General features: G+C 42.4%; 1 protein-coding gene across 1 annotated transcript; it reads right to left on the bottom strand.

The window, feature by feature from the left end:
• Window positions 1-16,434: 16,434 nt before the first annotated feature.
• LOC126455729 (dehydrogenase/reductase SDR family member 11-like) lies at window positions 16,435-51,037 on the bottom strand. Its single transcript, XM_050091497.1, has 3 exons — window positions 50,906-51,037; window positions 27,283-27,445; window positions 16,435-16,568 (listed from the first exon to the last, which is right to left on the bottom strand). The coding sequence occupies exons 1-3, from the start codon at window positions 51,035-51,037 to the stop codon at window positions 16,435-16,437; spliced, it is 429 nt and encodes a 142-aa protein (XP_049947454.1).
• Window positions 51,038-72,089: the final 21,052 nt, after the last annotated feature.

Genomic DNA, 72,089 nt, shown 5'->3' with positions numbered 1-72,089 from the left:
GACAAAGTGCTTTGCGTAGCTGAAAATTCTGACTACACAGAGGACGTCAAATGGCGTCTGCAACCTCTTGGGGTCGAGGCCATTTCCGTGTAATGACGAATTAAGAATTCTACTTACTTATAAAACAGGGTCAGAGACTTTTTTAAGTGTGAGCTCGTAAAGAAGCACTTCATAATGCCTCCATCTCCACGGAGAAGCACAGGTTCGTATCTCTGTTCATAGAGAGACGAATGATGCAGCTCCTAGTGGCAACATCAGCACATACGAATCTGATGCTGAGACAGTTCTCTGACACCTCGCCAGCCATGTCTCAAAACGCTATCCACCTAAGTTTATCACTCACTGACACTCACCAGAGAGCTCTCAAAACCTCTATCTAGCCAATTATTTCCTACCGACACAACCAAGAGAGCCCCCACGCCGTGAAGCGTCCAGTTGAGAACAAGTCTAGTGTGAATTCTCCTTACAGCCAATCACAGCCCCCGTTACAATTGGAGTGCCTTCCTCTCTACACGTCATGAGGCTATCAGTCAACCTCTTTCAGCTCACGCTCAAGTCAATAGAAGCTTCTAGAACAAATTATGACCCCTCCTCCATCTGCAATTGAACTAACCGAATACGTTTCTGTGCCTTTTGGCAGAAATGCGGGATGGCACTTCGCATAAGAACTTCTTTCGGCCGTTAGCGCGCATTTGCGGCAGGCATCCCACGTACACTCCTTGTGCTGAAAAACGCTGTTCGTGGCACTTGTAAAATTCTATGTAGACAATCTCATGCTTTCAGCGTCATCTCACCTAAGCCTCCGTAGCGACCACAGGTCAATCAAGAGAAGTCCTCTCCACCGGCCTCACGATGAGGCGACTGTCTTGGGCTGTAAACTACCAGCATTCTCCTTTTAGATCCATGAAACGGGCTTCCCAGCAGCTTCCATGTCGATCACAGGTACCGTGAAGTCCCACTTTCGCCTTTCTGTCAGCAAATTACACTCTCGGTTTGCATCTCCACAGAAATGTTAGTATAAGTCTACCCAGCACCAACTAAGGAACGATTAATAATCCGATAGCTCCCGCCCCCCTAAAAGAATGCGATCCCCTACTAAGTAAATGAAATACGAATTGTCAAAATTACTCATGTTTGGTGGTTATATCCTGCCAAGTTACACAGTATATAATCTTTATCCACATAGTACAGGCAATACATGTTTGTTTCTTTTCCTTGTTTTCAGTATAGCTGGTCACATCATGCCATTCGATCCATTGTACTCGACGTACTACGCCAGCAAGCATGCTGTCAAGGCTCTGCTTGAAGGACTGAGGAAGGATCTGGTAGCCGGCCGAAGTGGCCATGCCTCGGGCATGGATGTTTGTGATGTCCTTAGGTTAATTAGGTTTAACTAGTTCTAAGTTCTAGGGGACTAATGACCTCAGCAGTTGAGTCCCATAGTGCTCAGTGCCATTTGAACCAAGGATCTGGTTGCCAGGAAGAGCAACATACGGTGTGGGGTGTTTCAAATGCATTGTATTGTTACGTTTCAAAGTCTCCGAGCAGGACTGGTGTTTCTTAATTTTGTGGTTACGTAAATATACTTTTCAGTCATACAGAATTTCCTAACCTGGTAAATAGACAGTTGAAACAAGTGTACATAAATTGCAGGAAAAGAAATGGAGTAAAGAGAAACTTAAAATGCTCATTATAAGCATCCAGGCTTCGTTATAGACATACAAAGTTAATTAAATAAACCATTGCTAACATAATCTCAGACGAATCTGCCACTATGGAGCAGACTGTGTGCCAATCTGAAACTTGCTGTCTGTCTGATCCAGTGCTCCGAGTTTTTGACTCCAACCTGAAACCTTGACTTCGGTAGCAAGACACCGACTGGCTGACTTACCCACACAGAACCCGTCTCCTTACTTCCGCAGTCCAACTGCCTCCCTCCACTCCCTCCTGCTCTCCAACCTTCACAGAAGCTCTCCATGGGCACCCTGGTCCACTGGCCTTCCTGAAAGAATGAATAAGGGAAGAAATGCAATGAAGTAACCCCCTGTTGTCGCATTCATCTAGTAAATACGGCTATCAAATATTAAAGTCATGTAACAGTAATTGTTTATTCCGTGCATGGATTACACAAATAATCGAAATACTCAGGCCTAGTACGAAGAAGACACTGCTCAGAAATTACACTTGCAGCAAAGAGTTGACCATTTTATCTGCCATGCTGAAATCAGTGGTGGAAGAAGGCGAAGGTGGGCCCACGTGATTTGTCAGTTTGCAGTTGAGGTTGCGTGGTGCGACGTGGCTGTTGACAGACAGCCGGTGGCTTTTATCTTCGCATTTCTCTGTAGCCGGCCGCTGCTTTACAAGCGACACTGAGAACAGTTCAATACGCGTCATGTGCGATGTTTTCTCAGTAATCGTTCTGCAGGAGAAACGGTCAGTCAACATTTGACACAGAGCTGCTGTCCCATGCAAATCGATTGTTTGCTGTCTCCCACAGTACATGTGATGAATTTTATCTGCAGTAATTTACCTGAAAGGGTGACATCCAAGCTATATTTTTGCAGTTGTAGGTCAGGTAACAAGAACACAATCGGAAAAGTGGACTGAAAGAAGAACCGTCCGACAATGAACGGAAGCTGTGGATGTCACAAAATGACAGTAGGTCTTTGGATGAATGCAAGGCTCAATCAGTCTGGAAACTGATTACGAGACGGGTTGAAATGTCGGATGAATGCCAAGTCAGAGTGCCCTCTCCGAAACACTGTCACCTCTTCCCACACAGTGCGCTCAAATCAACCAATTCCATCCCCTCGAAGGACCGTGCTCAAGCGTTTTCTTCTTCTTCCCCCCTAATCCTGTTTTTGATGGCGCTGAATTTCCCATAGTGTCACCATGTTAATGGTGGGCTCAGTTTCCACTGTAGCACAATAAATGGCAGAAATTAGGTAGCTCCACCCTATCATTCGACGTTACAGGCTGCCAACCACTTCGATCCCACTCCAGAGAATCCCTCCACGGCGACTAGTATTGAGATAAGATGTTCCCACGGCAGTCTCACACAACTCGATGCACCAGTCACTGTCTGCATCAAGTTCCCTACATACTCACACGCCAGCTTTTCGTGAATGGGTTCTGGTTTCTGTTCTGTGCATTGCAGAGTCGCCAAGATGGCACCAGCTCAACAGAAGGTCCGTTAGTTTCTACTGGGAAGGCCTTTGAGGTTCCCTCTCAGGTATATCAGGTACTTGGAAACTCGGTGTCGTCAATTAGCTGTCTCAGCCTCTTAATGGGACTCTCATTTCAGAGTGAAGTGAAACACAGTCACCAATTTTCAGAGGCTGCCGGGATAGTCCTAATAATAAAGTGTGGCTTAACGGGAACCCTATTGCTCAGAGCGTTGCATACTTTTTAGTACACACAAGAGGTCGTCACTTCATCGCTATTCAAATGTACTTCTCTGTAATCACATCCGTAATATCTTACTTGGAATAAAAGGAACCACATTGTTCTCAATATTTTATCAACTTATCTTCAAAGCTGTATGCTTCGTCGGATGATAATCATTGAACACTTTTAGTAAATGAAGCCTGTTATGTTGCGTTCTTTCTATTCCACATCACGTTGTGTCTAATTGTAAACAGCATAGATTCGCGTATTTTACATCCCACTTCGGTGTGTTCCAACGCCATTTTCCCTCTCTGCTCCCATCTACTCTCTACAGTTTTCAATGCTTTTGTTTCGTAATTGGCAAACTGCTCTGTATGTGTTTGTGTGAGTGAATCTCTCGCTAACTATCATTCGCTGTGGAATACTGGAACGAGTAAACTGCATACTTCTTAACTCACAAATAAAAACCGACATTTGATCTAAATTCACTGAAAATGAGATTTTACATTAAATACTATCCCACAACGCCTGAAAACATAAATAAGAGCAAGTCCATTTTCACATCTTACTTGCTCCTGTTACTTACCAGTTGGCTGTATGAAAAATCAATATTTCTCTGTAAATAATTAAAAATCAGCATTTTCTTCGAAAATGTAAATAAAAAATTTAAAATTCGTATTTGTTGAAAGTGATCTGTAGCTTAAATGCGACTCCACAAACCCAGAAAACGCGAAATAATTGCAAATCCCAATTCCTCCAATCACCAGCATAATTCTGCACTGTAAAGTCGAGTCCATAGTTAGCTCTTTGTACCACGACAGTAGATGGCTCCAGTGTCAATTAAAAAACAGCAGCAGCACGAAAAATGCATAATTTACATTTCTATTAGAGGTTAAAACGCTGTCTGATGTTGCAACATTGCAACACTGCAGTGTAAAAGAAAGTGTGAGTTAATTTCCACATATATACAGTCGTTAAATTAGTGACCAAAGTCTGAAGTATGCACCCCAAGGCAAAGATCAACAGTCGTCATTTTAGAAATTAGGCCTGAAAATTCGATGTCGTAAGACTACCCTATCCAGGCCTATAGCTGCAGAAAAATATGTGCTACGTTGGCATTCAAATAGAGACACTGGAACTAATTATTCACAACACACCCTCAAAGTATGTATTTCAAAGTGTTTAAATAGTCTGAAGCACCAATTTAGGAGGGACATCGATGATGCGTCGTGTTGTTCACTATAAAAAATATAAACGAAGCTTTCCGGTGGCAATTATTACTATTATTACAAGTAGCACTGCACGTAAATAACTGCAGCTTGCAGTCAGAAGGCCCTGTAAAAGCTTTATAGACTGTATTTGACCGATATTAACCCTCTCAATACCAAAGGGTTGGGAGGATACGTTACTTTATGCCTTCCTTTTGGAAATATTGAAATCTAGTCAGGTGTTTTATTTCTTAAAATTTTGTAAAAATTATTTATTGTCTTTAATGAAGTCTTCCCCCAGATTCTATGATTCTTCCACATTTCTCGTTTAAGTTTAATCGGAAAATTTAAGTTTAAGTGAGATGTTCATAAAGTCTTCTGCTCTTGATAGTAATGCGACTTCCCACGACAGTCGTCTTACTCCACAAATAATAGCATGGTGTGACCTCAGAACGCGGGGAAACTATATGTCTCTGGGTTGACATTAACAATGGTCTCAACAATGATTCATTTCCGTTTGGGTCTTTATTGTTTCCTGTTCAAGGGCACTTAGTTCAATGTTAGATACAACTGTGATTGAAAATGTAGCGACAGTCACTTAGTGACTGAGGAATACCATAAATCCTGGAAGAATCCACAGATTCTCAAGTTGAACTTGATGAAACTGACGACTAGTTAGTGAACCTGAAGAAGTATGTGTTGTGCGCGAGGATATGGACAGTGAGAGAGAACCTAAGACTGGGCACCTGAAACTCATGACGAGGCAGCTTGCGAGTTAGTGACAAGTACATTACAAGCACTGGAAAAATTTATATCACCAAACCTCCTCACATTAGAAGACTAGTGGCACAAAACATAGTCAGAATGAGAAGCCATAAAGGCGAAGGTAAAGTAGGAACAACAAGAGAATCATTCGAAAAGTTTTTATCTCTAGAAATTGTCAACATCATAATAAAGCGTATCAATGATGAGGCACAGAGGCAGAAAATACCCAAGACAGACAGTATTGAACTCATGGCGTATATAGGACTTCTTTTTATTATGGGGAAGGAGAATGACAGTAAGTCATCTGTTACGGATTTATGGTCCTACACTTCAGGAAGGTTTGTTTATGCTGTTACCATGAGCCGAATCACTTTCGAGCAGCTTACTAAAATAGTAAGATCTGATAGTAGAGAGTCGAGAAGCGATCGCAGGAAACCTGATAACTTTGCTGCAATACGAGTAATTTTTCATAAAATAAATTAATGACTGCGAAAATATTATGTTGTTGGGATGCACATTGTTATTGATGAAATTTTTTCAATGTTCCACGGCAAGCGTCCCTTCAAGATCTTCATGAAGGGAAAACCTGGTAAATACGGTATACTTATACGCATGCTCACAGACGCTAAAACCAGATATGTTCTCAGCATGGGGCCTTATGCTGGGAAAAGAAATGATGGTGCAAAACAACAAAATTCCGCTGCAGCTGTGGTCAAACGCCTGATGGTTCCTCTACATAAATCAGGGTGACATGTCACCACAGACAGATATTACAATTCAATTGATTTGGCCAAAGATCTATGGAGGAATCACAAGCAAACTCTCTTGGGAACATTACAAGCTAATAAGAAGCATATACCTCAAGAACTGAAAGATATCTCATGACGAGAATTACATTCTAGTGAATTTTCTTTCAGTGATACTAGTACTGGAAATATTCCAATTGTTTCTTATAGTCCCCGTGAAAAATCTTAAAGAAATTTACTGTTTCTATCACCTCAACGGTTTGACGCCGCAGTTGGTTCACCAACTGACACTAAGAAGAAAACAATTACAAATTTACATTACGGATTCCTCCAAATTGCTTAACATCTAAGGATTATTGTGGAGGAGTACGAGACCAGCTGACGAACCCTTTGGGTAATGGTAATTAATAGCGAACCCTCAGTATTACGTGATAGATAGAAGATCAGCACCGTCATGGCTTTCACTGTTGCATGGACAGCGAATCCTGTATTTAAAAAAAAAGGAAAAAAAGTTTAATTACCAAATATCAGTCTGACAAGTAATATGAACAGGCAAACTGCTGCGCAGTGATTTATTTCAGCCCATCATTTTTGCAGTGCAGTCAGAGCAAAGCCGAGTTACCCGTTACCAAATAAGGAACAACCGTAGGGCCTAAACGAACATTTTGAGAGAAATTAAGATAAGTTTTGATTTACAGAGTTTCACATAAATCCAGAAGCTGCATTTTTCTGATAGGGGCACATTTACATTACGTAACGGTTAACCATTGTGTAAGACAGATTGTTCATGATAAAGCCACCATTATTCACATACATTCTAATTCACATACGGTCAGGTGTGTTGTAGATTAGTCGGAATCTCATACATAAGAAAAGTAATTTGCAAAGATCTATTTGCGTTCAGAAGTAGGGAAGCAATAGACGATTCTATATCAGAGATGGTAACCAGAATTTTAGAACCTTTCTTTCAGATAGTTAGCGAGAGATTCACTCACACACACATACAGAGCAGTTTGCCAATTACGAAACAAAAGCATTTAAAACACCAACTGTAGAGAATAGACGGGAGCAGAGAGGGAAAATGGCGTTGGAACACACCGAAGTGGGATGTAAAATACGCGAATCTATGCTGTTTACAATTAGACACAACGTGATGTGGAATAGAAAGAACGCAACATAACAGGCTTCATTTACTAAAAGTGTTCAATGATTATCATCCGACGAAGCATACAGCTTTGAAGATAAGTTGATAAAATATTGAGAACAATGTGGTTCCTTTTATTCCAAGTAAGATATTACGGATGTGATTACAGAGAAGTACATTTGAATAGCGATGAAGTGACGACCTCTTGTGTGTACTAAAAAGTATGCAACGCTCTGAGCAATAGGGTTCCCGTTAAGCCACACTTTATTATTAGGACTATCCCGGCAGCCTCTGAAAATTGGTGACTGTGTTTCACTTCACTCTGAAATGAGAGTCCCATTAAGAGGCTGAGACAGCTAATTGACGACACCGAGTTTCCAAGTACCTGATATACCTGAGAGGGAACCTCAAAGGCCTTCCCAGTAGAAACTAACGGACCTTCTGTTGAGCTGGTGCCATCTTGGCGACTCTGCAATGCACAGAACAGAAACCAGAACCCATTCACGAAAAGCTGGCGTGTGAGTATGTAGGGAACTTGATGCAGACAGTGACTGGTGCATCGAGTTGTGTGAGACTGCCGTGGGAACATCTTATCTCAATACTAGTCGCCGTGGAGGGATTCTCTGGAGTGGGATCGAAGTGGTTGGCAGCCTGTAACGTCGAATGATAGGGTGGAGCTACCTAATTTCTGCCATTTATTGTGCTACAGTGGAAACTGAGCCCACCATTAACATGGTGACACTATGGGAAATTCAGCGCCATCAAAAACAGGATTAGGGGGGAAGAAGAAGAAAACGCTTGAGCACGGTCCTTCGAGGGGATGGAATTGGTTGATTTGAGCGCACTGTGTGGGAAGAGGTGACAGTGTTTCGGAGAGGGCACTCTGACTTGGCATTCATCCGACATTTCAACCCGTCTCGTAATCAGTTTCCAGACTGATTGAGCCTTGCATTCATCCAAAGACCTACTGTCATTTTGTGACATCCACAGCTTCCGTTCATTGTCGGACGGTTCTTCTTTCAGTCCACTTTTCCGATTGTGTTCTTGTTACCTGACCTACAACTGCAAAAATATAGCTTGGATGTCACCCTTTCAGGTAAATTACTGCAGATAAAATTCATCACATGTACTGTGGGAGACAGCAAACAATCGATTTGCATGGGACAGCAGCTCTGTGTCAAATGTTGACTGACCGTTTCTCCTGCAGAACGATTACTGAGAAAACATCGCACATGACGCGTATTGAACTGTTCTCAGTGTCGCTTGTAAAGCAGCGGCCGGCTACAGAGAAATGCGAAGATAAAAGCCACCGGCTGTCTGTCAACAGCCACGTCGCACCACGCAACCTCAACTGCAAACTGACAAATCACGTGGGCCCACCTTCGCCTTCTTCCACCACTGATTTCAGCATGGCAGATAAAATGGTCAACTCTTTGCTGCAAGTGTAATTTCTGAGCAGTGTCTTCTTCGTACTAGGCCTGAGTATTTCGATTATTTGTGTAATCCATGCACGGAATAAACAATTACTGTTACATGACTTTAATATTTGATAGCCGTATTTACTAGATGAATGCGACAACAGGGGGTTACTTCATTGCATTTCTTCCCTTATTCATTCTTTCAGGAAGGCCAGTGGACCAGGGTGCCCATGGAGAGCTTCTGTGAAGGTTGGAGAGCAGGAGGGAGTGGAGGGAGGCAGTTGGACTGCGGAAGTAAGGAGACGGGTTCTGTGTGGGTAAGTCAGCCAGTCGGTGTCTTGCTACCGAAGTCAAGGTTTCAGGTTGGAGTCAAAAACTCGGAGCACTGGATCAGACAGACAGCAAGTTTCAGATTGGCACACAGTCTGCTCCATAGTGGCAGATTCGTCTGAGATTATGTTAGCAATGGTTTATTTAATTAACTTTGTATGTCTATAACGAAGCCTGGATGCTTATAATGAGCATTTTAAGTTTCTCTTTACTCCATTTCTTTTCCTGCAATTTATGTACACTTGTTTCAACTGTCTATTTACCAGGTTAGGAAATTCTGTATGACTGAAAAGTATATTTACGTAACCACAAAATTAAGAAACACCAGTCCTGCTCGGAGACTTTGAAACGTAACAATACAATGCATTTGAAACACCCCACACCGTATGTTGCTCTTCCTGGCAACCAGATCCTTGGTTCAAATGGCACTGAGCACTATGGGACTCAACTGCTGAGGTCATTAGTCCCCTAGAACTTAGAACTAGTTAAACCTAATTAACCTAAGGACATCACAAACATCCATGCCCGAGGCATGGCCACTTCGGCCGGCTACCAGATCCTTCCTCAGTCCTTCAAGCAGAGCCTTGACAGCATGCTTGCTGGCGTAGTACGTCGAGTACAATGGATCGAATGGCATGATGTGACCAGCTATACTGAAAACAAGGAAAAGAAACAAACATGTATTGCCTGTACTATGTGGATAAAGATTATATACTGTGTAACTTGGCAGGATTTAACCACCAAACATGAGTAATTTTGACAATTCGTATTTCATTTACTTAGTAGGGGATCGCATTCTTTTAGGGGGGCGGGAGCTATCGGATTATTAATCGTTCCTTAGTTGGTGCTGGGTAGACTTATACTAACATTTCTGTGGAGATGCAAACCGAGAGTGTAATTTGCTGACAGAAAGGCGAAAGTGGGACTTCACGGTACCTGTGATCGACATGGAAGCTGCTGGGAAGCCCGTTTCATGGATCTAAAAGGAGAATGCTGGTAGTTTACAGCCCAAGACAGTCGCCTCATCGTGAGGCCGGTGGAGAGGACTTCTCTTGATTGACCTGTGGTCGCTACGGAGGCTTAGGTGAGATGACGCTGAAAGCATGAGATTGTCTACATAGAATCTTACAAGTGCCACGAACAGCGTTTTTCAGCACAAGGAGTGTACGTGGGATGCCTGCCGCAAATGCGCGCTAACGGCCGAAAGAAGTTCTTATGCGAAGTGCCATCCCGCATTTCTGCCAAAAGGCGCAGAAACGTATTCGGTTAGTTCAATTGCAGATGGAGGAGGGGTCATAATTTGTTCTAGAAGCTTCTATTGACTTGAGCATGAGCTGAAAGAGGTTGACTGATAGCCTCATGACGTGTAGAGAGGAAGGCACTCCAATTGTAACGGGGGCTGTGATTGGCTGTAAGGAGAATTCACACTAGGCTTGTTCTCAACTGGACGCTTCACGGCGGGGGGGGGGGGGGGGGGGGCTCTCTTGGTTGTGTCGGTAGGAAATATTTGGCTAGATAGCGGTTTTGAGAGCTCTCTGGTGAGTGTCAGTGAGTGATAAACTTAGGTGGATAGCGTTTTGAGACATGGCTGGCGAGGTGTCAGAGAACTGTCTCAGCATCAGATTCGTATGTGCTGATGTTGCCACTAGGAGCTGCATCATTCGTCTCTCTATGAACAGAGATACGAACCTGTGCTTCTCCGTGGAGATGGAGGCATTATGAAGTGCTTCTTTACGAGCTCACACTTAAAAAAGTATCTGACCCTGTTTTATAAGTAAGTAGAATTCTTAATTCGTCATTACACGGAAGTGGCCTCGACCCCAGGAGGTTGCAGACGCCATTTGACGTCCTCTGTGTAGTCAGAATTTTCAGCTACGCAAAGCACTTTGTCTCTACGACTACTGGCAGCAGTTTACAGATTATCGCTCCAGAATTGTTCTTCATAGAATTCAATTCGGCGATATACGCACCAGGGCTCAGCAGATAGGCATTCTTTCAGAATACGTGCGTTCCATTTCTTTGATCTCAGTGCCTTTTACTGCCAATGCCAGTAAGGGTAGAAGCTTTCTTAACTTAGATGTTAAACAGTGTCAACCACTTAAATGTTTTTGTCGAATAAAATCTCAAATTAAAATTAATGAGTAGCAGTTAACGTCCTATGCCAATGAATGATCATTTCGCATTGTTTCTTCGAGAGTTGTTTTTATAATAAAGGTATTATCGGTACGCGGATGATCTACTCTTGCTAGAATTGGGCTCCTGACATCGATCTTGATCAAGTCAGAGTGGAGATTTGTCACAACTTGGGGACTAACCCAGACGGTACTCCCAGTTGGAGACTGTCAGTGGTAAAGCTAATTTAATTCACTTATTAAGCGTGATCATGCCATTTCCATCATGTCATTTACTGCCATACACATAATCACACGCAATTAGAAGGGGTAGTATTGGCACTGAAGTGACAGCACCCTTATGAACACGTCTGTATTTCTCATTGTTTTCTATCCTTAAAATACATAAACTTCAGTGTGATACTGAAGAAGTTGCAGATTCCTCCCTACCAACCATGGGAGCGAAACAGAGGGTTAGGTGTGAGGAGTGTGTTTGATAGATTCGACAGGTGCAGGAACTGATACACCAGAGGTGCTGTACATTGAGTTCCTCTGTGGAGGTTTTGGTTGATGAGTGTTACGAATGTTAGTTTCAACACTTCACCATGTTGTTGGTCGTAACAGTGAGCAAGTCATAGTATTTAGCACTACTCGGCAATGGTTTTGGCACATGACGGATTAGCACACAGATATATGAAAATGCGTGGTGCTCTACAAAGAGTAGGTTATGAAAGATCTGTAGGTTACAATAATTGTATGCCTTTGTTTCTAGAGTTCAAGTGAACACAAAAAAAGCACACCGCACTTCGTCAGGTCTAAGCGAAGAAGTTTTAATGTCCCGTCGACATCGGGGTTACTAGGGACAAACACTATTCCTGTTTAAAATGATCACGTTAAGAAATCAATGGTGGCCTTGAAAGAATTATTCTGGCTTAGGCCTTAAAGTGAACAAAGAAACCACAGGAAATTTTCATGGGGATCGCTGGACGGGGGTCTAAAATCCACACCTCCACCTTTTTTATCTACCATACCGTCTCGTGCAATTCTAATCTTCCTGTTTCCTTAGATGCATGAGAATTCTACATGGTAGCAGAATGCTACATTACTTTCACAGACGCTGTCTTTTAAGGGGAAGTGAAAGTAGATCCGTTGTAACGACTCCTTCATTCGAGAAAACCGTGTATAATGCAAATATTTTTTTCTGACAATCAAACGTCTTATCTACTCTGTTGTCCAAAATCCAAGCAACAAACAGAAATTATGCAAGTTTGCGTTAATTTTGCAACAAAACGATATAAACAGATGGCAGTAAAGTAGAAACAATATAAAAAATTCAGAACGTAAACAACTGCACCATTTTCTCTTCGTTTTTTTTTTTAGCTTAACGCATTTACACACACATTCCGGCAACTGGTTAATGTGACTGTCCCGCTTCCATTCTCTTCACTGCAGAGAATCTGATAGGCGACTCCTCTGTGCCACACGGCACCGTCTGTGACAGTGTACACCACGGCCGCGGTTGTCGCACTGCTCGACAAATACTGCCTCGTTTTATGGGTGCTCTGACGTCATCGTTGGCGTTACCGGAATGTCATCGTTCATGCAGATCACGATTGTATGGACATCTGTTGACATTTTCTATGATTATATCGTGAATTATACAGACAGCGGGGGAATAGTGGTTTAATTTTGGACACCAGTGCAGACTGTGGAGATAAGAGTCAGCTTTCATGTTCGTTAATAAACACGCAAAAATACAAGAACTTCTAGACATTCTCGAAACATGAGACGTTGATTGGAAATTGAGCAATGAAAACGCCTAACAGCAAAAAAACATAATCGTAATGGATGTTTTGCAAATTGCGCAGTTGTTAAATTTCGCCGGCCGAAGTGGCCGTGCGGCTAAAGGCGCTGCAGTCTGGAACCGCCAGACCGCTACGGTCGCAGGTTCGAATCCTGCCTCGGGCATGGATGTTTGTGATGTCCTTAGGTTAGTTAGGTTTAACTAGTTCTAAGTTCTAGGGGACTAATGACCTCAGCAGTTGAGTCCCATTGTGCTCAGTGCCATTAGAACCATTTTTTTTTTTTTGTTAAATTTCGCATCAAGTGCAGATAAAACTAAAGTTCAGACGAGGTCGGCTGTCATAGGACATTACCGACTGTCAATCATTCAGACACACACGCACACATACGTACACGTACACGTACACACACACACACACACACACACACACACACATATATATATATATATATATATATATATATATATATATATATATATACTCCTGGAAATTGAAATAAGAACACCGTGAATTCATTGTCCCAGGAAGGGGAAACTTTATTGACACATTCCTGGGGTCAGATACATCACATGATCACACTGACAGAACCACAGGCACATAGACACAGGCAACAGAGCATGCACAATGTCGGCACTAGTACAGTGTATATCCACCTTTCGCAGCAATGCAGGCTGCTATTCTCCCATGGAGACGATCGTAGAGATGCTGGATGTAGTCCTGTGGAACGGCTTGCCATGCCATTTCCACCTGGCGCCTCAGTTGGACCAGCGTTCGTGCTGGACGTGCAGACCGCGTGAGACGACGCTTCATCCAGTCCCAAACATGCTCAATGGGGGACAGATCCGGAGATCTTGCTGGCCAGGGTAGTTGACTTACACCTTCTAGAACACGTTGGGTGGCACGGGATACATGCGGACGTGCATTGTCCTGTTGGAACAGCAAGTTCCCTTGCCGGTCTAGGAATGGTAGAACGGTGGGTTCGATGACGGTTTGGATGTACCGTGCACTATTCAGTGTCCCCTCGACGATCACCAGTGGTGTACGGCCAGTGTAGGAGATCGCTCCCAACACCATGATGCCGGGTGTTGGGCCTGTGTGCCTCGGTCGTATGCAGTCCTGATTGTGGCGCTCACCTGCACGGCGCCAAACACGCATACGACCATCATTGGCACCAAGGCAGAAGCGACTCTCATCGCTGAAGACGACACGTCTCCATTCGTCCCTCCATTCACGCCTGTCGTGACACCACTGGAGGCGGGCTGCACGATGTTGGGGCGTGAGCGGAAGACGGCCTAACGGTGTGCGGGACCGTAGCCCAGCTTCATGGAGACGGTTGCGAATGGTCCTCGCCGATACCCCAGGAGCAACAGTGTCCCTAATTTGCTGGGAAGTGGCGGTGCAGTCCCCTACGGCACTGCGTAGGATCCTACGGTCTTGGCGTGCATCCGTGCGTCGCTGCGGTCCGGTCCCAGGGCGACGGGCACGTGCACCTTCCGCCGACCACTGGCGACAACATCGATGTACTGTGGAGACCTCACGATCCACGTGTTGAGCAATACGGCGGTACGTCCACCCGGCGTCCCGCATGCCCACTATACGCCCTCGCTCAAAGTCTGTCAACTGCACATACGGTTCACGTCCACGCTGTCGCGGCATGCTACCAGTGTTAAAGACTGCGATGGAGCTCCGTATGCCACGGCAAACTGGCTGACACTGACGGCGGCGGTGCACAAATGCTGCGCAGGTAGCGCCATTCGACGGGCAACACCGCGGTTCCTGGTGTGTCCGCTGTGCCGTGCGTGTGATCATTGCTTGTACAGCCCTCTCGCAGTGTCCGGAGCAAGTATGGTGGGTCTGACACACCGGTGTCAATGTGTTCTTTTTTCCATTTCCAGGAGTATATATATATATATATAGGGCCGCCGCTCGAGCCACCACCACGACCACCACCATCACCATAGTCACATGAGCACTACCACCAACAGTAACAGCACCAGATTAACAGTAATGATTAACAGTGGTGTCAATAGTTAAGTGAAAACGAACGCTATAAACTCTGAAAGTAAAACACCAACAGCAAATCTTCAAGTGTTATCTTAACATAGGTAAACACTACACAGTTTGTAAAAAGGTGAGCTAATGTTTGTTCTTTTGGCAGCTATAAATACGTACCAATACTTCGTGAACCAGGTATTCGGAAAACGGAAATCGTTTTATTATTCTAAAACGACAATACACAGTGATATCATCACCTGTAATTCTACTGTCCGAATTGTAAACAAAGTAGCTAGTCTTGTAATAATGAAAGCTAAACGCTGTGTATAGCTAAGCCTAACAGGAAAAATATCAGACACGTGTACATAACCCTGTATGAAAATTTTCAAGAGTTTATTTACGAGATGACATTGCTTGTGGTTTTTCAAATCAAGATTGAATTTGTATATCACGAAAAATCATTTCTAATTTTGTAGCTGGGTAGATTATCCACATATCCTGAATAAAGTGTATTTAAAGATGTTCATTTTTCTGCTCTGAGAATTTGGTGAACGTGCCAACCGAAATAGTTACTATAGCTAACCACAAAACAAGAGTGAAAAAACAGAGTCCAAGATTACCAAATAACTGCAACCCAACAACTAGCGTCAAACCAGGGGTAATGCAACAATATATTTTAAGCTGTGTGGCAATACGAGGTGGTATACTAAGTGCAGTAAGAAATCAAGGAAAAAAGTTTGCTCGGTAAACAACTCACCTTACTTCTCGACGTTCTCGCCCATGAGGGGTACACACTTGGTCCAGTTTTTTCGTCCCATCAAAAGAAAGAGGTTTTGTCAGACTCTGCGAAAATACTCGTTGACTGCGGCTGTCACTTTTTCACTTGTTGAAAATTCCTTCAAAGCAAGCAAAAATTTCAATTTAGGGAACAGGAAAAAGTAACTTGGAGCTGAGATTGGTGAACAACGCGATTGAGGAAGCAGTTCAAAGCCCAGTTCACACCATTATCGCTGATGCGTGGTATGGAACATTATGCTGGTGAAAGAGCACTTCTTTGTGTGCTAGTCTATGCTTTTCTTCAGCCAACTCAAGTCTCAAACGATCCAGGAATGAAGCATCATAGGGTTCAGGTTCGGTTGTACGTTTTCCAAAGTAATGTATGAGGATTATTCCTTGAGAATCGCAATAGACAGTTGGGCACTGGAGAATTCTGAACCGATCTCACTTTACATTGCAACATGTATCTGCTGCATGATGAACAGGAGTACTGTAATCCAAGAACTGTCAAGAAACTTATTAGTTCCTCCCTAAGGTATCTCATGAAACGTTCTTCATGTCAGAGCTATCGCAGGTGTCAGTGCAGAATTCAAGCTTAGGGCGGTTTTGAGGTACCAGAGACAATGATTCTCACGCGGTACCTGATGTCGACGTTTATTGGAAGCTAAATGCTGAATGGCTCTATGTTTAAGAATACCTCTATACAGTCTCACAAGACGAAAATACATCGCTATAAACGCTTTGAGGTCTACCTGCATATGTGGATGACGAAGCCGTCGTCGACTCCCCTGTCCAGCATGCTCTGGACGGCCTCCCTCGTGCAGATGGACAGCCCCAGGACGTTGACGTCCAGTGTTTGCTGCCACTCGGCTGTCTGTCCAGCTGGGAACACAGCATGCCGCCATCATCAGTCAGCAATAAAGCGAAGGACGAGGACTGCAGTGAAACAGTGTGTACCGACACATCATTCGAAATGCTTATGCTGTTAAAGTTAGTGATCCTCTATAGAATGAAGCTACTCATAACAGCTTCTTTTTTTAATGTAGTGACAGAGCATCGTCGTTTAAGCCGATTCTGTAATCCTCGTCACAAGAAGTCGTGTGCAAACTGTTGTATCTACGTCGTCACAGCCACTTTATGTCACCAGTATTATCAATTTGAGACGCTGAAGACTGTCTTCCACAGGGTCCAACCTGTAAAAGTCGGAGGGTCACTTCTGAACTGTGCAGTGGGTAAGGGATGTTGGTCCAGTCTAAGAAGGTGCCAGATTAGCTGCCAAAGTTTCGTGCGGTTTGGGATTACTATTGTGAATTTAGATCGCTTCCGTGTACTTGTGTAATCTCTTCGTGGTAGTGACGACTTTATGCTTGTAAAAGGTGAACGTGTCTCTCGCTATTTATGAACAGCGGCATTACAGAAAATCAAGAACTGCGTCCTTATTATTCCAAAAATAGAAATAATGATTTTTTTTTTTTTGCTGCTGGCTGCCTCTTACATTTGTTTAGTATTCGGAAGGAGATACGTCGCTTGTACCTGGACCTATTTCATTCTGGATTATATACAGTATGGTCGGAAACAATCTGAAAAGCTTTTGAGAGTGTTGGAGAGTAGGCTGAGTTGAGAAACAGTTGTTAAGAAAAGAACTCGATACGTTGCTCCGTTTCCGAAATAGTAAGCACTGAATGTCCTTAAGTGCGCAAATTCAGGCGGCCCGCCAGATTCAATTAGTATCAGTTGTTATAACATGGATGCCAACTTTCGAGACTGTTCAGCCTTCGGCTCTGGTTCGATCCTTACTACCGTCCCATGATTATTTGGTCTGTCGCTCTCTTGCTCGATATTCGGGAAACAAACGAACATGTTTGGCGTCACTGTCTCTGGCAAGCCTCTTGAATTTGCGCGCTCAAGACGCAACGGCCTGATTGGCTAACTTCCATTGTTTTTTATTCGGACACGGGGCAAAGTACTGAAATATTTCTCAGCGCAACTTACCCTGCAACACCATTAAGTACTATTCAGACTGTTTCTGGCAACTCTGTACATTCACGTTTCATCACCGGCCAGTAGATGGGATGCAACGATATCTTTGTTGGCTTCCAATACTTGCAAACTTCTCTTTACCAGTCGCAATCCAATAGATTCACACATTCTGATAGTACAAATTTTCTTCCATTCTGCTTAATGCTTTCCGAACGCAAACCATGTTCTTTGAAAGCTCTCAGTTTCTTAAACCATTGTCTGCGTAAATAGACTGGTCGCCTCGCTGAGGATTTGTGTCCATGATTTTAGTTTAAAGTGTCCCACTTTTGACACTGTGAAACAGTACGTAACATTGTAATTCCTTTACTAACAAAAAATTTTATTTCATTATATTTCATTAATCTGATATTTTATTTTTCAATTTCAGTATTGTTTAAATGTTTTGAAGGAATCATCATAAATCATTTGTAACTGATGTTTTATCAGAAAGGTGCCTCGAAACGAACATGCAATAAATTTGTGAATTTAAACTACAAAGAACACAGGTAAAACAAAACAAGTCGCCTGTAGTGTGCAGTTCGTAAAATAAATAAATCGTACTGTGCAGACGGAATCTGTTGCCTAATTGAAAAACGACTCAACTTAAACAAAAATTATTGAAACGAGTTCTGTAGGTTAGAAATATCAATAATACCAAAAATATGCGTAACTTTGTGTTACAAAATCAAGGTGGTTGTGCCAGACTTACACTAATGATGCGGCAAGGAATGATTCCATCGTGTAACACTGGTTAAAAATGGATAAAGGTAAGAGGGTAGATGGACAAGCGTTAGCTCGCCCTCTCGGATCAATCCAACGAGTAAAACGATGTTAACTTGATATGTAGTGTCTCTTTCTCTCTCTCTCTCTCTCTCTCTCTCTCTCTCTCTCTCTCTCTCTCTCTCACTCACTCTCTCTATTTGTTTGTTAAGTCGATTCCCACTATCCATGACCCCATGAACTAAGGCACGCTAATTTCTTCTGTGCTGCATTTTCTCCTGCAGACGTTGCAGTTTCGAATCCACTACTGCTATGACCCCGTCGATCCATCTCATCCTTGGCCGCCTATTTCTTCTGCCTCCGATCTTGCTCAGTATTACCGTCTTTTCCATCGGATGGTGTCTTCTAGTAATTTCCCCAAAGTAGGACTGTTTTTGTTTGTTTGTTTGAGTATTATACCGTCGAAGCAACAGTCTGGTTTTATCTGCTGTATTCGTACTCTTTGCAGTCCATGGAACTCTTAAGAATTTTCTTCCAATACCACAATTCAGAGGTATATATTCCACGCCGTCCTGCCTTCTTGCGACTCAGGTCTTACATCCGTATATCACAATTTACCATAAGGTTTTTTGTTTTAAAGTTACATCTCTACTCCTTAAAACACTGTCGAAGTTGTACCTCCCCTATCCTCAAAGCAACAACGGTTTCTTGATTTAGTGGCTGCATTCACCAACACAGAAAATACCTCCATTTCTTCTCCTCCTGCATGCCATGCAGTGATACATGCAGTTGCACAATTTTCGTTTCCTTGACGTTCTCCCTCAGACCAGCAGGATGTTTAATTCTCTTTCACCTTCTGCAACCAGTATAGTGTCATCTACATATGTAAGATTACTTATATCAATCACAGCTAATTTAATTCCCGTTTATTCTTCATCATGTCCAGCATTCCTCATAGTGTCCACTGTTGAGCCAACTGACTTTCATCCTTTCCTGTCGCAAGGTTGAACTGCCCTTGGTAGCGTTGCTGGCATGTGTCATTGTAGGGGGGGGGGGGGGGGGGAAGAGGGTGTAGGGGCGGAGCAGGGAACAATGGAAGAGAATCATTCTATGGGGGGGCGGGGGCGGGGGGTTTCCAACGAAGATGGGACCAAGATTTATACTGACCCACTCCTGACAAAGGTGCGTCTTAACATGATAACATTAAAGGCCGGCTGTATGAATAAGCACCATCCACCCTTACACAAGCAATTGACCAAAATAACTAAAATCTTACATGACATTTTAATTATTCTTCAAAAAAAGTGTTCAGATGTGTGTGAAATCTTATGGGACTTAACTGCTAATGTCACCAGTCCCTAAGCTTACACACTACATGTTGTTGTTGTTGTTGTTGTTGTTGTGGTCTTTAGTCCTGAGACTGGTTTGATGCAGCTCTCGACACTACTGTATCTTGTGCAAGCTTCTTCATCTCCCAGTACTTACTGCAACCTAAAACCTTCTGAATCTACTTAGTGTATTCATCTCTTGGTCTCCCTCTACGATTTTTACCCTCCACGCTGACCGGCAATGCTAAATTTGTGATCCCTTGATGCCCCAGTACATGTCCTACCAACCAGTCCCTTCTTATAGTCAAGTTGTGCCACGAACTCCTCCCCAATTCTATTCAGTACCTCCTCATTAGTAATGTGATCTACCCATCTAATCTACAGCATTCTTCTGTAGCACCACATTTCGAAAGCTTCCATTCTCTTGTTGTCCAAACTATTTATCGTCCATGTTTTACTTCCATGCAAGGCTACACTCCACACAAATACTTTCAGAAACGACTTCTTGACACTTAAATCTATACTCGATGTTAACAAATTTCTCTCCTTCAGAAACGCTTTCCTTGCTATTGCCAATCTACATTTTATATCCGCTCTACTTCGACCATCATCAGTTATTTTGCTCCCCAAATACCAAAAATCCTTTAATACTTTAAGTGGCTCATTTCCTAATCTAATTCCCTCAGCATCATCCGACTTAATTCGACTACATTCCATTATCCTTGTTTTGGTTTTGTTGATGTTCATCTTATATCCTCCGTTCAAGACACTGTCCATTCCATTCATCTGCTCTTCCAAGTCCTTTGCTGTCTCTGACAGAATTACAATGTCATCGGCAAACCTCAAAGTTTTTATTTCTGCTCCATGGATTTTAATACCTACTCCGAATTTTTCTTTTGTTTCCTTTACTGCTTGCTCAATATACAGATTGAATAACATCAGGGAGAGGCTACACCCCTGTCCCATTCCCTTCCCAACAGCTTCTTCGCTTTCATGTCCCTCGACTCTTATAACTGCCATCTGGTTTCTGTACAAATTGTAAATAGCCTTTCGCTCTCTGTATTTTACCCCTGCCACCTTCAGAATTTGAAAGAGAGTACTCCAATCAACATTTTCAAAAGCCCTCTCTAAGTCTGCAATTGCTAGAACGGTAGGTTTACCTCTCGTTAATTTATTTTCTAAGATAAGTCGTAGGGTCAGTATTCCCTCACGTGTTCCAACATTTCTACGGAATCCGAACTGATCTTCCCCGAGGTCGGCTTCTACCAGTTTTTCCATTCGTCTGTAAAGAATTCGCATTAGTATTTTGCAGCTGTGACTTATTAAACTGATAGTTAGGTAATTTTCACATCTGTCAACAACTGCTTTCTTTGGGATTGGAATTATTATATTCTTCTTGAGGTCTGAGGGTATTTCGCCTGTCTCATACATCTTGTTCACCAGATGGTAGAGTTTTGTTAGGACTGGCTCTCGCAAGGCCGCCAGTAGTTCTAATGGAATGTTGTCTACTCCCGGGGCCTTGTTTCTACTCAGGTCTTTCAGTGCTCTGTCAAATTCTTCATGCAGTATCGTATCTCCCATTTCATCTTCATCTACATCTTCTTCCACTTGCATAATATTGTCCTCAATTACATCACCTTTGCATAGACCTTCTAAATACTCCTACCACCTTTCTGCTTTCCCGTCTTTGCTTAGAACTGGGTTTCCATCTGAGCTCTTGATATTCATACAAGTAGTTCTCTTTTCTCCAAAGGTCTCTTTAATTTTCCTGTAGGCAGTATATATCTTACCCCCAGTGAGATAAGCCTCTACAACCTTACATTTGTCCTCTAGCCATCCGTGCTTAGCCATTTTGCACTTCGTGTCGATCTCATTTTTGAAACATTTGTATACCTTTTTGAGTGCTTCAGTTACTGCATTTTTGTATTTTCTCCTTTCATCAATTAAATTCGATATTTCTTCTGTTACCCAAGGGTTTCTACTAGCCCTCGTGTTTTTACCTACTTGATCCTCTGCTGCCTTCACTATTTCATCCCTCAGAGCTACCCATTCTTCGTCTACTGTATTTCTTTCCCCCATTCGTGACAATCGTTCCCTTATGCTCTCCCTGAAACTCGGTACAACCGCTGGATTAGTCAGTTTATCCAGGTCCCATCTCCTTAAATTCCCACCTTTTTGCAGTTTCTTCAGTTTTAATATACAGTTCATAACCAATAGATTGTGGTCAGAGTCCACATCTGCCCCTGGAAATGTCTTACAATTTAAAACCTAGTTCCTAAATCTCTATCTTACCGTTATATAATCTATATAATACCTTCTAGTATCTCAAGGATTCTTCCATGTGTAAAACCTTCTTTTATGATTCTTGAACCAATTGTTAGTATGATTAAGTTATGCTCTGTGCAACATTCTACCAGACGGCTTCCTCTTTCATTTCTTACCCCCAATCCATATTCACCTACTATGTTTCCTTCTCTCCCTTTTCCTACTCTCGAATTCCAGTCACTCATGACTATTAAATTTTTCGTCTCCCTTCACTACCTGAATAATTTCTTTTATCTCATCATACATTTGATCAATTTCTTCATCATATGCAGAGCTAGTTGGCATATAAACTTGTACTACTGTAGTAGGCGTGGGCTTCGTGTCTATCTTGGCCACAATAATGCGTTCACTATGCTGTTTGTAGTAGCTTACCCGCAATCCTATTTTTTATTCATTATTAAACCTACTCCTGCATTACCCTTATTTGATTTTGTGTTTATAACCCTGTAGTCACCTGACCAGAAGTCTTGTTCCTCCTGCCACCGAACTTCACTAATTTCCACTACATCTAACTTTAACCTATCCACAAACACACGTACCCATGCCCGAGGGAGGTCTCGAACCTCCGCCGGGTCCAGCCGCACAGTCTATGACTGCAGCGCCTGACGCCGCGCGGGGTTAGCCGAAGCCACTTCAGCTGAATGTATAATACATTTGATACGCCCAAGAAGTTCATAAACGCTAATGCAAACGTTTGTGGAGGATGCAGTGTCTGTCGAACGTCCGCCAAAAGAAGTCCATTCGTAAACGGTCAGCGGAATTGGGAGTTCCAAACTCTACATTACAAAATCATATCAGGAATGATTACAAGCTAAAGGCACTTAAACCTTCGATTGCAAACGAACTGCATGGTAACGACATCCGAAAAGTCATTAGGCTTGTGTGGGTGAATGCTTGATGTCTTAGCAACTCTTCCTTCAAGTGACAATTTGTTTTTCTCTGACAAGTGTGCAATATATCGTAGTGCAAGAAACAGAAAGGTTTCTAGAGTAAAGAAAACCAATATTTTTATGACGAACTAGAACACAACCCAACACATGTCCTGACATTGGCTGCAATGTCTGCAACCCCCTTGGTAGCTCTATATTTCTTCAACTCTTCTGTGAACCACACTGCTTATGTCACCATGCAACGCGATTGGTTTATTCCGCATCTGCAAGATCGGGAACTGCTCGGGCGTATGTGGTTTCAGCAGGATAGGGCACCAGTCCATTCTGTTATCGCCGTTAGAGAATGCTTCAATGAGATATTTTATCATAAACGGACTGGATGTTGTTCTGTCCATTCGCTTGTACCTTTGGAGTGGCCGCTTCGAAGTTGTGATGTGTCATCCTGTGTGCAATGCGTTTTAAGGGGTTCATAAAATGGAAGTTTCTGTCACACGTTGCGGGACAGATGTACTTAAGAATTTTGTTCGGCGTACGTTTACTGCCCTCATGCCAGAAATTTAAAGGAGAATTTCGCATCGTACATGTAAGAGAATCATACTGTGTTGTGAAAACGGTGGCGTACCCACACACTCCGGAATAAATAATTAAGAACAGTCACACAACCTCAAAGATGTCCTGTGTCATGTTGCCATATGAACACAGTGTCAACATCTAAGTATATACGGACACATTATAGGGGGTAATGCGACTTTGTGATCACTCGTTGATCTTCCGGGTAATCCACGTTCCAAAATTCGAATCGCAATGACGGCTCGGAAGTTCTTAATTGCCGAGAACATAAAACAAATTTTTTCCACAAATTATTAGTAAAAAGGATTTTTCTTCACTTGTGAAGATTTCCAATCACACATTAACCATTTGGAATTAACATCGTTCCTCACGTACGCTTTAAAATAATATTTGACCGGGGAAAACATCTGAAAACCTATCACGAGCTTGTAGAATCCACTACACGCAGAGTCGCCGCTGTATTGCTTTCCAAATGTGGACGAACAGGCTTTTAAGTAATTGATCATTATGTTTTTTCTCATCAGTGGGTATAAAATACGTGATATATTTTAATAAGATTTTACCAATTGTTGAATGGCAGTTTATTCTGGCTACAGTAACGCATTATTAATCCGTGTCGCCTACCAGGATAACTGTCTAGGCCTGTACAGCACACGTCTTGGAGACTCATTCAAACCCCAGACAGGTCAGCCCAATGTTGCGCCGCTACTGCCCCTGTTAATCAACGGACGACAGCCTTCAGTGACATGAAAAGTATTCGCAGTTGCGATTATGGGCAACCATCAGCTGTATAATGGAAAGATTGTAACTGTCGTACAGAAATTACTACAGACCAGAACGAAACAGCCAAGCAGATGGGCGTTATCTGAAGCTAATTCCACAGACTGGAAAACTGTAATACTCTGGTATCCCCCTCATACTGCACTGCTACAGTTACTGTAACTGTCAGCCTGTGTCTCAGCTCGAGGTAGTTCCTGCTTATACGTATATAGGACGAACTTAAACCTCCATCGTGTGTGTGTGTGTGTGTGTGTGTGTGTGTGTGTTTGTGTGTGTGTGTGTGAGTCTGCTAAGAGATTCCTTCTGATTATTTTTCATTCAAATTCCATGAGCTGTGAACAACAGCTAAGTGTCCTATCGCTAGTCCCAACAACTGGTTTATCTCGCAGTGTGTTTGCCGTTTCAACATGGCATTGCCTTATCTGCCCGCCTATGAACGCCTAATACTATTAGTTTTCTTTGGCTGCGTGGTCTATAGCTGGGCTCATGATATGGCTTACCACCACACACTGCCATGGCTATTTCATCATGGAACTGCTTCATCTGCCATCTTGGAACGTCGTAGACGGCTGGTTTGCTTTCGGCATTTTCCCAGAGTAGCTTATGATTCTTTCCTTTGTTGTACCTGCTGCCTCTTTTCCTCTTTCATTGACTAAGCGTATCAAATTTAGTGAACTGAACGATGCTTTATCGAAAATTGTATCAATAATATGTGACAACTTGGCTTCTTATGCTACACGCAGTTTGTCCAACAAAAATGAACAGTGGTGGCTTCTGTGAGGGCGCCCTCGCACGCGATCGTACTGGCGCCACTTCTGCAGGCGTTCCATGGATTCTGGCCCTCGTCGTGTCATCTTTGCTTGGTTGTATGTTACCTCTGGGGCTGTGTAGTAAGGAGTGGTGTATGGAAGACGGATCTGGACGGGTGTGTCGGATTACCCGGCGTAATGACCGATGCAGAGTGTTGAAACCGTTGACAGTTAGTCTGTAGGTGCCCTCCCTTACCTGCAGCGTTTACCGTTGGTTCGGGTGAGCTGAGAGGGCAAAAAGCGGCTCTCGTCGCATGTATCGTGGTTACGAAATGCATCAGTTAATTGTGGTGGCCTAAATACGCTGAGATGTACTCAACCTCTTGTTAGCAGCTACGAGCAGGAGGGCAGTATTGTCCAGTGCCTACTTGAAGTCCTGAAGCTATTGACCTCCTTCGCATTTATGTGAAATCATGTACGAAGACTATTCAGTAACTGCTCTACTTAAAGACTGTTAATTCTCTTACGGTGCTAGCTGGCCAGGTATCCGGTTCTTTTATGCCTTTCAGTAACCCCTTTTGGACCTGTGTGTGTCAGTCTGCAGGTTTCTTTACGCGCCAAGCTAGTATTTTGCAACGGTAATCTGGTACCTGACGTCACTTTATCATTATTTGATACTACTGAGTGTGATTTTTGTTTGTTGTAGACGTTATGGCCTTCTTTCAAATGACTTTGTACATTATTCCTTGTTATTTCTAGGAAGGTTAACTTGCAATGTTTATGAGCGGGATGCTCCTGTGCTGAAGTTTTAGTAGTTTGTATCCTTGCGAATAATTTTAATTGTCCGTTTAAATAGTACTGTGTATATTAATTTCTGTCAAACGTGTCTGCTGTTTGACGTTTGGTACATGCCGACAGCTTTGTATAGGGAGCGGTTGACGCATTGCTGCTCTGCTGGTCCGATGCAGGAACGCGTCTTCCTTCTGCTTCGGCGGCTTTCCCGTCAACGCACGAGGCGTAGTTGTTGGCAGGTCACATACGCTTCTGCGGATTTCTCATTTCCACCTCAAGCTGAGCAGTTTATTGTCATTCCTTTGGTATCATGGCTTTGGTAATTTTGAGAAAGTAGTTTTGTCAGTGTTTCTGTTATTGTAAAATCATTGTAATTCACATGGTTCAAATGGCTCTGAGCACTATGGGACTTACTTGCTGAGGTCATCAGTCCCCTAGACTTAAACTATACTTAAACCTAACTATGGACATCAAACACATCCATGACCGAATTTGAACCTGCTACCGTAGCGGTCGCGCGGTTGCTGACTGTAGCGTCTAGAACCGTTCGGCCACCCCGCCGGTTGCAGTGGAGATGTACGCACTTTGACGTCCTTTACTTGTCGTTTGTTGAACTTAAATTCAAGTCCTGTTGTGGGGTTAGCCCACAGTTGTGCTGCTAGACGCGCAGACGCAGCCCTGCCGCCCGTTTGTTTCATCAATTGTTTCTAATCGGTGCGTGTGAATTCCTAAGGAACCAAACTGCTTAGGTCATCGGCCCCTAGACTTAAACTCTACTTAAACTAACTTACGCTAAGAACAACACACACACCCATGACCGAGGGAGGACTCGAACCTCCGGCGGGAGGGGCCCCGCACTCCGTGACATGACGCCTCAAACCGCGTGGCCACTCCACGCGGCTTTGAAATCGGGCCATCACGGTGTTGCATGGTTGATATGTTATTAGAGTACCACTTGTAATTTTACGTGTAGTGCAAATCTCATTATGCATTGCGATATTACTTTAAAAACCTCAGTTATCTGTATTAATTTAACGAGATTCTTGGTAACTGTTAGTTGGCTTATGACAGAATTGCTATTATGTTCTTAATTTTTATTTATTTATTTATTTATTTATTTATTTTTTTTGAGGTGAATGATAAATGACGCACGGAGTTGGCCCACCATTGCACATGTTTTCCTTAAGTTAATCCCGATCCTTGCTCTGAGTCTCTAACATATCACACGACATGAACAAGACATCCAGTCGTGGCCAGAGAGAAACAAGAGAAACAGTAAGCGTACAAGAATCCTTTTCAGCACCGGTTCTGTGCGTAATTTACCACCTGTCCATATAAACCGTAAATCTCATTCCAGATTCTTTGCAGCATCATGACGTCTCAAGATTCTTACTTGAATGGAGACGAACTGTGGCTCACTTACTTGTGGGAAGGTTTTCTCTGCAGACGCCGCCGCTGTTGATAAGAACATTGACCCCTCCTAAATTCTCTTTGATCCATTTGAAGGCGCATAGAACATTCTCCTCGCAGCTGACGTCACATTGCAACGGATAGAGCGTACCCGGAGCGTCCTTCAGTTCTCGAGCCTGCAAGAAATAAACGACAGATTTGTCGAATCTGCACGAGACAGAAGGAAAAAAATCATTAGGAGATAGATCAAGTATGCCATTTAACAAAATTCCATTCTACACAAGTGAGTGTCGTAACTACATGAACAAAGGAGCTGTTGCCAAGAAGGATGATAATATTTTTGGTTCTCTCCGCAGAACCACGGAATTCGCGAAGACCGGTAGCCTCACTTAACTTGATTATATGTGTAAAGAAACTTAACACAGTCATTTAATGTTACGCTTTTACCACTGACTAATCGAATTAAAGCACCAAACAGGTAACAACCAAAAACTTACATTTTCATAATTCTTCAAAGAACTTAAAGCAAATCTGTATGAGAAATAAACAATTTTTAGGACTTCAGTTGGTGTTGTGTTCACTGTTGTACTTAGTGCACCAGAAACTAAAAGACAAGCTCTTCAACTGAACAGTAACCACAGTTCAGATAGGATATCTCGCCGGCAGCTAAGACCGAACGGTTCTCGGCGCTTCATTCAGGATCCGCGCGACGGCTATGGTCGCAGGTTCGAATCCTGCCTCGGGCATGGATGTGTGTCATGTCCTTAGGTTAGTTAGGTTTAAGTAGTTCTAAGTTCTAGGGGCCTGATGACCTCAGATGTTAAGTGCCATAGTCCTCAGAGCCATTTGAACCATTTTTCAAATAGGATATCGACTATGTCAGGTGTGCTGCTCTACTGGAAGCCACATGCCCTGCTCTTAATCTATTGATGGTGGAAATCTTCCGCTTTAGACCAGAATTGTGGGGAAACAAGGATGATGTGGTATGTGCTGTTAGATACTTCGGCCCCAGGTACTCTGAAATTGATGTCGCAACATAACGACTCTCTTTCAGGAATCTATTCATAACCTTCCGTAAAAAGAAGACGTATGGACAACTTATTACAAAATATAACAACGTAGTAACATATCAGTATCACGTGCAGTTCCTGATTTTGTTCTGTTCATTGTGAATGCATTATAAAAGAAAGACAGACACAGCCATAACACAAAAACAGACATAAAGCGAAGTAGCAACGGAAGTAATAGTGGGTTCTTCACTGAGGGACACCGCTAATAAATATGGACTAAATTTCATGACACTATCACCTTTTCTATCGAACAATGAAAACTGGTTCGCCCAATCTAGCTACATCTACTGTTTACAACTACACTGATGGGAAAAATCGCAATATCAAAAAGTGATTGATGTAGAGTAATGAAATTTACGAAATACATTTGTCTAGTTAACATATTTAATTGATTAACATTACGAGGTCATAGGTTAATGCAAGCGCGAGATAAACCATTCTAAATGTGAAATTTTTGTACATTAAGAACCCGTGTAGCCACCAGACTGTCGAATGCAAGCATGCAAACGCGCATCTATTGTGTTACACAGGTGCCGGACGTCAGTTTGTGGGAAGGAGTTCCATGCCTATTGCACTTGGTCGGTCAATAAGGGGCGGTAAAACCTGTTGGTTGATGACTCTGGAGTTTTTGTTCGATGACGTCCCATATGTGCTCGATTGGAGACAGGTTTGCTGCTCGAATTGGACAAGGCAACATGTCGAGTCTTTGCAGAGCACGTAAGAGTAAAACAGCGGTATGTGGGCGATTATCCTGTTGGAAAACAACCCTGGTCTGTTATTCATGAATGGTGGCACAACAAGTCGAATCACCAGACTGACGTACAAATTTGCACTCAGGATGCGTGGGCTGTTCACGAGAGAGCTCTTGCTGCCGTACGAAATATCACCCCCCACCATAACTCCAAGTATAGGTCCATGTGCCAAGCATGCAGACAGGATGGTTGCAGGCCTTTAGCTGGATTCCTTCTTACCAACACACTAAGGCAGAACCAACATTCATCAGAAAACGCAACAGACCTCCACTCAGCCCTCCAACGAGCTCTCGCTTAATACCACTGAATTCGCAAACGGCCGTAGTTTAGGGTCAGTGGAATTCACGCTATAAAGTGTCTGGCTCGGAGCTGTCCTTGGGGTTATCCATTTGTAACGGTCTGTTGTGTCATCGTGGTTCAAACTGCTGCAGTGCGATGTGTCGGAGCCATACTCCCAAACAGATGGTGTTCCCTCTCGGTAGTGCCCCGTGGTCGTCCAGAGCCCGGTCTTCTTGCGACCGTACATTCCCGTAACCACCGCTCCCAGCAGTCATGTACTGTGGTTATATCCCTGCAAGTCCTTCTGCAGTACTGCAGAAAGAACCTCCAGCTCCTCATAGCCCTATTACAGGACCTCGTTAAAACCCAGTGAGGTGTTGATAATGGCGTCTTTGTCCCTGTAAGGGCAACGTTCACTAATATCAACTCACCACGTATAATCTCAAAGATACGACCGCACGTATTTGAAGCCAACCCATTTTGGCTTCTCATAGTGGAACTACTAGCGCAAATCTTAAGTGACAAGGGCGAAATGTGAATCGACATCATCTTTAATATGAAGACACACGCTTACCATCTTTCGTTTACGTCGCAAAACTCCTTGGTGTTGAGATTTCCGTCAGTGTATAGGACCACCTCTTCATCTGAGTAATAATCGCAATGTGGATAGGATTTTAATTATATCCATTTTATTGGAATCCACGTGGGTGGTCTTAACCTATTAATGGTGAAAATTTTCTTCCCCTTCAGGCTAGAATCTTGGGGAAGCAGGGCTGTTGTGATACGTGCTAATAGATAGTTCTGTACCCAGATTCGTTGAAGCTGATGTCGCAACATAACGTTCACCATTCTGCCGCTGTCTCAGCTAACTGCAGTTGGTATTTGTCATAGTGAAGATGAAATATTAAAGTCTGTAGCAGTTGTTGCTCCTGTCGGGCAATCAGAGCAGCGCGATATTCACTGAGTCTTCGATTTATGGAGTTCTTGCGATGTAGCAAGATATCTTAGGAGGTCCTGCGCTAGATAGTTCGCAGTTTTTTCTCCAAACAGACCTGGCAACGGGCAAGAGAGTAATTATGGAATTGGTACATATGAAGAGTCTGCCGACTTGTTTCATATTGTATGATCTGTCAGAAAGGAGGTAACATAGGTGTTAGCCCGGATTTTTCTGTGGGTCGCAGACAGAAGCGGCTCATATTTATCTTTGCAAAGTACACAGCTTCTGCAAGGATGCCTCATGTCGTCGAGCCAACTGTGAACAATTTTTTACCAGGCTTTCCAAAAGCAGTATCATTTGGACATGGTTGAGTCTCAAGTCGCTTGTGGATATCGCCGCTTTGCTGACTTCATTATCTTGTACTGAATAACGAACGCGAACTGGGATATCTATTGCTTGACATCAAATTACCCCAGTTCAGGGTATATTCATATTGGATATACACTCCTGGAAATGGAAAAAAGAACACATTGACACCGGTGTGTCAGACCCACCATACTTGCTCCGGACACTGCGAGAGGGCTGTACAAGCAATGATCACACGCACGGCACAGCGGACACACCAGGAACTGCGGTGTTGGCCGTCGAATGGCGCTAGCTGCGCAGCATTTGTGCACCGCCGCCGTCAGTGTCAGCCAGTTTGCCGTGGCATACGGAGCTCCATCGCAGTCTTTAACACTGGTAGCATGCCGCGACAGCGTGGACGTGAACCGTATGTGCAGTTGACGGACTTTGAGCGAGGGCGTATAGTGGGCATACGGGAGGCCGGGTGGACGTACCGCCGAATTGCTCAACACGTGGGGCGTGAGGTCTCCACAGTACATCGATGTTGTCGCCAGTGGTCGGCGGAAGGTGCACGTGCCCGTCGACCTGGGACCGGACCGCAGCGACGCACGGATGCACGCCAAGACCGTAGGATCCTACGCAGTGCCGTAGGGGACCGCACCGCCACTTCCCAGCAAATTAGGGACACTGTTGCTCCTGGGGTATCGGCGAGGACCATTCGCAACCGTCTCCATGAAGCTGGGCTACGGTCCCGCACACCGTTAGGCCGTCTTCCGCTCACGCCCCAACATCGTGCAGCCCGCCTCCAGTGGTGTCGCGACAGGCGTGAATGGAGGGACGAATGGAGACGTGTCGTCTTCAGCGATGAGAGTCGCTTCTGCCTTGGTGCCAATGATGGTCGTATGCGTGTTTGGCGCCGTGCAGGTGAGCGCCACAATCAGGACTGCATACGACCGAGGCACACAGGGCCAACACCCGGCATCATGGTGTGGGGAGCGATCTCCAACACTGGCCGTACACCACTGGTGATCGTCGAGGGGACACTGAATAGAGCACGGTACATCCAAACCGTCATCGAACCCACCGTTCTACCATTCCTAGACCGGCAAGGGAACTTGCTGTTCCAACAGGACAATGCACGTCCGCATGTATCCCGTGCCACCCAACGTGCTCTAGAAGGTGTAAGTCAACTACCCTGGCCAGCAAGATCTCCGGATCTGTCCCCCATTGAGCATGTTTGGGACTGGATGAAGCGTCGTCTGACCCAGTCTGCACGTCCAGCTCGAACGCTGGTCCAACTGAGGCGCCAGGTGGAAATGGCTTGGCAAGCCGTTCCACAGGACTACATCCAGCATCTCTACGATCCTCTCCATGGGAGAATAGCAGCCTGCATTGCTGCGAAAGGTGGATATACACTGTACTAGTGCCGACATTGTGCAAGCTCTGTTGCCTGTGTCTATGTGCCTGTGGTTCTGTCAGTGTGATCATGTGATGTATCTGACCCCAGGAATGTGTCAATAAAGATTCCCCTTCCTGGGACAATGAATTCACGGAGTTCTTATTTCAATTTCCAGGAGTGTATGTATACCACGAACGTACAGTAAAAGACTATGTAAAGCCCTAGCATGTTGCTATGAACTGGAGCCAAGTGGACTGTCTAAAGCAAAAACTTCGTCAGTTCGGTGCAGGGCTTACCTGAAGAATCCACGAGCTACGGAGACTCGTACAGTTACCCCAGTGTCCATCAAAGACCAGAAGCGGCCAAGAGGGAAGAGAGGGCCTGTGGAACACATTTTTTTGAGTGTGAATCGAAATTTCCCAAGATTTCCATGTAAAATTTTGTAATCTGTAAACCCAATAACTGAAACCGGTATAATATCAAATACGGGACATGAGGTTCTAGAAGTGTTAGTTGTCATCTGCCGGAGCGAGAGCTTCAAATAACTTTCACATAACACTAGAATCTCCGTTCAACAGTAAAGGGAATGTATATGGCAAAGTTGGGACAGAAACTCTCCTCGTTGTTGCGTGCGCAAAATTATTAGGTTAGGTGAAATGCAAATCAAACGTAACTGCTAGTACACACAGATGAAAGTAACTAACGGTGGTCCAGTTAGCCTGATAACTGCATGCTTGCACAAGGTGTCAGAATTAGACGCGCCGTTCTTAAAGTCATTCAGCATAGCCTAAATTGAATTACACGGATGCAGCTCAACTATACATTAGCAGAAAGGAGCTACTTTCATGCAGCTAGTACAAACCAGGAAATTTTCACTTACATTATCGACTGTGAGAACAAGCATTCTTGTAAAGTAATGTTAAACTGCTCATCAGATAACTGCTCCGAAAAACTAGTTTCACAACAATCACGTGAGAGATACAGTTTAGCGCTGCTGACAACAAGTAAAGTAGATGATCTTGAGTCCGCCGACAAAGAGACAGTGATTGGCAAACATGGTTAGCGATGTTGGTCACCAAGAGAAAACATTTATAAAGAAATCAAGGGGATCATTCGCAAATATTGGAACCGATAGACAGTTCTACGTAAAAGACGCAACAGAACACTTATTCCAAATTCCAGAATCATAGACGAGTTGTGGCTGATGTTCAAACTCACTATAGATCTCTATGTAGCTAATAAAAATACGATGATGCCCTGTTTTGGTTAAATAGTAAGCCTACATTTTGAAATTGCTGCAAATTGAATTTTGTTACACTCTTGCTAAGGAACAAATACAGTATCACTTAATACAGTCTCTGACTCATTGGCTCTCCATGTTCTTGCACTGTTTTGCATGATACAGTCGTAGATCTTCTCATTCGTTGGCAGTTCCCGTCAAAGTTTACAGTATACTAATCACGTAGACTCTACCGACAAGGGGCTCTTGACGTAACTGCTGAAAATTTAACAGATCTCCATGGTCGGTTATTCTTAGAGTTCATGTTTCCAACCTATTAGTCACGTGGAATATACCGCTGTTAACATTCGAGGTAAGAAATGTTATTTCCAGCGCATGACATACATTGTCCCTCCAAATTTCTCTCCGATAAACTACCGTAGTTAAACTGTAAGGTCATAAAACAAAACATCGGTTCTTTGTAATACAAATATTACATAGCTTACCAGAGATGTATGAAGCGTGCTTTTTACGAAGTTCAAGCCCGATTACGGTTTGTAAATTGTAGTATATTCCTAACAGTCCTATAAAATGATCGTCGGCAGCCGAAAATGCATACGAAGAAACAGCGACATCTTACGAAGAAATAAACACCACTATCAGTAGCCGGAGGAGATGTAACAGTCTTATCGCAGCTTATCACTGCTCCTTGTAACGTTCTTCTTGCAAACTGAAGTCGTGGTCCAATCAATGTTAGGTTGTACTGCTCATGTGCTGGATGCTATGACCGTTTCACCTTGAGACCACCTCTTTCCACTATTAAGGTGTTCATATGTAGCATCAGTCTACTTCCCTCCAGAACACACAGTTTCATTGATTTCGGTCTGTGCACGTTTCATGGTATTCATTCGTAATATTTCGTAATATTTCTAGGTTTCGCAATTTTACATATTCCATATTGGTAAGAGAAGTGGGTCGCTACACTTTCACCTCCGTAATTACAACTACCTTTCAAGATCATCCTACCACCCGCTTCCCCCATCCGAAACACAAACACATGGATCATTGTATATAGGAAATGTCTTAGAATTTTTGGTAGGTTAGCGATTACTAAATGTTTTTGTACTAAATCTGTAGTACCTTTTGCTTATACGTTCACACCAAGAAAATAACTAATTCCTTATTTTTATAGGTGTACTTTTAATAATTCCCAATTTAATTTTTAGCTTATAACATAGATCTGCATCTTCATCATCTATTTCTTTCTCCAGCATGTAACTTGACAAATACAGAGAAGTACTTTCTGGAATTCTAATACATACAAAATTTTCTTCCTGTAAAATACTTATTTTGCGGTTTCAACTACTAGCTCCGTTTCTTTCTGCAGTTCCTCTAGGCGAGAAGATCCGAAGATTTTAATTATTCCTCTTATTTTTTCCATTATGCTTTTGGTAATGCATACTACATCTTAAAGTGTGTGTGCCGGCATCTCCTTGGCTCCACATTCTTGGGGGAATTCAGTATAGAACTTCAGTGGTAGGACAACCCACGTTCTGGAGCACATTAACTGATATCAAATTGATATGCAAATTAATTAAGTCGTGACTGTTAACTTATTTATGACATAAGCCTATTGCTCTGCTAGGTGGTTTTTCATGTAATCTCTCCCCCTTCCCCACCCTCTCCCTATTGTTCTGTTAATTGCTTTATGGAGGCTGATTTATGACTCCCTGAGGGTAATTCATCCTTCTGAGAAATCTCTCACACCTCCCCCTCCTCTTCATCCACCCCTCCAGGAAATCCCCTCAGGATACAAACACTTTCGATATCTAACTAAGGGATTAATAAATTAAATTGAACAATTAATTAACCTCTCCTCCTCTGGGAAAACTACCAGCTGCCTTTCCCTCCCCCAGATCCCTTCGCCTCCCCCATCTGGAATTAGGAGAAAAGGACTTAGTTGATTGTCCACTTGACAGGAATCGATTGGGGCGTATCGAATATTTTTAAATAATTTATGGCAGGCAAGGGAGTATGTGTAATATAGTTATTTATCCCTTTAAAGAATCTGTCAAGAAATTTACTGTAGTGTATGTAATACTGGTTCTTTAAACAGTTTCTGGATGACAAGACAGTATGGAATTTTTAAACATTTATGGCGCTATTTTATTGTGGTCATACATTGAATACTGTCATGAAACACTCATCACACATAGGGGCAGATTGTCCTGAAGATTTATGGCGAGAAAGCTCTCGATCATGTCACTGAATGCGGGAGCAATCTCACTGCACAGTGCGTGCCACAAGTCAGGAACCGTCGCAACTGTGAGACCGCACTAATCCTTTGTAAACAAAGAATCAGGCAGTGGCATCCCTTTCAAAATTGATACCAGACTCATTTCTTGCCTCTCTCTCCCTCCTCCCCCCCCTCTCTCTCCCACAACATTTATTTCAAATAATTACTTTCTGTTTGTGTGAACTAAATTATGCAAGCACACGCAGACCAAGATGTCCTCCCCCGACCCCATCTCATCCATCCCTCGATGGCCCCCACACCTACCTGGCGCTGGTGGTCGCTATATCTACTTGTCCTGACACTTCCATAGCTAGGGAAACTGGTAACAGATGGAAGATAAGCATTTGAGACAGAGTTGTTAGTGTGTGTTGTGTACCGCACTAATCCCTTCTTTCTCCTGAAAAGACTAATGGATACCCGGAAAACACCCAACTGTGGATTTCTTGGAAGTATTTCCTTACTCTACTGGATTGATTTACTAATTAATTAAATCAATACCATTCATGTGCTGCCAGTTTTACCTTGTACCCGATTGTCGGATACTAGGAATGCTACATTTGGTGCGATTCGACCACATAAGTGCCCGGTTTCCAAACTCTCCTAGAGTTTTCTTCCCTTGCCTCCTGTTGGTGGATACTGGGACAGTTGGGTCATTTGGTAGGAAATCCACTACACTGGAGGTAGCTGAAAATTTCAAATTTCTGCTGAATTGCGTGCTACGACCTTAAACAATGTGTGGAGCGGTTCAGTCGGTATGTATGCTCGTAATACCACTATCAGGAACAATAAATTTTTCAATCGGGAATTTGATGATGTGGTTGGGTTTTTGAAGCACTATATAATCCCCAAAGTTGGTTTTCTCAGCCTACAGCGAAATGAAGAAGGAGAAGGAATGGTCTACCATGTGGCAGGACTGTAACAACAACGAATACCATGTTTCCACTGCAAGACAGAGTCCACTGGACGCTACTGAGGAGCAGTATATACCACATAGTTAAACCGTGTTCCATTCTGTAGTAGTAGTTACCACATTTAGGTGTCGGAGATCACTGGAACAGTAGTAAATCCGACGCTCTCACTTCGGGAAGTCCACATGCAGCGCCCCAGGCCAGAAACCGCGCAGCACTGGTTGCCGCCGTGTACTCACGTCTCAGCGATCGCGCCATGTCAGCATCCTGACTGGGGACGATTCGAAAGGAAGTAATTTGGAATTTATCAATACCTCCAGCGCCACTTGTTAGTGATTGATATTGAATCTTCTCAAATATGAACGTAAAAATGGGATAATAGAATGAATACGATCATGAAGGCTGCCCAACACATACTGAGTACTAGTTGGTTGTTCACCCACCTAGAGGGCGACACGGTTTACCCCACATGACTGGTTCATGAGGCTTAGCGATGATTTGCACATGAATCCAGAAATGTCAATTCATTCTGACCACCGGCTACCTCTGCCAACACCCAGAATACAGGCAGAGACGTCCTAAGAGACCAGCCTCATATTTATCAGTGTAATTACAATTAAATATTACAATGACATTTGACAGTGAACAAAGTATTGGAAATGGCTCCTGTTGTCGGCTTTGGCTCTGGAAATATCAGTGTCTATACAATTCTTATGAGTCGAAATAATTTTCCACATAAAACCTTTCATCCCCTTTATGGCAATCAAAGCATTTAAATCGAATTTTTCCGGATCAGTTCTATATCTCCCTTACAACCAGACTTAGTTACTTTCGTTGGCCATGTCGGAACACTGACCACAGTACTCTTACACTCTAAAACATACACATCTGTGATTGTAGTTTACGTGTAGTTTACATGTGTACATGTGTGGTGCGAATGTGGACATCAGAAAAAATTATTTGATGTGCACACTCGCACCAGCTTGCTGTCATTTCGCATTGCACAGCGCAGTGGCAAGCGCCCCCCACCTCCCCCCCCCCCCCCCCCCCGTCCCTTCGCCACATCGTCGTTATCACATACCTTTTGTGGAATAAAGGGTCTAGTTACAATTAAATAAGTCCTCGTACCTTTTTCATAAGGGGCATTCAAATGAAACCCGGTCACTTGTGTAAAGAAACGGTAACGATTTTATGAACTCAAAAATGTAGTTATACACAGCAAACATACTCAAAAATAGTCGCCAAAACTATTGGCACATTTATCCCTTTCGATTACATCCTTGAAGAAGCTGTCGGATCCAGGCCTGGACCCAGTCACGTATTTCGTCGTCCGTTGCGAATCGATGTCCGCGAATAGCTTGTTTTAGAGGTCCAGACACATGAAAACCACACCGTGAAAGGTCGGGACTGTAAGGAGGAGGATCCAGCGTTTCCCACCGAAACTGGGTGCAATGTCGTCTTCACCGCGTTGGCCGTGTGTGGGCGGGCATTATCATGCTGGAGGATAAACGCCATTGGAAAACATGCCTCGGCGTTTCGACTAAATGTTTCGTCTAAGGTTCTATAAAGTGGCTTGATAATGCTGGGCATTGATGGTGGTTCGCTGTTCCAGGAACTCGACAAGCAGTAAGCCCTTGTGGTCACATAGGGACATCATGACCTTACCAGAACTGTTGTTCACGGCCTTTGATTACTTTGGAGGTGCTTGCTCTGACGCTTTCCGGTTCAAAATGGTGACACCATGTTTCGTCACCTGTGACAATACGCGAAACAAAGCCGTATTTCGTATATTGATAACGTTACAGATGACTCACAGACAGCGCCATTCGAGTACTGCGCTGTTCGACGGTTACTTGGTGGGGAACCCACTGCGCACTGATTTTTGGAAACATCAAGTGTTGATGCATTATGCTGTGGGTGGTGCCCACGCTAATACCCTGTGACCGATAGAGCTCGTCCACGGTGATTCTGCAGTTGTCCCAGAACAAAGCATTTACTTCCGCAACCGTTTCCGGTGTGATGACACGGTGAGCCTGTCCAAGACGGGCGTCGTCTTCCAGTGACTCGCGCCACTCAACGAATCGTTTGCACCGTTCCACGACACTTGAACGACTCATCTTACACAGCCTTCATTTGTCGATACATTTCGGTAGTGGACGATAATGTTTGTGACCACCTTCTCTTTGGCGAGCAACCACGCTGGCAATATGCAACATCAAACGGTGACCACGCGTCAGGCTCTCTACCAATAGATGGCACCACCATACCCGCAGTTATACGGTGCCACCTCACGTGTAAGGCAAAGGTAGACGCACTGACCAGGTTTCATTTGAATAAACCTCATATTTCCTCGTCTTCGCCACTTCCATGAAACCGTTTCGTACTTTTGATCTTTTGATACTTGTAAATCAAACCAACACAGTGGCGTGTTATGTATTCGGACCGCCATGTTGAAGTTCGTGTTAGTGCATTTGAACCTTATATCATGGTTAAACGCATAACAATCGTCGACCCAACATCCAGATCACACAAGTTTCTCGACTAAGACATCATTGCAAGTACTGTATACTACAGTGCGTCCATTCGGGGTTAATTTTCAAGGGCCAAGTAAACCGCTAGAGAAATGTTTGCATACAATAATGTTATCGCAAAAGTGTTTGGTATCGGCTCTAAGCACACTTTCCCTTGCGAAACACTGCACCTGTTTAACACTTTGGAGGAGGTACACGCCGAGACAGGTCTGATGCAGCTGGCAAAAATTAGTTTGTTACGAAAAAAATAAAAGAACCCAGCGTACAGTATGCGTCGTATAATTTCAATATTGATCGAAGTAATTGTATTCTCGCACATGTAACAAACAAAATCTTTACATGGCGCTGTAACAGGTTCTTTTTTTCCGAAACAAAACTTATCGCTGCCCGAGGTGCCCGAGCGGTTCTAGGCGCTTCAGTCCGGAACCGCGCCACTGCTGCGGTCGCAGGTTCGAATCCTGCCTCGGGCATGGATGTGTGTGATGTCCTTAGGTTAGTTAGGTTTAAGTAGAACTAAATTCTTCGCGAGTGATGACCTAAGATGTTAAGTCCCGTAGTTCTCAGAGCCATTTGAACCAAAACTTATTTTTGCCAGCAAAATCAGTTCCGTCTCGAGGTGTTCCGCCTCGAAAGTGTTGAACTGGTGCAGTTTTTAGCAGTAGAAAATTAAATATCGAACAGTTTTACGATAACATTATGGTGTGCAAACGTGTCTCTACCCATTTACTCGGCTCTTGGAAATTAACGCCGAATAGAGGTACTGTAGTATATTGGACTCACAATGATGTCTTGGGCAAGAAATTTGTATGATCTGGGTGTTAGGTGTACGATAGTTATGCGTTTAAACATGATATAAGGCTGAAATCCGCAAACACAAACTCCAACATGGGGGTCCGAACGTGTAAGACGCCACTATAATAGCTGGATATACAAGTATAAAAAATACGAAAGAGTTTCGTGGAAGTGGCAAAATCTAGAAAATAAAAAAGTTGCGGAAGCTTTTTAATTATAATTACATCCATTATTACTCGACAAATATGTGATAATGACAATGTGGCGTGGGATTGGGGGAGGGGGGAGGGAGTCTGCTATTTGGCACAACGACGCCCAACTGGTGCGAGTGTGGACATATAATCTTTTCTGTCGCTATATAACTATAAATGAGAGTGCTGCTTGAACGTAAAGTTACTGTGGCTTATATTCCAGCATGTCACCAGACTTTAGTGGGAAGTGCTCAGACTACTATGCACGTAAGAAAATTACATATGTGCAGTTGTAAAGGCATGATAGATTTGACATCGGTAATTGTAATTTCAGTTCACTGAAGAGTATAGCTGACATAGGGAGGTGATAGACACAACTCCTAAACAGATTCACAATACAGCAAATGCAGGGGTTCAACTGGATCTGATATAGTGTACAAACAGGGCGGGCAATATGGCTGCAACAAAATGGATCACAGAACGTCTTCTCATTGGCTCCCCTAAGCAGATCCTGGCATGTTCTTTGTGGCACTATCGACAGCGTCGTTTATTACAGTACACCAACACATATCGGTGATGACTTTCTAATCATTTCGTCACTGGGAGCACTGTTGATCATCACATATTGCCGGAGGCCTGTGTTTTACAACACTTGTTTGAGAGAGTCTTGGAGGGGATGCAGCACTTCCCAGAAACGCTGACTCAAAATACCTACAGTCTATTCCCGAATCTGACTGGCTAGGAGACTTCAAATCAAATAATTTTCTAGAAATGAGGAGAATCGAGACAACTAGTCTGTGTGTGTGTGTGTGTGTGTGTGTGTGTGTGTGTGTGTGTGTGTGTGTGCGCACAATTTTTCATTGCGCCGATTGCTGTAAGGGACAGGAAAGGTTTTATGAAGAAAATTATGTCCACTCATAACAGTGGTATCCAGAGCCCAAGCCGTTAACAGGAGCCATTTCCAATACTTTGTTCATCGGCAAATATTATCAGACTGGTACGATGATCGTAATATTTAATTGTAATTACACTGATAAATATGTGGCTGGTTCCTCTAGGACGAGTCTGCTAGCTGTCCAGTTGTTTGGCAGAGGTATCCAGTGACAGGAACTAACTGACATTTCTGGTTTAAGGCGCAAGCCGTCGCTAAGCCTCACAAACCAGTTCGGCGAGATAAAATCATGCCGCACTCTAGGAGGGTGAACAGCGAACTAGCAAATATGTGCTGGGCAGCCTTCGTGATCATATTTGAGAAAATTCAGTATCAATCAATGACAAATGTTGCCACTAGAGATATTGATAAAGTCCAAATTCCTACCATTCCAGTCGTCCCTAGACGCCTCCACACCTGGACATTCCTGTCCGGTATGCCAACTCAGGCTGCAGACCTGGAGCGATCGCTGAGACGCGCGTACACGGCGGTAGCCAGTGCTGCGTGAGTCTCTGGCCTGCTGGGGCACTGCGTGTGGACATCCGAACACGAGGGCGCGCCGGCTTAACGCTTGTTTCAGCGATCTCCGACATCTAACCGTGACAACTGCCACTATGAAGTGGAACGTGGTTCAACTATGTGAAATATACTGCTCCTCAGTAACATCCAATGGTAGACCGTGTCTCCTACTTCTTCGTGCCGGTGTAGCTGAGAGAACCAACTTAGGGACTGGAATGCAGTATTTGGTGTTACGGAGAGTACTCTTTGTCACTGGTCCGTTACCTAGCTTGCATAATCTGTCGCCCAGAGCGAAGTCTCAACTGAGAGGAAAAAAGTGCAGGTGACCCCTGTGCATAAGAAGAGTAAAAGAAGGGATCCGTAACGCAATGGAGCGAAATAATAAATCTCCTTTGGACAGAAAAGTTCCTGTCCGCAAATCAGCGCATATGTAGAATGCACCGCTCGTGAAAAATTCAACTTGCCCTTTTCTTGTATGATAACCTGCGAACCATTGATGAAAGGCAACAGGCAAATTAAATTTTTTTAGATTTCCAGAATGCATTCCAAACATTGCCACACAGCGCTGTGTTGTGGTTTAATGTAGGTCCGACAGTATGGACCAGTACCTAGTACGTTGTTCCAGACGGCAAATGAGACGAGGTTATTATATGGAGTATGCCAGGGACGAGTGATGGAACCTATCTTATTCTCTAAATATGGATAAACGATGTGATGGCCAAAGCAACTGTTTGCTGACTACACTGCAGTGTAAGGGACAGTGTTTTCGTAGAGTGTGTTGGAGGCTACAGGATGAGTCGGAGATCATTTCAATTTGGTATGATGAATGACAGCTTCCTACAAATGTTGAAAAGTGTCTGTTAATGCGGATGAGTAGGAGAAACACTCCTGTATTGTTGGGTACATTGGTAGTGTTGTGCTGAAGGACAAAGACACGGCGATTATCCAGGCTGTAACATCTGTAAGTGCGGACATTCTTACGCATGAGACCTTTATGTGTACACACATCAGCGTGCTGGTTGTTGTTTCTCTGCGTGGAACACTCTTCCTACAAACACATCAGAAACTTTAGGACCTGAGGCTTTCTGCATGATCATACTGCACCACTAGGAGGATTATGCCTGTCAGTATACACTAAGCGTTTTCCGACCACACGTCCGCACTTCTCACCCGACTTACTGCCCAGGGGAAAGACGGTCATTCACTGTTTTCTCTTGCAACATCTACTTAGAGATACTAACCAACTAAAAGATATGATTTGTAATGGCTACGACTTTTAGACTGCAGTGACATAAATAAAGATGTAACATTCTTCCGTACGCTGTCCTCAGCCACCAGTAGAAATACTTGCACTTACATAAAGCAAGTCACTCTAACTAAGGGCTTACGTTCAAAGGACGTCATTTTTCCAAGTAGAGAAGGAATTAGAATATTTCTTCAAAATATAAGAGGTATTAGAGACAAAATTAGAGAACTGCTTGTAGATTATTGGTACATCGGAGCACCACTTAAATAATTTAACACTTCAGAGGCTTCATTTACCAGGACACAGATTAGCTGGATGTTTTTCAAGGAGTTCCTTGCGGGGTGGAGGAGTGGCTATGTATGTAAAGCACAGTATTCCATGTGAGTCCATAGACGTATCACAGCACTACACTGAACACATATTTGAATGATGTGCAGGGGCAGTTGAATTTAGTGACACTAAACTGCAAATTGTGGTTGTTTTTAGGTCCCCTAACTCTGGCTTCAGATTATTTCTGCTCAAGCTAGACAGGGTTTTTGGGTAACTTTGTAGGAAGTACCAGAAATTAATTACATGTGGTGACTTCAATATAAATTCTGATGCAGGCGGTGTTTTTTTTTTTTAAACTACGTTGCAGGGGAACAGTAGCACAGCCATAGGAAATATTTTTATTCATTCTTCATTACTAGATGGGCATTGTGTTAGTAAAAGGGTGAATGGCCTTTCAGACCATGATGCACAAATTTTAACACTAAAGGGCTTTTGTACTCAAACAAAAGTCACGTATACTTACAGACTATGTGGGAAAGATAATCCAACAGCAATAGGCAGTTTCTTAAACCTCGTTAAGGAACAAGAGAGGCAGGATGTTTATTGTGCCGATAAAATAGATCACAAATGTGATGCTTTCCTTAACAGATTTCTCATGCTCTTTGAGAGCTGCTTTCTATTGGAGCGTCCTAAACGTGGTACTAGCAGTAAAAGGCTGCCCGGGTGGCTGACTGGTATGATAAGGATATCATGTAGAACAAAGCGGGATTCATATCAAAATGATAGAAGCAGTAACTATGAAGCTACAGTAGCCCATTACAAACAGTAGTGTAAGGTGGTTAAAAATGTCATTAGGAAGGCAAAAACTATGTGGTATGCAAATAGAATAGCTAATTCACAGGATGAAATTAAAACCATATGGTCGGTTGTGAAGCAAGTGCCTGGTCAGCAGCACAAGGTCGACGATGTAAAGTCAGTTCGTAGTAAAAATATTTCTGTTACTGATAAATCAGATATATGTACAGCATTTAACAATCATTTTCTGAGAATTGCTGATGAATTAAATAAAAATTTAGTTTCTAAAGGGAATCATATAATTTTCTTAACAAATGTCTTTCCGAGATTGGTGTCTGAAACACTCCTCTGTGATATAGACAAGAGGGATATTGAGTCAATAATTAAATCGCTGAACACTAAGGTCTTTCATGGTTATGATGGAGTGTCTAGCAGAGTATTAAAGAACCGTGCTGCACATGTTATCCCTGTATTTAGCCATATTTGTAATTTTTCCTTTAGGAATGGACAGTTTCCTGAGCCACAAAAGTACTGAGTAGTAAAGCCACTTTAGATAAAGGGAGGAAGGGATAATGTAGATAATTTTAGACTTATTTCTATGCCATCAGTGTTTGTAAAAGTTATTGATTTGCTATCAAATGTACAGTTCGGCTTTAGAAGTCGTTTAACAACTGAAAATGCTAATTCTCTTTTGTCTGTGACGTACTGGATGGGTTAAACACAAGCTTTCGAACGCTAGGAACATTATTTTATTTAACTAAGGCGTTTGATTGTGTTGATCACAAAATATTGCTGCAGAATTTGGACCATTACGGAATAAGGGGAGAAGCTCACACTTGGTTCACCTCTTTCTTTAGCAACAAGCAGGAAAACGTTATTATTATCAATGTTGAGAATGGCTGTGATGTGGGGTTTGAGCGGGGTACGTTCAGGTGGGGGGTGCCCCACTTATGAGTGTTGGGGCAACTCCTGTTCCTTATTTATATACATGACATGCCATCTAGTAAAACGGGTAGCTCAAAACATTTCTGTTTGCTGATGACTCTAGCTTGGTAGTAAAGGATAATGTGTCCAACACTGGAACGGTTTCACATAGTTTATTTTCTACAAGCCATGAACTTAGGTCATAAACTGCACTAAAACTAAATCACAGGAAGACCCAGTTTTTACTTTTCTGACACACAACTCAACAAAACCCGACGTTTTAATTTTGCAGAATGGGCATATGATTACTGAAACGGAGCAGTTCAAATTGCTAGGTGTTCAGATAGTTAGTAAACTGTGATGGAAACCCCACGTTCAGGATCTTGTTCAGAGACTTAAAGCTGCCATTTTTACTATTCGAACAGTATCTGAAGTGAGTGATCGTTCGATACGAAAATTAGTCTACTTTGCTTATATTCATTCGCTTATGTCGTATGGTATTATATTTTGGTGTAACTCTTCCCATTTTAAAAGGATATTTTTGGCTCTGAAACGAGTGGTTCGGGCAGTAAGTGGTGTAAGTTCACGAACCTCTTGTCGACCCCTGTTCACGAGTCTGGGTATTTTAACATTGGCCTCTCAACACGAGTCTGGGTATTTTAACATTGGCCCCCCTCTCTCTCTCTCTCTCTCTCTCTCTCTCTCTGTCTATATATATATATATATATATATATATATATATATATATATATATATATATATATATATATATTCCTCATGTTATGTTAATCGAGAACCTAGAAACGACGGAGAGGCTCCGTCCCCGCCGCAGCCGCAGTGGTCCACAACCCCACTACGACTACCGCAGTCCACTTCAAACCTCCGCCGCCCCACGTCGATCCCAGGGTTATTGTGCGGTTCGGACCCCGGTGGATCCCCCCAGGGAACACTCACACCAGACGAGTGTAGCCCTTATGTTTGTGTGGTAGAGTAATGGTGGTGTACGCGTACGTAGAGAACTTGTTTGAGCAGCAGTCGCCGACGGTGTGACTGAGGCGGAATAAGGGGATCGAGCACGCATTTGCCGAGGCAGATGGAAAACTGCCTAAAACCCATCCACAGACTGGCCAGCTCACCGGACCTCGACACAAATCCGCTGGACGGATTCGTGCCGGGGACCGGAGCTCCACCGCGCGGGATTAGCCGAGCGGTCTCAGGCGCTGCAGTCATGGACTGTGCGGCTGGTTCCGGCGCAGGTTCGATTCCTTCCTCTGGCATGGATGTGTGTGTTGGTCCTAAGGATAATTTAGGTTAAGTAGTGTGTAAGCTTAGAGACTGGTGATCTTAGCAGTTAAGTCCCATAAGATTTCACACACACACACCGGCCCTCCTTCCCACCCGGAAAGCCATGCGTTAGACCGCACGGCCAACCGGTCGGGCTTATATATTCCTTACTGTCATTTCTTGTTAACAATATTAGCTTATTCCAAGGAATAAGCAGCATTCACTCAGTTAATACTCGGCAGAAATCAAACCTGCATTTGGAACGGACTTCCCTGACTCTTGTGCAGAAAGGTGTGCAGTATACTGCTACATCCATTTTCAATAAGCTACCACTCGAATTAAAACATCTTAGCAGTAATACACGCGCATTCAAATCGAAACTGAAGAGTTTCCTCATGGGTCACTCCTTCTATTCTGTCGAGGAATTCCTTGAAAAATTTAGGTGATTCTTGTTGTATTGTTGATAGCGTTTACTTAAACTTATGGACCGACTTTTTATGATTCATAAACGTTTGATTTTTGTCTGTTATTACCTTTACGTTGTAATTTCATGTACTGACACCTTCCATGACAATGGACATTAGCTCCTAAGTTTGGTCCTACGGAACTTGATGTGTAAATAAAAATAAAATAAATTACACCCGTTACGCTCTGTAAGTCTACGTGTAACATTGCAGAGCTATATGAAATGAAACGAGCAAGTAGTGTCGGCAGTAGCGAAGGCGATTTATCGATTTAAATTTATTGGAATTATTCTGATGAGAATTTTGCTCAGATATGAAGGAGACCGCGAATAGAATAATTGTGCGACCTATTCTTGAGTAGTACTCCAGTACTTTGGATCTCCAGAAGTTCGGATTAAAGGAAGATATCGAAGCAACTCAGAGACGGTCTGTTTGACTTGTTACTATACACTCGAGAAACACTCAAATATAGCAAAGATGCTTCGTGAAAATAAATGGGAATCCGCGGAGGGATGACGCTTTCATTCCGGTAAACACTACTGAGAAAACCTGGACTCTACTGAAGGATTTCACTAATGTGATATAGAAGCCAAACGCAACATTAAGGTAAGTCTTGGTCTGTTTGCTTGCCGACATTAGATAACGTGTTTTGAATCTCTGTGAACATGACAAGTTCAGACAATAGAGTTTACAGTATTACAGTCCTACAGTCGGACTCACTTGTTAGCAGCAAGAACTGTTACTACATTTTGCAAAAAACAACGTACCGTTTGTGGAAACGGTGATGAGCACTTGTTCATCAAATACCGCTCATAGGTATGAAACCAACATTACTAAGCTCACAAGTAAACCAAGTGAAAATATAGCACTTGTTTCAGGTCTTACTATAACCGTTAGTATTGTCCATAGCAGCACTGGTGATGCACAAGTGGTCGAGGGGTATCGTCTTTGATTAGTAACGAAAACGTCTTAGGTCCCAAGTTCGAAACACGAAACTGTTTAGATATTGATTAATAACCAGCATTGGCGGCCGAGGACTTCCGGCATAAGAATCACCCTCATTCTGGCAACGGTATTGTCAAAGAGGGCGGTGCAGCGGACGGAGGTTCAGGGCACTCTCTTGACCTCGGGTTAGGAAACTGCTCCTAAGGGCGAAAGAATCAACAATATCAAATATCCAAAGTCATGGAACGTGCCAGTAGATGAAACTACAACAGAAAAGTAATAACAGATAAAGATCAAATGTTTATGAACCAGAAAAAAGTCAGTCCATAAGCTTACGTAAACGCAATCAACAATGCAGAAGCCAACGGAAATCACTGCATTAAACACACATAACGTGTATCCACAAGATATATAGCCTGTAACTGAAAGAAGTTTCATGATGATCTCTCCATTGGAAAAAGATTCCGGAATAGTCCACCATTCGGTTCCCCGGGGGTGGACGGCCAAAGGGGAGGTGACCGTGAGAAGAAGGTTAGATAACCAACGAAAGGATAACGTTCGACGAGTCGGGACGTAGGTTTGTCAGGAGCTTGAACGTGGTCGGCTAACTAGAAAATCTGAAAAGATAAATTCTAAGGCTCGTTATAGACATAGTAGTGGCCAGTGAAGTGAAATGGAAAGAAGAAACGGATTTATTGTCAGATGAGTATAGGGTAATATCGCACGGCATCAAATGGCTTAGCGGGTATAGGATTCATTACGAATAGAAGGTAGGACGGAGAATGTGTTACTGTGAACAGTTCTCTGACAGGGTTGTTTCTATCCGAATCGACAGCAAACAAACACCAATGATATTTCATGTGTAAACGCCGACTTCGCAAACTGAGTATTAAGAGATGGAGGAAGTATATGAGGATATTGAGCGGGTAATACAGTACGAATAGGGAGATAAACATCTAATAGTAATCGGGGACCAGAATACAGTTTTAAGGGAAGGAGAATATGGGCTTGAGAAAAGGAATGAGGGAGGAGAAAGACTGATTCAGTTCTGTAATAAATTTAAGCTAGTAATAGTGAATATTCTGTACAAGAATCGCAAGAGGACGAGGTATACTTGCAAAAGTCTGTGTGATAAGGGAATATTTCAGTTAGATAACGTCATACACATACAGAGATTCCGAAATCAGATACTCGATTGTATGGCGTACCCAGGAGCAGATATAAAGTCAGATCAGAATGTAGTAATGATGAAGAGTAGGCTGAAGTGTAAGATTTTAGTCACTAAGAACCAATACGCAAAGAAGTGGGATACGCAAGTACTAAGGAACGACAAGATACGCTCGAAGTTCTCTAAGGCTGTAGATATAGCAATAAGGAATAGCTCAGTAGGCAGTACAGTTGAAGAGGTATGGACATTTCCAAAAAGGGGCATCAGAGAAGTTGGAAAGGAAACATTGGTACAAAGAAAATAGCTCCGAAGAAACCAAACTTCTGTTGATTGGTGAAAGAAGGAAGTATAGAAGTGTTCAGGGAAATTCAGGAATACAGAAATACAAGTTGCTGAGGAATGAAATAAATAAGAAGTCCAGGGTTCAGGGAAATTCAGGAATACAGAAATACAAGTTGCTGAGGAATGAAGTAAATAGGAAGCGCAGGGATGCTAAGACAAAATGGCCGGATGAGAAATGTGAAGAAATCGAAGAAAAATGAAGGTCGGTAGGACTGACTCAACATATAGGAAAATTGTAACAGCCTACGGTGAAATTAATAGCAAGGGTGGTAACATTAAGAGTGCAACAGGAGTTCCACTGCCAAATGCAGAGGAGAGAGTAGATAGTTGGAAAGAGTACATTGAAGGCCACTATGAAGGGGAAGATGTATCTGTTGTGATAGAAAAAGAAACAGTAGTGGATTTAGAAGAGATAGGAAATCCAGTATTAAAGTCAGAATTCAAGACAGCTTTGGAGAACTAAGATGAAATAAGGCCGAACGGATAGATAACATTCCAGGAGAATTTCCAAAATCTTTGGCGGAAGTGGGAACAAAACGACTATTCAGGTTGGTGTGTGGGATTTATGAGTAGTCTGGTGACATACCATTTGACTTTCGGAAGAATATCATCCACATGGTTCCGAAGACTGCAACAGCTGACAAGCGCTTGAATTATCGCACATTCACCTTAACAGCTCATGGCTTAAGAAAAGATAAAGACACCAGAGAGGCAATCGTGACATGTTGGCTGAAAATGGAACCAAGACTAAAGAAAAATCAAGTTACATTCATAGGATTTGTAGACCTGGAAGAAGCTTTAGAGAATATAAAATGGTGCAAGATGTTCGAAATTCTGAGAAAAATAGGGGTAAGCTATAGGGAGGGACGGTTAATATACAATGCGTACAAGAGCCAGGAGGGAATAATAAGAGTGGACGACCAAGAACGAAGTGCTCGGATTAAAAAGGGTGTAAGTCAGGGATGCAGCCTTTCGCCTCTGCTGTACCATCGAAGAAGCAATGATGGAAATAAAAGAAATGTTCAGGAGATGGATTAAAATTCAAGGTGAAGGGATATCAATGATGAGATTTGCTGATGACATTGCTATCTTGAGTGGAAGTGAAGAAGAACTACATGATCTGCTGAACTGAATTAATAGTCTAATGAGTACAGAATATGGATTGAGAGTAAATCTAAGAAAGACGAAAGTAATGAGAAGAAGCAGAAATGAGAACAGCGAGCAACCTAACATCAGGACCGATAGTCATGAAGTAGATGAAGTTAATGGAATCTGCTTCCTGGGCAACAATATGTCCAGTGTCGGACGGGGCAAGATGGACATCAAAAGCAGACTATCACTGGCAATAAGGGCCTCAATTTGTGGAAGGAATTTCTGAGAGGGTACATTTCGTGCACAACATTGTGTGGTAGTGAAGCATGGGGTGTGGGAAAAACGGAACCGAAGAGAATCGAAACATTTGAGATGTGGAGCTACGGACGAATGTTGAAAATTAGGTTAAATGATAAGGCAATGAAGACGAATTTATGCACAGAATCGGAGAGCAAATGGATATGTGGAAAACATTCACATGGTGAAGAGACAGGACGATAGGACATCTAGGACATCAGGAAATGACTTCCATAATACTAGATGGAGATGTAGAGGAGACAAACTGCAGAGGAGGACAGAGATTGGAATACATTCAGGAAATATCTGAGGACATCGGTTGCAAGTGCTACTCTGAGATGATGAGTTTGGCACAGGAGAGGAATTCGTGGCACTCGGCATCAAACAAGTCAGAAGACTGATGACTCAAAAAAAGTAGCATTTGAGGATGACCTATGAAGGCTGAAAACCAGTTACGTTTGTGTCATAAAAAAGTGATGGAGTTAAAAACAGAAAAAAATAATACCTTACTCTTAATACATCAGATTCATTTCTATGTGGCACTGAAACGAACGCTATTTCTGTTTGAGAATTTCTGGGACAGATTTTGAAACTGTCCAGTTTTGAGATGCTGTACCGAGGCTGGTGGTTAGTTAACTACCTGGACCCTGTCGATCCTCTTGTCGAGGCCGACGGCCTCGATCCCCCTCCTGAGCAGCGCCCGTGCGGTGGCGGCGCCGATGCCGGAGTTGGCGCCCGTCACCAGGGCGACGCGACCTGCGTACCGCTCCATCCTGACAGCAAGTGGCGCGCCTCAGCGGCTGTTCGCCTCCAGAGAACAGGCGGCCCGCGTACGTCCGGCGGGGCAGCTCGTTATCGCCAGACCTCAGTCCACACTCCTCTCTGCCGGCGCGCATACAGATCTGTCTGTCCGATGGACGACTTCAGTGGAACGCTTCAACGAGTAGCTTCTAGAACCTGTAACAGGTACAAGAGCAGGTTTTGCCTTATTCAAACCGACATTCGGTTCGACCGCAACTGTATGTTAATAAATAAATACGTAGCAGCATTTGTTCCAAACAATTTCTTTTCCGACGACCGGTCTGTAAAGCTACACAACGTCAACGGAGTAAAGTACACATTCGAAATGAAGGCATCGTTCTACGAGGGGCGTTCAACAAGTAATGTAACATAGTTTTTTCTCTGTCCCTTTCTGTTGAAAACATCAAGAATCTGGAATATCACGCTTCAGCTTCTGTAGTTTTATGAAGTTTCGATATGTGGCGGCGCTATATGTCGCCTTCCAAATGACATCTGTAATGCAGGTGCGTTCAAAGCACAGCGCTGTCATTAAGTTTCATTTGGTGGAAATCCAGAGTATCGCAGATATTCATAAGTGCTTGCAGAATGTCTACCGAGGCCTGGGAGGGCGTCTGTCATCTCTGCAACAGAGTCGCGCTAACCTGACCGATCTCCCTTGTGCCGGTTCGTTGCACAGGGCTGTGAATCTTGCAGTGTTGGAACGTGTGGACATTTTCATTCGAGGTGACTGACGGATCACAAACAGACACCTCGCTCCAGAGCTGGACATCTCTGTTCGTAGTGTGGACACTCTGAAGTTTACCCTGCTGCCATCAGGAAACTGAAGGATCGACTTCAGCGTGTTCGTTGCCACGAAAATGTGAACGACTGTCTCCTTCTCCATAACAACACAACACCCCACACTTGCCTGGGTATCCAAGAGGATCTCACAACACTTCACTGGAATGGTCTTCCACATTCACCCTACAGCCTGGATCTCGCCCTTTCCGAGTTCCATGTCTCTGGTCGAAAGAAGAATAGACTCCGCAGGAATCAGTACGTGGATGATGCTACAAGACGTTGGCTCTGACGTGGACCAGCAGGTGGTACCATGCGGGCATACAGGTCAGCGTTTTAGGGAGGCGTAAGGCCCTCTCATCGGACGGAGATTATGCTGAAAAATAGAGTTTCGTATCCAAAAGAGGGGGAAACAATATCCTGCACTGGAATGGCAAATCAAACCAAACTGCCTTCAGAAAAATCTGTTGCATTACACACTGAACGTCCCTCATATTATTATTTCTTCAAATAGCTTCAGGCATTGGTCCACACAACCAAGTACTAAATGTGTAAACACGAAAAAAATTAAACTGCAAACCCCTTTGGTACAGGTTTTCTCGCCAGGTATGTTGACTTTTCAGGGATATCAGAAGAACGATCATTTGAAGGCGAAATATTCATATGGACATATTCTCGAATAGTTTACGAGATAGTATAGTTTCATATTCAGCTTCAGTGTTGTTCAGTAAAATATCGGGTTTACACATGTACAGATATATAACAGGTAGTAAATGTTACAACATATTTTACAAAGTGTCAATTGAAAAATATCGTTTTTTGTAACAGATTCACTTTAAGCCCTCTTATGCATGTCACATTACAAGTGTTTTATAGTTGACAATAAATTCTAGAGTATCCCACCGCAGCTTCATTGCATATGCGGAATATTTGGAGGACATGTACTGTTGGTTGTGCGAGTGCTTCTGTACGTTCCCTAATGAGAGCAGCAGCATCAATGATTACACCAAGCAGTTCATCTCTCGTATTCACGTTTCGTTTCTACACCCCACATTTCATCTAACATCATAAACAAAGACATATACTTGAATCTTTACCATTTCCTATGGGACACTAAAAAGTGGTTCTTGTAAAACTAATCTGTACATACTTTACTTCTTCTGTTTCGTCTTCTACTTCTTCTTCATCTTTGTCGTTCCCTATTTCTCTGTAATGCAGGTTTAGGCGACGTTGCTTTTTGTTCGTCATTCCTGTCACGTGCTCGTGACACTTGTTTTAAATAGTAAATATTATAATTCTTACGCTAGGAACATCGCGTCAGGGAGGCATTTTCAAACCTTTCGTTTTCCTTAAATGCGCACGTGATTTGCCGTATCAAATATAACTTTCCCTTTGTTTCTTCATTTAAGATTACGTAGAGTAGATGCTGATTTAGGTTTTCCGTGATTTCCCTAAATCGCTCCAGGCAAATGCCGGGATGGTTCCTTTGAAAGGGAACGGCCGACTTCCTTCCCCGCCTTCCGTAATCCGATGAGACCAATGGCCTTGCTGTTTGGTCTCTTCTCCCAAACAAATCAACCCCAACCCAAGAATAGATGCCTATGATATAAAAATATGCTTTCGTAAGCTAATTAAATCCTCATTTACTGTATTTGCGTCGATAGCTGATGAAGGTAGAACCTCTGCTACTGATTCTTACTCGGCACATTTTCAACTTTCAAATCATATGCACACTGTTTTTAGTGTTCACGTTTGCAAAAAACTTACCCACGTCTCCTTCGTTAGCCTATAAATAAGTGTGTCCTCAACGGCCGTTCAGCGAATGTCGCTGCTTTATGCGCCTCCGCAGCAGGCGCCTCCTTCCTGCACCCATGCTGACTGCCGTTCATAGGCAACGGAGGCTGGGATTCGCACGCCAGAATCGCAACTGAACGTTCACTGAGCGCCGAAAGGTGGCCTTTCCAGGTGAATCACGTTTTCTGCTTCATCGTACAGATTGCCGTTGACGCGTACGACCCTGCAACGTTCGCCGGAAGCTTCGAAGCTAGATGAGCGAGCGTCATGGTCTGGGCAACGTTTTCGTGGCATTCCGTGGATGACATTATTCTCGAACGTAAAATGGATCAACACAAGTATGCGTCTATCGCTGAGCCCATGACCACTCCTACATGCAGTCTGGATTTTACTCGGCACGACTGCATCTACCAGCAAGACAATGGAAGGCATCACACAGCTCGGAGTGTACACGTGAAATTCGATGAGCACCTGCATGAGGTTTTCTTTCTCCCTTGGGCACCAAACTCTTCCTATTTGAGATCAGTCAAGTTCTGTGGAGCCACCTCGATCGGGCTGATCCTCAAGGAAAGTACACAGGGCAGCTGTCCACGCCACTGGAGTAGGCACGGCTCCACGTCCTTGTCCGTACCTTCCAGAGCCTCACTGACTGTCTACCTGCAAGTCTGCGTTACAGATGGTGGTTGTTGAGCCTTCTGACACGTGTTCACATAAATGTGACTGGATCGTCTATAGTTAACAGTGTGATATCTGTGTCATTCAGTGTTAGGCTTTACAATAAAGTTATAAAATGAAAGAAAAAGGTAATAAGTATAAACATATATTATCGTGAAAGATACCTTTGGCGATAACTAATTTACTGATTCGGTGAATCAGAGAAATTAGAACTTAATGGAGTGAGAAGTAAGAAATCAAGATGTAGGTTTCTGTGATTTCCCGAAATTGCTCCAGAGAAATGTCGGGATGGTTCCTTCGAAAGGGCACGGCCGATTTCGTTCCCCACCCTTAACAGAACGAGAGCTTGTGCTCCATCTCTAATGACCTCGATATGGACGTGGCGTTAAATCCAATCTTCCTTTTTTCCTTTTGTTTTCTCCTTTTTATGTTTTACACACTCCAGTAAAATGGAGACTGTCATCTTCAACTGCAATTTGCATTTGCCTTAACTGCAAGCCTTTGAAAATTATCTCAATACGGGAGGGATATTAGTGTGAGTGTGTGCTGTTGTATGGGAGTTGAGTAAAAACAAGGAAACACCGCAAAAAATGCAGGCGTGAACATAAATTCAGATCCTAGCGAAGGCGGCAGTGTGCGCCGTTCTATTTAGCCACGAACGCCGTCTGTGCAACGATCACATTACGTTGAAAATGTCAGTTGTAGATAAAAGAGTTTTCTGCTTGGTTGTGACAGCATTATGTCGGACTTAAGCGTTTTCCGCGGCTGTTGCGCGTAATAGTATATCTAACAGACAGTGTGTGTCAGTTGTTCACTCGCATTCGGGAGGACGACGGTTCAATCCCGTCTCCAGCAATCCTGATTTAGGTTTTCCGTGATTTCCCTAAATCGTTTCAGGCAAATGCCGGGATGGTTCCTTTGAAAGGGCACGGCCGATTTCCTTCCCAGTCCTTCCCTAACCCGAGCTTGCGCTCCGTCTCTAATGACCTCGTTGTCGACGGGACGTTAAACACTAACCACCACCACCACCACCATCAGTTGATCACATTTCTTTTGGTTATACTCGTCGTATACTCACTGGTGATTGTAGCAGTTACGCGGACCGATTAATTCCACAACATTGTATCCAGTCGCTGCAGACGTCCTTCAAGATACTTCTATATTAATTATCTCTTCTGAGTACAGTTCGAAGAAATCGACTTGCGTTCCAGCATGCAAGCTGCTGGCTCATTACAGACTGCAATAACAGTTCGTTTCTGCGTGCTCCCCTGCAGAGATGTGCTGCCACATGTTTTCAAACTTCAAGCGTAATTGTCCATTGTCGATTACTGCATTCGCTATGATATCGCCCCATGATATCAGAACAGTACTCATCTTCTATACCAGCGGAATAAAGATACCCTTCAGTTTCACAATCAGCTTCATCCCATTAAACTATAGGTATGTTTAATAACCTCTACCGTGTCCCTGCATATCGTATGATAACACAGGCGCGTGACTTCCAGGCCAGGAGTTTTACCAAACAGAATGTGATGCTCTCCTGATCACATAAAATGTTTCGGAACAGCTCATATATGCCTGTTTCTCCACTTTAAAGTTGGGTTGCTTCTTAAAAATTCAGCTAACAAACCTAGTAATAACCCAGAATATTTTAACATGTGTGATGTTTTCGGCTATGGAAGCCACATCCACAAACTGATCAAAAAGACAGAAACTCGTTAAAAAACCATCGAGAGTATTTGTATTTGTCCAAAATAGAAAACAGTCACTGTCATCCTGTCTCAAGAAAGACCTGCGAAGTTACATCCTCACAGCATAACACAATCTCTGGAGAAAGATGAAAACTATCACATTTCATGTATCGGTGACGAAAATAATACAAATCTTTCAATTAGAGAACATATCGAAAGATATGCCAAGAAATTTTAGGTCGTACAGATCAGATGAGGTTGAGATCCACATCCGTGAATGGTCTTGCATTGAAATTCAGTGCAATAGGAAGTAAACCAAAATATCAAATTGGGTGTGACGGTTATCAAAAAATTTGCATCAAGTACTGAGGACAACAGAGAAAACAAAGAACTCAGCCTTTGTTTTGCTAGATTTTGCGAAGAATACTTTTCTCAATTATCGGCTTTCCTAGCTGAGTACCATCTGTAAATAATTTAGCGTTACACATGTGTGTGTCGTTGTGGAGATCAGTCGAAGACTGCTTCGTGCAGTCCTCTGCACTTGTCTGTTCTGTGTAAAACTCTTCAGCTCTACGTAACTACCGAAATTTACATAAATTTGAACCTGATTACTGTACTCTAGCCCTGGACTTCTATTGTACATTTAACTCTCCACACTTCCTACATTTCGAAAGTGTCATTCCTTGATTCCTTTTGGCGTGTCTTATCAAAATGAAATTTGCTTGTTATATTTGCACATTGCCAACCTTCAGTTACTTACGTGTCGCTTATTCGCGACGAACTTTTGTTGTTATCGCAGAACCCACCGACAAACTTTCACTGCATCGTCTGTTACGGTAGTTTCTCTGCTTGAGGTATGTAGGACGTGAATAACCTAAGCCAACGAAGGGAAAGAGAGCTGAGACGTTAGGCATTCTTTTACAAATTTCGAAGGAAAACAGAGCCTGCGTGTTCTTTCTTTTCTGTTCGAGGCTGTGATAGAGAAAGGTGTCCTTTCTTACGGTGTAAAATGGTGTACCATTGAGACCGACAACTATGCAGCTGGTCCCGGCAGAGGTTCGAGTCCTCCCTCGGGCATGGGTGTGTGTGTTTGTCCTTAGGATAATTTAGGTTAAGTAGTGTGTAAGCTTTGGAACTGAAGACCTTAGCAGTTAAGTCTCATAAGATTACACACACATTTGAACATTTGAGGCCAACTGCATATACGTGAGGGGTTTTCAGTAAGTAAAACAACCATTTTTTCCCCTGAGAGCGTATTATGGATTCAAATACTCCATACTATTCCCCACAGGCTTTGCCTACAAAATCCTACTTTTCAACATCACCTCCGTTCAGTGTGACAGCCTTACGCCACCCTACAGGGAGGGCCTGTAGTCTCGCATGGTACCATTCTACTGGCCAACGTCTGAAACATCGTCTTGCTGTATCAGTAAGCTCACCATCACCCACGTACTACTTCCCGGAGACTGCATCCTTTACTGGACAAACAGATGGAAGTCGGAATGTGCGAAATGTTAGCACATGACTTTGAGTAAGTCAGCACTACCAAAAGAGACACACAGCTGTGCAGCCTGGCGTTTGATTGTGACTCATCGGTCACTTGGAAACAGAGAGTCCACTCATTGCAACACTGCAGGAGTGGCAACTGTGTGCGGCCGGCCGGCAGGCCGGCTGTCAGGCAGATTTACGCGACCTCTTTGTGAAGATGACAGACACATCGCCCAGTGACTCACCGTGATTTTGTTCGCTGCCAGATCTCCGTAGACATTCTGCAAGCGGCCTGAATATCTGTGATACTCCAGTTTTCCGCCAGAAGAAACTCAGTGACAGCTCTCTGCTTGTAATGCACATCCGTTACAGGCGCCATTTCGAAGGTTACGTATAGCGCCAGCACCTGTCGGAATTCCATGAAACTGGAGGGCGTGAAGCAGGAATATATCACGATGCCTCACAACAAAATACGCATCTTTTAACAAAAATGGTGGAGCCAAAAGGAAAAAAATGCTTTTCATTACTTGTTGACTGCCCCTCGTATATGACGAGAAGACTGTGAGAGTTGTAATACCCACGCCTATATTTTATTCAGAATAACATTCACGACAGCACTGTGTGTAGAAAGTGAATGAACATGCTCGTGATATTAATAAAAAGGACTTCGTCGTTAATAAAATAATAAATAATTATTGTCAATAGCATAATTTAATATTTTGTAAAAAACTATATCTTAGACAATAATTATAGAAAAACATAAAGGAAAACTCTTTGTTATCTATGACTCTTCTAGAATAATCCTTCTTCTTGTCCGAAGTGTTGTACTGATAGGATGTGACTGATGTCTGGTAACACAGAGGTCAGTAAAAAACCGTATTATGTTGCTAATTTAATATTTGGCAAAAACAGTTTATGTGTCACTGAAATAAATCTTCTGTAATTGGAGTTTTACTTCATTTTGACTCTCGTCATATGCAAATGTTAAGTTTTCTGATCAGCTACAAAGCAGCGCAACCATTGGAGCTACTGATCTACAGCGCGGTTTATTGGTAAACGCTGAATAATAAGCGATTAACACTAAGAAATATTTTCAAATGTTAATGCATATAGTGAAGGTACAAAAAGGTTTAATATATATTATTTGTTAGTATTAAAACAGGGGTTGGAGCAGAATTGATAACTCATTGCCTTACGTTAGCCGCCATCTTAGTCAAATACTACAGCGATAGTTTTTAATTGACTTTATATACAGACATAAATGTTGTTGCTCATAATAGCGGTAATAAATCTGTATTGGTTGCCCAGAACCTAATCTGAGGTAATAAATTCCAATTAGACTGTGAATAATCTCTAAATATAGTGAACTTCTATGAAAGGAAACAGCTTCTTATGTGATACAAATTTGTATAAGCTGATGTATGAAGCTTGATTATTTCTTAAAAACTTTTATGAAATATTTTTACACGAAAAAATGCATTATTGCTGTGTGCGTGAGGTTCTGTGCGACAAAACTGTTCATTTTGCTTAGGGAAAAGTGTTGCCGCCTCGAACAACAGTAGCGTTAAATTCGATAAACGATCTGTAACTAGTAAAAAGAGTATTATGCAGTAGCACTGAAAATTACTAAAAATCATTACTCTTATTTAGTTCAGATTACACATCATACATTTAGCTTGTTTGCTGGAATGTATATGATTACTTTTGTGCGTGAACTTAGTGCCATTTACAATGCTTGGCAGACAACGTTGCTACACATTCCCTGGTGGAGATTTGTTTAACAAAATAACCATCACTAACCGAGAAAAGCAGTTATTGAATAAAACCTCATGTTACATTAATAATAGGCAACTAGTTTTATTGCAATCTTGATGAAATTGTTCAACACGCAGTCAAATCACAGAGTAAGCAAAATATGAAAGCAGCAGTGGGTTTGTGTGTGTGAAGTCCTTGTGTGATATTACAGATCCCATTATACGACTATTCTGCATCAGAGATGACCATTGTTTTCTTTACTAACTATTTGGCGAGAAATGTTGGGCTGTCGACGTGATAAATAGAGTTTAAGTGTCACCGGAATAAATCTTCTTTGGTTGGAATTTTATTTCATTTTGATTCTTATCATATATAAATGTTAAGTTTTCTGATCAGGTACAAAGGAGCGCGTTCTATAGAAAGCCATGGGAGAGTGCCTTTCTGGGGTTACAGTTCACTTTCCCAGTTTCTGTTTATAAACTGCGTTTAATTGACCATCAGGAAAAGCAAGTCGGTATTTCATCCACCACATACGTTCTGCATCGTCTATTCCTTTCAAAACTTTGTGAAATAACTGGTCTTTCTATGCTGTGCTGAGACGAGGAATTTTTTCAACTAACCTTAATTAGATTCGTCTAGGTTAAAACATGCCCATTGCTGAAAAAATATACTGATATTGTCTAAATTTTGGTAACTGAGTATATTGTGGGACGGGCTCTCGGCATGTAACGTGAACATTTTCGAAGTTCCATGTTTCCTTCTGCACAATGAGGTTCTGGCGTAACCACAAGCGCCAGAACAGAGCTGAAGAACGCAAGAGAAGAGAAGGCGGTGAAACAACGTCAGCCAGTGGTGCGCTGATTAGGACCGCACCACGACAGCAGCGGCCTCTAGAAGAGGAGAACATAAGCGCAGTTCCTGCCAACCTTGGCCGCTCAGTATTCGGACAGCATCAGCACGGCCCAGCAGAGACTGTTATGATACCAGTGAAGTGTGATCCATATCAAATGCTTGCATTAACACTGTATATAGCAAAGGTCACTTATTTGCATATCGCCCCTCGCTTGCGACCACTTATTGTAAATACAAGTTAAGTTTTGTCATTCTTCTTATTTGTAATAATAACTATTAATGTGATTTTGCTTGAATTGTTGGACAACATTCCGAGAACGCACCATCCTTTAGGCATTCTATGCGAGACGAATGGGCAGGACCCCACAAATGTCATTCTCGGACACCCACTGCGCCGAACTGGCTGAAGTCACACGATATCTTAATTGAATTTGGTCGTAATTTCTTTTTTTTTTGTTTTTATTAATGTGTGCAAAGGGAATTCTAACGCAAACTTGAGAACTGCCGATGAGGGATAAAATTTAAATATATGTCTTCTCATAGATTTTAATTACAGGGCAGTTGGGGTTAATTAGCGCAGGAATATTGGATGGTGTGCTGGAATGCACGTTAGGGAGAAGTTTAGCTTAGTAGTTGACTCCAGGCTACATTTATTCATGAAACAGAATGAAATACTCTACTCCTGTAAACACTTATAATGTAGAAAGTCCTTTCACTATCGATCAGTGAGGGGTGTCTGCTTTAACTATTTTAGTCAAAAGTATTCCGTAAGGATTAGGTCAAGTGAAAAATTCAAACTGGACACTCAAATGAAACAAAAATCCAGACACTTAAAGAGAGCAGACGACAAGTTCACCATCTCTAGGGCAGACGATCTGCGAAAACTGGCTTGAAGCCGACAATGGAAAGACATCAAGAAACTTAATAAGGATCGCGATGCAAGAAGTAAATCATGACTGGATGAGGAACAAGGCCTTCCCTAACTGAATCTAGGTAAACGACCAGATATTTATCACTCACGAAGGGTCCAAAAAGTGCTTCCGACAAATGAATTAAAAATCTCAGATACTTCCCAACGTGGAAATACTTACTATCTCACAAGTAAAATCACATTTCTAGTGAGCACAGCAGTGGCAGTGACACTAAACAGACCCCGAACAGCGTCTGCTGACTTTGAACAACTTTCAGCCTGCAGAAACTCCGAGGACAGAGACAGACAAAACCTTGGAAGTGGCGAACTGACCAGTCGACGAAGCGACTCCGCAGTGGTGCCGAGCGTCTCCTCCAATCAGGAGACAGCAGACACAGCACCCGGTTTCTCATTTCAGTATTTCCTAAGCATCAAAAATTGAAGCAATCGTTTTTCTTGCGCAGCGATCTTTAAGAAACCAACCGTGAAGCCACTCGTTAAGAATGAACAAGCAGACCGAGCTTCCCCCCTCTGCTCGCACCCGCTAGACTGCCGACACAACGTAGCCTCCGGGAAAAGATCCTACGGCCATTCCCAGGTCCAAGACGGGACCGAAGAGGACAATCTAAATTTATCGATGTGCGTACGTTCGTATTTACACAGACATTCACACAACCAAGCAATCACCCATGTTTAGGAAAGGTGGGTAAGGGTACGAAATATGTTGAATTTCGAGCGTAATAAAACAGAGAATAAAAGTCATATCCGTCCCCAGTGTGAATTCTTCTCCTGGTATGATAAAAAAATCTAAGAAAATGCAAGCAGAAAAGAGACAGTCTGCAAAACATAACAAAGTTACTGCACCCTTCATACGTAAAACATTTGTCTTCCCGAGATACAACAATAATTATAAAGGTCAAGGGAAATGTAAAATGGTTATCTCTGATACGCACCTTTCATCAATTAAATTAAGTACAAATTTTGTAGTTAAGCAGAAGTGAACAATCCTGATAGTAATGAAACAAAATATTGTCGTTATAGTATATACTTTTTTCGTATACTTGATGCGCCAAAGATGACGATTAGCGTCCTGTCTTTGAGCGCGCGTCATACATCTACATCACACTCCTCAAGCCACCAAACGGCTTGGAAGGTAATTCTGGTGCCACTAAAAGATCAGCCATTCCTCGTTACACGAACGAATAATGCGTGTGTCAGCTTCTTCCAGTTTATAAATACAAGCTCATTTCTTATCATTCTATGTTTCACAGATGGCGAACTGATATGTGTTGCATGACACTTGTAACTTCATCTACGTTAATTAAGCAGGACAACGACCAATTCTTTATCATTGTGGACCATCTTGATTCATTTATGCTCTCACGTACTGAGCCTTGGTAATTACAACATCAGCTAAGTAACTGCACATGCCACCTGAGGCAAATTTTTGTGGATCACTAGGCTACACTGGAAACCACTTCATAATCCTTTGCAATAATATCGTTGGTGTGAAAAATAATCGGGTCTCGAGTATTAAGATTTGTTTGATCTTGTCTATATAGATTATCTCCATCGACTTAGTGATTTTACACATTTAATGTGTCCTTCATGCGACCATGATGAAGTTGCCAAAAGAATAATCTTCTGTTTTTTGTTATATACAATTCTACCCCAAAGAAGAGCATGAGATGGGTGCTCAGATTTATAAAATAGTTAAGATAGTACACGTAAAGTACATACCTGTAAGTTAGCTATTGAGAGTATCCTTAAGCTTCACCTTCTTAGAGTAATTCTATTGATATGCTAGCTGTGTGTGTTTCATTTACATCGCATCCACACACCATTTAATATCATGTTTTTGTATTTTGTATTACTTTCACATATTAGCTGTTGATGTTCACTTACATCACGACAACAGTGAGGCCATAGCTTTGGCTAAGTCATGTGCATTTTCATTCTTGTGAGGATTTACATTTGCCTACTATGCAAGAGCTTTTTCAGTCTAAGTATTTTCCACAACTTCTACTGATAATTGAAAATAATTTAAATCATATTACAATCATGACTTCGATATGGGTAACATCTTTCAAGTATCATTCCTGGGAACTTCTCACATTTTACTAGATCAGTGTTAAAATTATTACTAATGTCGTTAATCAATACCATAGAATACAATTACCCTCACAGACACTGATGATAATTTCAGAAGGAACATGTTGAAATTTATCAAGATTATTTATCAAAGAAATTTTCTGCTATTTAGTGGATAGTGAAATATTTTATTTCTGACTGTACTTGCGAATAAGTACGACTTCCTAGCAGTAGAGGTTGCGAAAAGCGATCAGCTTGGAATGTGATCTTCTGTTTAGTTCATAAAAAAGTTTGAAGCCTGCTCTCCCTTTTTAAGAGAGTCTGATGAAAGCTGTCCATTATACTTGGATATTTGCCAAATTCTATAGATTAGGTTTGTTTCATCTAAGTTATCTGCAAGGGATTATTTCTATCACCTTTGGACGCACGGATTGTCTTTCGTTATGTGATCTGCTGTAATAGTGTACATGATAAGGTTAATAAGAGCAAGAAAGTGCCAGCCAACGAGGTAATCAGGTCCAAAGTCATTGGACATATAAAAGCAGAACAATAATGAAGGCTTCTTATTCATCTTCCCATGCCTATGGTAGGGATAGGATGTTCTGTCTTATAGCGTGAAATAATTTGTTGTTGAAGGTGCTTGCATTTACACATGCTGAGAATATATATGATACATTGAAACTATTGCTGCTTTCACATACACACACAAACAGGTGTGTCTCTTTATACACACACACACAACCTATGATAATCGGGTATTCATTGGAGAAATATATTATACTAGAACTGACATATGATTACATTTACACGCAATGTGGGTGCATAGATCCTGAGAAATCAGTACCCAGATTAGCCACCTCTGCCTGTAATAACAGCCTTGATACGCCTGGGCATTGAGTCAAACAGAGCTTGGATGGCGTGTAGAGGTACAGCTGCCCATGCAGCTTCAACACGATACCACAATTCATCAAGAGTAGTGACTGGCGTATGGTGACGGGCTAGCTGCTCGGCCACCATTGACCAGACGTTTCCAATTGGTAAGAGATCTGGAGAATGTGCTGGCCAGGGCAGCAGCGACCATTCTCTGTATACAGAAAGGCCCGTACAGGACCTGCAACATGCGGTCGTGTATTATCCTGCTGAAATGTAGGGTTTCGCAGGGAATGAAGAGTAGAGCCACGGGTCGTAACACATCTGAAATGTAACGTCCACTGTTCAAATTGCCGTCAATGTGAACAAGAGGTGACAGAGAAGTGTAACCAATGGCACCCCATACCACCACGCCGGGTGATCCGCCAGTATGGCGATGACGAATACACGCTTCCAATGTGCGTTCACCGCGATGTCGCCAAGCACGGATGAGACCATCATGATGCTGTAAACAGAACCTGGATTAATCCGAAAAATATGACGTTTTGCCATTCGTCGTTGAGTACACCATCGCCGACGCTCTTGTCTGTGATGCAGCGTCAAGGGTAACCGCAGCCATGGTCTCCGAGCTGATAGTCCATGCTGCTGCAAACGTCGTCGAACTGTTCGTGCAGATGGTTGTTGTTTTTCAAACGTCCCCATCTGTTGACACATGGATCGAGACGTGCCTGCCCAATCCGGTACAGCCATGTGGATAAGATGCCTGTCATCTCGACTGCTAGTGATTCGAGGCCGTAGGGTTCCAGCACGGCGTTCCGTATTACCCCCCTGAACCCACAGATTCCATATTCTGCTAACAGACATTGGATCTCGACCAACGCGAGCAGCAATGTCGCGATACGATAAACCGCAGTCGCGATATACTACAATCCGACCTTTATCAAAGTCGGAAACATGATGCTACGTATTCTTCGTCCTAACACGAGGCATCACAACAACGTTTCACCAGGCAACGACTGTCAACTGCTGTTTGTGTATGAGAAATCGGTTGGAAACTTTCCTCATGTCAGCACGTTGTAGGTGTCGCCACCGGCGCCACTCTTGTGAGAATGTTCTGAAAAGCTAATCATTTGCATATCACAGCATCTTCTTCCTGTCGGCTAAATTTCGTGTCTGTAGCACGTCATCTTTGTGGTGCAGAAATTTTAATGGTCAATAGTATATATATTTGTGTGTGTGTGTGTGAATCAGCAATAGTTGGTAGGTGTCAGACATTTTATTAAGAACAAATCTCTCCTGGGCATATCTAACCATTATGCACTACAAAATGCTGGCAGTGTGCAGGCCATGTTGGTTGCTGCAAATTTGTCTATCTCAGGACAGAGTGACTCTCAATGAATACGATTCTTTGAAATAGCTTGCGTTCTGTTTGTGAAATGGCTTTATCTTGCGGTTGGCGTCAGCAAGTCGGTATTTCATTCACCGAATAAGCTGTACCTGACATCACTTCAAAAATCCGTCGAAAATCTGATTTTTGTAGGGGTGTGCTAAGGACAACATGTGATACATGTTACTTTAGGTGACGTCACTATGGGGAATTTTGTGTATATTGTGCACCATAATATTCAAAGTAATAAATCTTATACGTTTTATTTCAAATCCATACCAATGTTAAATGAAGCATAGTTTTTGTGAGTCAACATGTGTTGCTAAACAAGCTTTCTTCGAAGCCTTGAGTGGAAGTAACAAGTAAAATACTCTCGTGGTCAATTCAATTTATATTTCATTCAGAACTAGTTGCCCATAATGAATATTCTTACTAATCAGAGGAAAGCTAGATCCTAGAAACATTCAATCTGTTTCAGTAAAAGGAAAAGTTAACCAGCAATAAGTATTTTAAATCTCTCCCTTTGTCAGAAAAATTCTAGGACAAGGTTTTTTGTTTCTGAGTTTGCAATACTAAAAAGGACAAATGTTGTTTTTATGTTACCTGGCATGTGTCCATTTCTTAAATTATCTCGGCCATGTTACCGTACAAACTAACGATGTGACAGTGGTGTGCTTGGTACCACACTGTTTGGGTTTTGAACATTATTTACGCTAACACAATGGATACTGATCATGAGCAAAGAGTGAGTGTAAAGTTCTGCATCAAGCTCTGGAAAACCTCTAGTGAATCTTGGCAATAAATGCAGGCGAGGCACTTTCAAGAACACAAAGGAATTCGTGAAGACCGAGATTCGAATCAAGACGAACACGATCTGGTCGCCCGTCTACAGCACATACCGATGCAAACGAGGAGCGTGTAAGGCTTTTATTCCAAGCGACTTGCAGCTGTGCGTGGGACATCAGGAGAACTCAATTTGAATCGTGATGTGTCTTGAGATTTTATGCGAAGATTTAGGCAAACGGAAAATTACTGCAAACTCGTAACTCAAACACTAACAGACGAACAGAAAGAGGGAAGACGAAGAGATTCTGCTGAAGTACTGGATGGAGTCATTCCACATTTCTGTCAAAAATGATTGTTAGTGATTAAGTTTGGTGATACCGGTAGCAAACGACAATCTTCGAGAACAAAGACAATGTTGAACACATTCTTTGATACTAAAGGATTAGTTCGCTTCTAGTATGTTCCTCCAGGTCAAACAGTGAACAAAACTGCTTACATCGAAGTCATGAAAGGTTTGCGACAAGCAATTCGACATCGCTGCCGTAATTTGCGGCATTCACAAGATTGCTTCATACTGAATGACACTGCTTCATCTGTTATCGAGTATCTGTTCTGTCATTCTATTATTGACATCCCACATCCACCATATTCGCCCGATCTCTCGCCTTCAAATTTTTTCCTTGTTTCCGCGAATGAAGAGGTGACTGAATGGAAAGTTGCATCAAGAGATCGCAGACATCCTATAAGCTTTGAGTAATGAACTTAGAAGCACCACAACTGAAAATTTCCCTGCTTGCTTCCAAGACCTCCAGCAACGTTAGTAACCGTTAGTAGGCAGCCAAGGGGACTGCTTAGTTCGGAGCTAGTATCATGACTTGCCAAGCGCAGTTTTCTATTCTTTGAAAACCCTGTCCTGAAGCTTTTCTGACAAACTGACTGTTTTAAACATCAAATATAAAGTACACTGCTCGTTTTTAGTGTCGGGGTCTGAGAATCGTCACTGAGAGTAGCCCGACCTCATTATAATTGTTGAGAATTATTCATTTTCGCAGGGAGGGCAAACTTTATGCAGGACTTAACCAACACCAACTGTTGCAATTTAAAGTACAAGAAAAATATTGACTATACAGAAATCATACAGTCTCTAATAACATGAAAACAACATTTAATTGCAAGACAGATCTTTGTTTCAGTGAATATAAAAATATATCAGCTCAACAATTGTTCTTTTGGATAACATTCCCTAACCTTCAAAGTCTTTTAAATGTCTCTAACTATAATGAACGTCTGCACAAAATATGTGTTGAGGAACACTCTCCAAATATTGTTTGCTTTGGTCCTCATTACAGGTAATTTTTTAAGAGACAGTCAATTCTCAGACCAAATTCTATAAACATGGTAGGCCGCTAAACAGTCGCTTTTCACACCACCCACATTACTATTGACGTCCATGGTCTTCCCTCAATCAAAATAAAGCTGATAACTATTCAGTGTACTCAGCCTCAGCAAATTCACTGTACGCTAGCGTTCTGTGATGACTGCTAGTTCTTCTCAAACTTCTGATGGCTAGATTTTTCATTTCTCATTCATTTATTCACTGTCAAATTTTACAGTCTTGAATCGCCTTTTTTGATATTTTTTCTTTCTATATTTTTGCTTGAAATCTTCTTGTCTTGCATATCCTCTTCTTCGTTTATAACGTTAACATCGGTGTCTATTCTTAAAACTCTGATCGTCTCTGCATGGTCAAACAGCATTCTTCTACTCGTTACGATAATTCTATGCTCTACATAAAATCTTGTGACTTTCGCCACAAAGAAACTCCCTCACTTTCCTCGAAACTATCACTCTTTCTCACTGGTTGAATTTCTTGTCCTGTCTGTTCGTCATTAGGTTACTGAGCTTCATCAGCGACTGACCCCTACCATTTTTCGATTCCTCCTTATCAAAATTTTGCGCAGATAATTTTCCTGCTAGACGAAAGCGATTTCTATACTTGTAAACTGCATACAGTCCAAAGTGCCTGTAACATTAGAATATCTGAAATACTTCACTTTAATTTACACTTAAATACAAAATAACTAACAGACTAGTGGTATAACTTATATCACATTATCGTTACACATTTGATGAATCATTGAAAATGCACTTCGTTATTTGGCGGAGGAAATGTCCACTAAAGTATCACCATGGAATAAGGAAAGAAGCGATCAGCAGGCATTTGTAGTTAGCAGAGGAGATATAAAGCAAACAGAAGAAACATACATACCCAACTGACTCGCAAATATTTCTTTACGCACTGCCTTGCTTCTTGAATGTCTTTTACACAAGAAGAATCTATTTGATGATTTCTGTAAGGGATGTCTGACACGATAACTGTTTGCTACCTCACTATACTCACATTCACTGCCAGAGTTTCAAATGTCTGTTTCAGTTTGTTCCTGTAAACATCATACGCATCACCAAGTATTGGAATCTATTGATTTTTTGATGCATTGCGTTTCATTAAAATTTCGCGCATACTACAACCAGGATTTGCTTGTAATGTTTGTCATTCTCTTTGCGTGGTTGTCTGAACATAGGGTGTTTTATTATGATCCATAACAGAAGGCTTTATTTCGGTTCCAATATATTGGCTAATTGCAGGCACTTTTTCTTTAGTTGGTTGCTGAAGCACATTTCACTGTAAGACAAATAGTCAGTCTCATGACATAATTGGAGCTATTGGTTTTTTTTCTGAAGTAGGGCATTAATATTTACTGCGAGATAGAGACTGAGTTCTTCTGATATTTCTTCTTTTATTTACTTACTGCGGTTATTTATACATTGCGAAGTGTCAGAAGCGCTTGTTATTTGTTGAGTTACTCGAGAATGGCACTCAAATTGAATCGACGAATAATTTAAGAAAGCATTTAACTACTGTACTTTTTCTTGTGCTTTCAAACACTTGCGGACCGACGAAACAGACGACTCCTTACAATTTTATCTTATGTAGCGTATTTATTTCTGTCTTCTGTTCCACCAGGAAAATTATTCTTACACCACATAGTTATGTAGTCTGTGTTTTGATAGCATAGTAGTTTGTCTGCTGGATTAGATGTGCATCGGGAATATGTTGGTACCGAAATAGTTTTTACATTCACTCTATGCATTCCATATATTTCGAGTACCAAAAGTGAGACGAGTCTATCAACAAACCAATAGCTCAAAGAACGTTCATCGCAGTCTTCCTCCTAATTTTATTTTCTATTTTTATTTCAGCGACAGAGATACTTTTGTGAACTTTGCGCTCTGCTATGGTCCATTCATACGTTCCACCGCAGTTCGGACGAAACATATCGGCTCAAGAGGCGTTGGCCTTTTCGGATGTCATATATGCCGAGCGACATTACCTCTCCTCCGAAGGTTCTGATCGCATTCAATTGATGCTGTATCTGTAGGGTGAGGATAGCAGAACAGGTTTACGAAAATGACCTCACTCAAAGTTATGAATATGGTGAGATCAGTGCAGCTGGCGTACACAACGAATAACAAAGATCAAGCAGAGCCAGGATTAACAAAGCTAAAATCATTTTGTGCGGACCTATGACCCAGTTCTGCACTAGGATACACAGGATAAAATCGCAATTTTGGTATGATCTTGGCAAGATGCAGTACAATTAATTAAACTGACGTTAAAGAGCCAACACTTTCCTTGTCTATAGGGAATAAAATTTGTACTCTTACATTAACGCGTACGTATTATGCACACTGCACCATACAGCTATCCATACCTGAAAATAATGGGAGACAAACCTCTTCCCTGAGAGCTTGCCATTTACTGACAGTTTAACGTGTTGTAACTGCCTTTCCTGAAGTAGCTACCCCGTGTATCAACGGAAGATGGAAGTGAGAAATTCGTATAGAGCATGTATACAATATTCCTAAACAAACTACGAGTAGAAAGGTACGGTACTCTTGGAAGGCGTAAGGAGAATCACAGAGAATATATTACAAATGTCCCAATCATCAGACTGAAGGCGCAGATTTATATCGGTACGAACGCGAAATCAAATGGTTCAAACGGCTCTGAGCACTATGGGACTCAACATCTTAGGTCATAAGTCCCCTGTAACTTAGAACTAATTAAACCTAACTAACCTAAGGACATCACACACACCCATGCCCGAGGCAGGATTCGAACCTGCGACCGTAGCAGTCCCACGGTTCCGGACTGCAGCGCCAGAACCACTAGACCACCGCGGCCGGCAAACGCGAAATCTTCAGATATGTACTCATCTGCCACATGGAAGTAAGCTTCCTAGGAGAAAGTAGATTATGAGAGTTCTTCGCAAAGTTCCATCAATGTTTTATCCAACGGAGTCCTAAACATCTTATGGCTGATATATACCCCCATATAAGTTGTTCACAAGTGTGGACTAATTTCCGGGCCATGATTTTACCCATAGTCATTGGAGATATGGTGTTACACCTCATTACACACACTTATCGAACCCACTCTAAAAAATATAAAATTAAATTGAGCTTCTCAGCATCTTATGAAGTGTGTCATGGTGAAGTGAACGTGGTATAGTAAACTAAGCTAAAATATGCGCCACTGTCGGAGGTACGTGTTTACCCTATTTATGGCACTGTACTGAGGTTTTCAAGTGCCTTAGAGTATCTTGAACGAACATCGTAGTGGTTGGTGGTAATGCAGCTGCATATGGTGATCAATTACAAATAGTGTATGCTGTGACAGCAAGGATATATATATATATATATATATATATATATATATATATATATATATATATATATATATATATACCTTTCCATGATCGGTTTTTGGGGTACTAGTCCCATCCTCACAATCGCCTGAAGTACAAATCGAATCGATGTTGTATATTCTTTCTCTGAATATTATTTCTCTGAATGGCATCTGGCTGTCTACGAAATGAGAAGTGTACTATACCCACGTCAATAAGACTACATAAAATGGCCCAGCCGTGAGGTGACAATGTACTTGGTGCTGTGGACGAGGGGCTTACGTGTTTGGCATTCGGTTGACAGCAGGCTTTGTTGTTTTATTTTAAATAGCTATCTTTGATTAGTTTCCAGAATGCAAAGCGTATATTATTGATTGCTATTAAATACATGAAAACGAACTTCTTAGAAAGTGTGTTCGTGAACCATCATTTTACAGTAACACACTTAAAGAACTAGACAACAGTTGACGAAAAACAAAAGATTTATTTTTTGTATACAAATGAGAAAAAGATTGGTAATGAAAATTCAAAAATGAACAAAAATAAACTCGAATACAAGAGCAAAGAACAAAACTGAACAAATAACTCGAAGAGAACAAAAAACTCGAAACAAACAAGAACTATTGGAACAAATAAATCTTTTCTTCAGTTTCTGGAAGCAGCAACCGAAGCATGGCTGCTGAGATCCTCGGCTGCCCTCCCCTCCACTTCGTTACGAGGTTTTTCATTTTCAGCAGCGTCCACCTAGGCAAACAGCATAGCTATAGTTATGACAAAATCAGTTTTCACCTAGGACTTACATAATAAAATAATAGTAGCATAGTATATCCAGACACTGTGACGAACAGACAGTTAATACGGAATACCATTCTTGCTATTACGCGTGTAGTGCAAAGAAGAGAAGAAATAAAAAGAAGATTTAACGATATCCATAACAGCTGATAGCTAATAAATGATACACTTTTACATGTCGTCTCCGGTCTGTCACAATTTATAAACTAGTAAGCTGGGGTATTTAGCAAACGATGTTGTGGCAGAGTGAATGCAGGCATAGGCCGCCTTTAGAGGCAATCTAACTATTACAGAGCACCGGACAAAACATAACATGGTGCGTCTAAGTGCTGATAAGAAACGCTTAGTCCTGTTCTCCACAAGAAGGCCAGACCTGAGGGGCAGACAACAAATCAATAACAGACAGA

This window comes from Schistocerca serialis, chromosome 2 (assembly GCF_023864345.2).
Source record: "Schistocerca serialis cubense isolate TAMUIC-IGC-003099 chromosome 2, iqSchSeri2.2, whole genome shotgun sequence".
Classification (NCBI taxonomy): domain Eukaryota; kingdom Metazoa; phylum Arthropoda; class Insecta; order Orthoptera; family Acrididae; genus Schistocerca; species Schistocerca serialis.
Note: the sequence above shows the minus strand (reverse complement) of the source record. Positions and strands in the feature narration are given on the sequence as shown.

Bases quoted from the DNA above. Each gene is read 5' to 3' on its own strand.
- LOC126455729 (XM_050091497.1), bottom strand. From the start codon at position 51,037: ATGGAGCGGTACGCAGGTCGCGTCGCCCTGGTGACGGGCGCCAACTCC. The intron at 27,446-50,905 runs GTAGTTAACTAA...TATTTCTTGCAG, and splicing joins AGAGGATCGACAGGGTCCAG to GCTCGAGAACTGAAGGACGC. The intron at 16,569-27,282 runs GTAAGTGAGCCA...CTGTGTTCCCAG, and splicing joins CAGAGAAAACCTTCCCACAA to CTGGACAGACAGCCGAGTGG.